The 71,859-nt window shown below is 44.4% G+C and overlaps 1 protein-coding gene across 1 annotated transcript; it reads right to left on the minus strand.

The window, feature by feature from the left end:
* Window positions 1–2,637: 2,637 nt before the first annotated feature.
* Window positions 2,638–40,007, minus strand: LOC132087211 (protein arginine N-methyltransferase 5-like). Its single transcript, XM_059493225.1, has 10 exons — window positions 39,935–40,007; window positions 32,923–32,981; window positions 24,361–24,495; window positions 22,305–22,408; window positions 21,193–21,242; window positions 20,562–20,725; window positions 18,935–19,096; window positions 17,799–17,876; window positions 5,912–5,970; window positions 2,638–2,764 (listed from the first exon to the last, which is right to left on the minus strand). Exons 1-10 carry the CDS (start codon window positions 40,005–40,007, stop codon window positions 2,638–2,640), a joined length of 1,011 nt encoding a protein of 336 aa, XP_059349208.1.
* Window positions 40,008–71,859: the final 31,852 nt, after the last annotated feature.

Genomic DNA, 71,859 nt, shown 5'->3' on the forward strand with positions numbered 1-71,859 from the left:
CCAAACATTTGGCAGACCTCCGTGCACCATCTAGAACATGATGGGAGATGTTTTCTGTGCTGGCACAGTTTTTCCTAGCCAGACATAGTGGAAAAGCTTTCTGCTAAGATGTATACCACAAAAGACGCTAAAGACGAAGGTACGATGCTCTCCACATTTAAGAGCCGCTCCTGGTCGTCTTTCGGCAGAAGCCGCGCTAAGGAGAGCACAGTGAGCGGCACAATCGTCTTTGCGCGAAGAAGCCGCATCTTCACCTCCGGGAGCCGGAGAGAGCGGCAGCTTCGGAAAGGTGAAGAAGGAAGCTGTACAACACTGGGATTGTGTGCGCAACTTGCCAACTGATAGAAAACAGTACCTTACCACTGTCCTGACTTTTCCAATCACATAAACATTGGATTGGAAGCTGTTTTGGACAACTTTTCTTTTCTTCTTGCCGAACACTTGGAAGACCTCTGTGCAATGTCTAGAACACGATGGGAGATGTTTTCTTTGCTGGCACAGATTCGCCTTGCCAGACATATTGGAAAAGCTTTCTGCTAAGTAGTAGACTACAATAGATGCTAAAGACGAAGGTACGATCCTCTCCGGAGCTAAGGGCCGCTCCCGGGGGCCTTCCGCAGAAACACCGTTAAGAAGAGCACTGTGACCGGTACAATCGTCTTTGCGCGAAGAAGCCGCTTCTTCGCCTCCAGGAGCAGGAGAGAGCGGCACCTTCGGAAAGGTGAAGAAGGAAGCTGTACTACTCTGGGATTGTTTGCGCAGCTTGCCAACTGATAGAAAACAGTACTTTAACACTTTCCTGACGTTTCCAGTCACATGAACATTCGATTGGAAGCTGTTTTGGACAACTTTTCTTTTTTTCTTGTCAAACACTTGGCAGACCTCCGTGCAATGTCTAGAACTTGATGGGAGATGTTTTCTGTGCTGGAACAGATTCTCCTTGCCAGAAATAGTAGAAAAGCTTTCTGCTAAGATGTAGACAAGAAGAGACGCTAAAGACGAATGTACGATGCTCTCCGGAGCTAAGCACCGCTCCCTGTCGTCTTTCTGCAGAAGCCTCACTAAGGTGAGCACTGTGAGCGGCACAATCGTCTTTGCGCGAAGAAGCCGCTTCTTCGCCTCCGGGAGCCGGAGAGAGCAGCAGCATCAGAAAGGTGAAGAAGGAAGCTGTACAACACTGGGATTGTGTGCACAGCTTGCTAACTAATAAAAAAGCCCCCCTCCTCCCACTGGCAGTTCAAGAGCCTAATTAGCGGCAATCAACAGCAATTAGCTTGTTAATAATCGTTAATGACCCGGCAATCAATGCCCATGGAATTCCTATAGGGGATCATTGGGATATCGGTGATCAATAACCCTCCCCAAACCCCCCCAACCAGGCCACTTTCCCGCTCTTAATTAGCATTAATAACTCATTAGTGGCACTCATTAGCCTCAATTAACATTAATTAGCTCGTTAATAATTGTTAATGACCCCGCAGTCAATCCCTATGGAATTCCCATAGGGGATCATTGGGATATCGGTGATCAATAACCCTCCCCAAACCCCCCAACCAGGCCACTTTCCCCACTCTTAATTAGCCTTAATTGGTTCATTAATAGCCTGAATTACAGTTATTAACATTAATTAGTTCATTATTAGCCTTTAATAAGTCTCTCATCAATCAATCGTTAATTCCAATAACGGATCAATAAAATATTGGTGATCAATAACCCTCCCCAAACCCCCCAGGGCACTTTTCCCCTCCCAATTAGCATTAATAATTCATTAATACCACTCCTTAGCCTCGATTAAAATTCATTAGCTCATTAATAATCGTTAATAACCCCCAATCAATCTGAACTAATTCTAATAAGGCATCAATAAAATATCGGTGATCAATAACCCCCATCCCACCCCCGTGACCCTTCTACACTCCTAATGAGCCTTACTTGCTTCATTAAAACCCCTCATTAGCCTTAATTAGTTAATTGATAGCCCTCACTGCCCTCAATTAGCATTAAATAATTAATCAATAACCCGCCAATCATTCAATTAATCAATCAATAATCAATTCTGACATTGGAGTGACCAAACGCCAGTGATCAATACCCCCCCCCCCACCTCTCCGGCCTCATTAGCGCTACATAGCACTCATTAGCTCCTTAATTGTCATTAACAACCGTTAATAATCACTGACAGCAAGGATCAGCGGTTATTGATCGATTATCAGTTACTGATTATCGATCGGTTATCGGTGATCAATACGTCACCCTGGGCATTGATCAGTACTGATCGGTTATTGATCAGTTATCGATTATCGATCAGTTATTGATTATTGATCGATTATCCGTTATTGATTATCGATCGGTTATCAGTGATCAATACGTCACCCGGGGTATTGATCAGTAGTGATCAGTTATTGATCAGTTATCGATTATCGATCAGTTATTGACTATTGATCAGTTATCAGTTATTGATTATCGATCAGTTATCGGTGATCAATACTCGCGTGATGACGGCATTGAGGTTCTTCTCCACAGCATAGAGCCGCACGCGGGGCATTGATCAGTACTGATCAGTTATTGATCCGTTATCAGTTATCGATCAGTTATTGATTATTGATCAATTATTGGTTATTGATCGGTGATCAATACTCACGTGACGACGGTGTTGGGGTTCTTCTCTACGGCGTAGAGCCGCACGCGGGTCCCTGCCTGCCGCGCCGCCCTCAGCACGGCCAACATCAGCGGGCCCCGCCCGGCGCCCAACACCGTCACCACCCTGCGGGAACGGGGCAAAACCACCCAAAATCGGGAAAATTCACCCCAAAAGCGGGGCGGGGATGCAAAAAACAACACCCCAAAAAAATCCCAGCAAAAAGAAACCCCAAAATTGGCAAAATTCCCCCCAAAAGCGGGGCGGGGATGCAAAAAAACACCCGAAAAAATCCCAGCAAAAAAAACCCCAAAATTCATCAAAATCCACACCCAAATCCACCCCAAAAATCTTCAAAATCCACCACAAAATCCACCCCAAAATCAACAAAATTCACCCCAAAATTCACCCGAAATACCCAAAACCATCAAAATTCACCCCAAAACCACCAATTTCACCCCAAAATTCACCCAAAAATCCCCCAAAAAATCCAAGCAGAAAAAAAACCAACCAAATCCCAAAAATTCACCCCAAGAAATCCCCCGAAATTCAACCCAAATTCATCCCAAAATTGTCAAAATTCACCCCAAAATCCGGTCAGGGACGCAAAAAACAAAAAAAAAAATCCCAGCAAAAAAAACCCCAAAATTCATCAAAATCCACCCCAAAATCCACCCCCAAAAATCGCCAAAATTCACCCCAAAATCCACCCCAAAAATACCCAAAACCATCAAAATTCATCCCAAAACCACCAAATTCACCCCAAAATTCACCCAAAAACCTCCAAAATCCACCCAAAAATCTTCAAAATTCACCCCAAAATCGGGTCAGGGACGCAGAAAAAAAGCCCCAAAATTCCCAGCAAAAAAACACCCAAATGCCAAAAATTCACCCCAAAAATCCCCCCAAAAATCCCTCGAAATTCAACCCAAATTCATCCTTCATCCCAAAATTGGCAAAATTCACCCCAAAACCGGGTCAGGGACACAAAAAACACAAAAAAAAAATCCCAGCAAAAAACCCCAAAATTCATCAAAATCCACCCCAAAATCCACCCCAAAAATCTTCAAAATTCACCCCAAAATCCACCCTAAAATCCACCCAAAAATTCCCAAAACCATCAAAATTCACCCAAAAGCCTCAAAAATCCACCCAAAATTCTTCAAAATTCACCCCTAAATCACATCAGGGACACAAAAAAACCCAGAAAAATCCCAGCGAAAAGAAACCCCAAATCCCAAAAAATCCACCCCAAAATCCCCCCCCAAAATACCCAAAAATCTTCAAAATCCACCAAAAATCCATCACAAAATCACCAAAATTCACCCCAAAATCCCCCTACAAATACCCAAAACCACCAAAATTCACCCCAAAATTCACCCAAAAACCCCCAAAAAATCCAAGCAAAAAAAAACAAACAACCAAATCCCAAAAATTCACCCCAAGAAATTCAACCCAAATTCAACCCAAATTGATCCCAAAATTGTTAAAATTCACCCCAAAATCGGGTCAGGAACGCAAAAAAAAACCCCAAAAAATCCCAGCAAAAAAAAACCCCCAAAATTCATCAAAATCCACCCCAAAATCCACCCCCAAAAATCTTCAAAATCCACCCCAAAACCACCCCAAAATCACCAAAATTCACCCCAAAATCCCCCCTCAAAAAATACCCAAAAATCTTCAAAATCCACCGAAAATCCACCCCAAAATCACCAAAATTCACCCCAAAATCCTCCCGAAATACCCAAAACTATCAAAATTCACCCCAAAACCACCAATTTCACCCCAAAATTCACCCAAAAACCCCCAAAAAATCCAAGCAAAAAAACCCCAACCAAATCCCAAAAATTCACCCCAAGAAATCCCCTGAAATTCAACCCAAATTCATCCCAAAATCCCAAAAATTCACCCCAAATCGGGTCAGGGACGCAAAAAACCCCCCCAAAAAATCCCAGCAAAAAAAAAAACCCCAAAATTCATCAAAATCCACCCCAAAATCCACCCCCAAAAATCGCCAAAATTCACCCCAAAATCCCCCCGCAAAATACTCAAAACCATCAAAATTCACCCCAAAACCACCAAATTCACCCCAAAATTCACCCAAAAACCTCCAAAATCCACCCAAAAATCTTCAAAATTCACCCCAAAATCGGGTCAGGGACGCAAAAAAAGCCCAAAAATTCCCAGCAAAAAAACACCCAAATGCCAAAAATTCACCCCCAAAATCCCCCCAAAAATCCGCCGAAATTCAACCCAAATTCATCCCAAAATTGGCAAAATTCTCCCCAAAATCGGGTCAGGGACACAAAAAACCCAAAAATAATCCCAGCAAAAAAAAAAAAAAATTCATCAAAATCCACCCCAAAATCCACCCCCAAAAATCTTCAAAATTCACCCCAAAATCCACCCCAAAAATCTTCAAAATTCACCTCAAAATCCCCCCCAAAATCCACACAAAATCCACACAAAAATTTCCAAAACCATCAAAATTCACCCCAAAACCACCAAATTCACCCCAAAATTCACCCAAAAGCCTCCAAAATCCCCCCAAAAATCTTCAAAATTCACCCCAAAATCGGGTCAGGGACGCAAAAAAAGCCCAAAAATTCCCAGCAAAAAAACCCCAAAATTCATCAAAATCCACCCCAAAATCCACCCCAAAAATTCCCACAAATCTTCATAATCCACCTCAAAATCCACCCCAAAATCAGCAAAATTCACCCCAAAATCCCCCCGAAAAATACCCAAACCCTTCAAAATTCACCCCAAAATCCAACGCAGGTATTGACCAAAATCCAACCCAAAAATACCCAAAAATGACCCAAAATTCGCCCAAAATTCACCCCAAAATCGGCTCCAGCACCCCTAAAACCCAAACCTCAAAAATGGGAAAATTCACCCCAAAAATGGAAAATTCACCCCAAAAATGGGAACCACTGGGGCAGATTTTGGGGTGAATTTGGGGGATTTTGGGGTGGATTTTTGGGGTGAATTTTGGGGTGAATTTTGGGGTGAATTTTGGGGTGCATTTTGGGGTGAATTTGAGGGATTTTGGGGTGAATTTTGGTGATTTCGGGGCGAATGTTGGGGTGATTTTTGGGGTGAATTTTGGGGTGAATTTGAGGGATTTTGGGGTGAATTTTGGGGCATTTTAGGGTGAATTCTGGAGCATTTTAGGGTGAATTTTGGGGTGAATTTGGGGGATTTTGGGGTGAATTTTGGGGGATTTTGGGGTGAATTTTGGGGTAAATTTGGGGCATTTTGGGCACTCACTGCACGTTGGTCTCGCCCTCCGCCTCAGGCACTCGGTCCTGCAGGCACTTGAAGATGGCCTGAAATCATGTAAATTTATGCAAAATTATGCTAAGACACACCAATTTATGCAAATCAGGGGCACGGCATCACCCAAACCACCCCCACCGGCCCTAACCCAGACAGTGGGCTTGGCCATGCAAATGAGAGCAGTGGCCACGCCCACCAAAGCCTCATTCAGCCAATTAAAAAACCGAATATATGCAAATGAGGAGCTCCGTTATGCAAATCGCAGCTGCATTATGCAAATTAGGGGTGCTTCTATGCAAATTACGCATATATATAGCTTAAATGGACTCTAAAAGAGGCATGGCTATGCAAATTAGGACCATTTTAGGCAAATCAGGGACTTTAATGTAAATTAAGATCATACCACAGCAAATAGCGTTGCGGTATGCAACTTGTAGAAGTCCATCCGAAAATCCTTCATTTTTTGCCTCACAATTGTCATGAGAAAAGACTACCGAAGGGTTAAAACTGCTGAGCCGGTTGGGAAAGAAAGTCTCCTGCTTATCTAGTGTGTTCACAAGTGATGTTTGCAGAACACGCCATGCTGTACTCGAAGGGGGCATGCTGCCCTTTTCTGGACAATTGAACTGGACTTTCTTCCAAACTCCTGAGCTGGCTGGACTGAGCTCTGGGGTGGCTCCCCCCCGCTCCATGAGAAGACCCCTCTTGCCTGTCTTCAACCATCGTGACAGACCAACTGAGATGAGAATCCCCTCATCAAGGAACCAAGAACCCCTCTGGCACCCTATTGTCACCCCCATGGCACCCCCATGGCACCCCCCTGGCAACCTCCGTCCAGAGACTGGGACTGCACTCCCTCCCCACTCAGGGAGGGGGAAAACTTAACGTACATGTGATCATTCGGCCATGTAAACAATGGACTTCTCCCCTCCATGGAAACCTAATTTCAGTTACCTTCCCCCAACCAAGAACAGTATATATATTGGGGTTCGGCCCGACTGTCCTTCGAGTACTCCCCAAGACGTGTACCAGCAAGTTTCGGCGGCGGGACCCCGAAGACATCACGTTTTGGTAGCTATACCCCATTCCCTGACCTCCTTTCCTCCCTTTATCCTTGTCTTACCCTTCTCTTCCCCGGATCCCTTAACCAAACGCATATTTAGCTGTGGTTATAATCAATAAATTGCACCTTGTTGATTTATTACTGCAAAACCCCTGTGCCTTGTGTTGGTTATTTTTGCACCCAAAAATCATTCGTCACCCGTTCATTTCGGGCGGACCTTCACATAATTGGCGTCACGGACAAGGATTCCAGCAGCCAGTGAGATTTTGCAGGTTTTGTGTAGTTTGTAACCTCTCGCAGACTACACACGCCAAAGCCAAATCTCACACTCGATTGAGCACACAGGCTCCGGAATTGACACAAAAGATTTTTCGGTGCAAAAGCAGGGAAAATTGTTACTGTCACTTCTGCTACTGACTTTACCGGCACGGACACTGACACTGATACTTCTCCTGATCCTGATATTGATGCTGTTACTGATATTGATACTGATATTGGTACTGTTGTTGTTGCTGTTGTATTTGAATTGAATCTGAACCTGTTACTGTTGTTTTTGAGCTGAATTTGAACCTGTTACTCTTTTTTACTGCTGTATTTTGTGTACCTGGACTGTCTAAAAGGGAAGGGACAGACTTGAAGTAATTAAGGAGTGCCTTTTAGACAGATATTGTCCCTTCACCTACACAGGGAGCGAGGGGCGGCGCAGCGAAGGCTGAGTGGCTTTTCCTGTTCTAGGTTTCTGGTCCCCTCACAGAGAGAACATTTGTGTGTGTGTGTAAGTGTGTGTGTCTAGACTGTCTGGAAAGGAAGGGACAATTTGAAGCAATTAAAACAGTGCCTTCCAGACAGATTTGGTTTCTTCAGCTATCTAGGGAGACAGAGTGGAATAAAAGTCTGTATGATTGTGTAACTTGAGTTCGCAAATCAGCTCCCTGGTATAGTCCTAGTCCCTTCACACAAAATGAGTGAAAATCTCAATCCTAAAGCAAAAGCTGACTTTTACACGTTGCTTGCTAAATACCATGCCAAACCGTCATCCGGCGGAGAAACTTGGGCAGAGAACAATTGGTTTAATTTGGAAAATGTCATTGATAGAATATGTTCTCTGCAACATGAATCAAAATTTAAAATGGGTAAAAATAAAAACATTCTTTGCTCAGTTCTTGGAGCATGTCTTACTGCAGCCATAGAAAACCGCTGTAAACGGAGAACTGAGGAAATGGTAATTATAGATTCCCTTCAAAATTTGGTTGAAATTTTGCAAAAACAGTTAAATGAGGACAGAAATGAAATTTACACGCTGCGAGCTGCTCTTAGGGAAGAACACACCAAAGCCATAGACAAAATCAACTCCTCTACAGAGGAGGAAGAAAAAGTAACACCTTGCATTACAAAGATTTATCCTTACAAAGAACTCGAGGCAGCAAAACAAAAAGAATCTGAAATAGCTAAAAATTGTGGGGAAAATTGTTGTCCTCATTTGAGACCTTTTATTAAAACTGAATATAATTACATTAATGATGAAGACATGGATCCCCACAAAACAACCAAACAAACACCATTCAGCGCTACCGAATTAGCTAAATTGAAAAAGGAATTTGGTCGCCTCCCCCACGAATCAGAAACAGAATATGTGTTCCGTGTGTCCCTCACTGGCGGAGACCAGATTAAGTTAACTGAACAAGAAGCCAGTGGTTACTGGGGACATGGTGTTTTCCTAACAACAGGAGATAAGCGTGATGCCTGGTCTCTAACACAACATGTAGCCTATTGGGCTGGGGGAATAAATCCCCTGGAAAGGGGTGATCCCTTAGCAATTGCCACTACCCCGACCAAATCCTAGAAAGTGTACAAAAAGCTGCATGTTTGCAAATGATTCATGAGAAAAAATTAATTCCTGGTTTTGAATCCCCAATGCAATTGCCTGTGAAGCCTGAAATTATGACCCCTTTAATTTGTGGGCTTCCAGAAACATTGAAATCAACTGCAATCACTATTCAGAAAACAGTTATGGCTCTAAGCCCAATAGATAGATTAGAAAGACTTCTTAACAACTCCTCTGATCAGTCTGAATCCACTGGCACTGCACCTTCACCCTACACACCAACACAGGCTCCCACAACACCATCTGACACATCTAATAGTAATCGCAAGACTTGGACATGGGGTGAGGTAGCAGTTGATTTAATAAACTATTGTAGACAGTATGGGCCTGTAAAAACCCTGGAAGAAAAATCCGAAAAAACAAAAGGTGTCCGGTTTATGGGAACCCCTGACGCTGAAAACATAGAACCAAGAAAACAGATTTCCAACAGACAACGCTGGTGGATGCTGGGAATAAAGAAAGGGGTTCCCCGGGACATCATGGATGGTTTACCACTTGAAAAATTGCAGAAAATCATAACTAACTGGAATTTTAAAAGAACAAATACCCAGCCTAGTGCCCCAATCCCCTCCCTCACCAGAAATTAACAAACACTCCTACCAATACACAGTTCAGTACACACAATGCATCACAGTCTTTCACACAGAACACAGGCAATGAGCCAAAGTTAACCCTTTCACAGTCTCTTCCTCGGAACCTGGGCAGTGAGGCTGCATCTCAGCCTCTCCCACAGAACACAGCCAGTGAGCCAAAATTAACTCTTTCTCAGCTTCTTTCACAGAACTTGGACAGTGAAACCCTGGCTGCGTGTCTCCTGAAAAGCGCCAGCAGTAAGCCGGAAGTAACTCTTTCGCAACTTCTTTCACAGAATCTAAGCAACATAACTGCCCTCCCGCCCGTGCCCCAAAACACAAACAGTGAATCTTCACCAACAGAGCTTTCGGGAAACTAATATCTCCACCGCTTACAGGTGAGCGAAGGGGTGGAGATTGGGTTTACTTACGAAGGCTCACAAAAAATAAATCAGGAGACATGTTAATTACAGCAATCACGGGTCCAAAAAAGGTTCTGGTAACCTACATTGTTGATACGGGAGCCCAGATCTCTGCACTAACACATAGAGATGCCCAGAAGTGTGGAGCTGTTCCAACAAAAAAGCAATGCTACGTTCTTAATGCTTTAGGAACCATAGAACCCATGAACGTTGCTTTAGTCAAAATAACACTCCCGGGAGAAGAAAATCAATTGATTGTCAAAATGGTAATTGGGGACATACCGAATAATCTGCTAGGGATGGATGTCCTCTCAGGAAAGCAGTGGGAAGACACTGAGGGTTTCCTGTGATCTTTTAGTACTCCACAACTTAACATTAGACTGCTTCAGACCACACCCGCACTGCCTTACAGTAAAACAATCAGTGTGAAACAGTATCCCTTGCCTTCTGGAGCTAGAGAAGGCATCAAACCTGTTATTCAGGAATTGCGTGATCAAGGAATAATTATTAACACACACTCCCCATACAATTCACCCGTGTGGCCAGTCCGAAAGCCTAACGGGAAGTGGAGGCTTACGGTTGATTACCGTAGGCTGAATGCCAACACTGACCCTCTGACTGCAGCAGTGCCAAATTTAGCTGAACTCATAACATCAATACAAGAAAAGGCTCACACAATCATGGCAACCATAGATGTTAAAGACATGTTCTTCATGATACCTATACAGCCAGAGGACATGGATCGCTTTGCATTCACATGGGAGGGACAACAGTACACATTCACCAGACTCCCTCAGGGATACAAACACTCTCCAACACTAGCACACCATGCTTTAGCAAAAGAATTAGAAAAAATACCTAAACCTGACACTGTAGCTGTGTACCAATACATTGATGATATTTTGGTAGGAGGAGAGGAAATTAAAGAGGTGGGGGATCTCCTGCAGAATATAATCTCTCATCTGGAGAGCCTTGATTTAAAGATCCCCTCAGAGAAAATCCAAAAGCCTTCTCAGGAAGTGAAATTCCTGGGAATTTGGTGGCGATCTGGCAGCACATGCATCCCACCTGACACTTTAACTTCTCTAGAGCAGATGAAAATGCCTGAAAACAAAAAAGACCTCCAGCAAGCCTTAGGACTGTTAGTATTCTGGAGAAAACACATCCCAGATTTCTCAATCATTGCTAGGCCCCTTTACAATTTACTGAGGAAAGGAATCAAATGGGATTGGACTCCCTCTCAGGAGGAAGCACTGCAGTTATTGATTTTTGAAGCCACTGCACATCAGGCATTGGGGCCCATCCATCCTAAAGACCCTTTCCAAGTGGAATGGGGATTTGCCTCCTCAGGGCTATCAATACACATCTGGCAGCGAGGTCCCGAAGGCCCAACAAGGCCTGTCAGCTTCTTTTCCCGTGGTTTTAAAGATGCTGAAAAAAGATACACTACCTGGGAAAAAGGATTGTTTGTTGTTAGCTTAGCTCTCATTGAAGTAGAAAAAATCACACGGCAGCAAGCTATCATCTTGAGAGGTCCCTTCAAGGTAATTAAAGCTGTCACAAATGGGACCCCTCCACCTGACGGCATAGCTCAAAAGTCGTCAGTCAGGAAATGGTATGCTCAAATAGAGTATTACTGCAATAGCTTTCCTGTCACAGAAGGTGCTGCAAAATTCTTAGCAATACAAGATACTGAGAGCCTAGATAGTAGCCAAGACAAACCTGCTTCTGTAATAAAAATAGCACCACCATTCTCACCTGAAATAGCAGCAAACTGTTGGTTTACAGATGCTTCCTCAAAGCGGGAAGGAAAAATTTGGAAATATAAGGCGGCTGCCTTACATATTTCATCTGGTGAAAAGATTATCACAGAAGGGGAGGGCAGCGCTCAGGTAGGAGAACTCATAGCCCTCTGGAGTGTTTTCCAGCGTGAGGCACAAAACACTTCTCCTGTTTACATCTATACTGATTCATATGCGGTATACAAAGGCTGCACTGAGTGGCTCCCTTTCCGGCAACAGAATGGCTGGGAAGTTAACAGAATCCCAGTGTGGCAGAAAGATAAGTGGAAAGAAATCCTAGAAATCACCAGTAAAGGAAACTTTCTGGTTGGTTGGGTAGCTTCTCATCAAACTGATGGGAATCAAGCAGGTGAATGGAACAACAAAGTTGATGAACTAGCAAGGCTTAGCCCCCTGAAAAAAGAAACTATCTCAGAGGATTGGAATCAACTGTTAGAATGGTTACATGTAAAAAGGCAGCACACAGGTGCCAAAGATCTGTACCAGGAAGCACACGCCCGCGGCTGGCCAGTCACCAGGGAAATGTGTAAAACATGCATATCGGCCTGCGAACAGTGCCGCAAGCGACTGGAAAGGCATCCTTTAGAGGATGACCCTCTGCATTTGAGGAAAGGTAAAGGCTTGTGGGATGCGTGGCAGATAGATTTTATTGGTCCTTTTAAGAAATCAGGAGGTAAACATTTTGTGTTAGTAGGAGTGGAAATTGTATCTGGGTTAGTACAAGCTGATGCTTTTAAAAGGGCCACAGGTGAAAATACAGTTAAAGCTTTGCAGGGGTGGTTTGGAACTTTTCCAAAGCCGCAAGAAATTCAGTCTGACAACGGGTCTCACTTTACTGCCAAGGTGGTTCAGGATTGGGCCAAAGCCGAAGGCATAAAGTGGACTTTTCACACTCCTTACTACCCTCAGGCTAACGGGATTGTAGAAAGGACAAATGGCCTTTTAAAGCGGTTCCTTAAGCCCCACAAAGCCAGCTGGGACTGTCGACTGTGGGAGGCTATTAAAGGGGTAAATAGCAGGTGGGGGGTGAACGGCTGCCCCAAAGTCACTGCCTTTTACCCCACACCTCCAAGCATCATCCCTTCGCTGGAAGGTCCCGACGATGCAAACAATCCATCACATTACCCTGGACAACCTGTCTTAGTGGACCTCCCCACGGTGGGTGAGGTACCACTTGTACTGAAAACCCCTCTGAATAAATATGCATGGGTAGCCTCTGACGCTCTTGGAAAAGAGCACCGCATACACACACGCTGGATAATCCCCTCATTTTAAACTCCTTTCTGCCTCTCAGTGGCAGGATTTTTTATTGTTCTTGCTTTTACAGGTGAACCCCGAGGGACATGAGAGTCGTCTGAAAACATGATAACCTTGCTAATACTTTTCTGCATTTTACCGCAATTTCATGGACAACCACCTGGTGAGCAGCTGTGGCTTGAAGCCATTGCTCAACACACCAGTGCCCTTGGAACCTATCCTAAAGGCCATTACCCGAGCCTGGCAACCCTAGTGCAGCATAACTCCAAGGTGTACCGCCCGAATGAGTGGAGGTGGGACCAGAATGAGTTGATGAGAACCCTTACGGGAACGGTTGGTGAGTCAATTGTGGTAACATGCAGAAAAGTGGAAGGAACCCTCCATGAAAAGGCCACCTCCATCATAATTGCTGGAAATTTTATGGAAGCAGGCGGAAGGAATTATCTGAACATCCCCTCAGCAAGATTGTGTCCCACAAAGAAATGGGGGTGTTCCAAAATAGAAAGTCCCCTTACTCTGTGTTGCCGCCAGGAACATGTTGGTAGTTATGTTTCTAGTGCCAAAACCACCAATGTTGCAATTACAAAAGATTGTAATGATGAATCACTTGATTGCTGGTACAGTTTTACTTTAGCCAAACCCACTTACGTGACATGTCGCTGGGAGAATGACACAGCTAGTCCACTAGGACTGAGAGGCTTGGTTTACACATTTAAGATAAACACTGTACCACAACCCACACCGAGTGCTGTAATTACACTCTCTCAGACCCTAAGTGAGAGCCTTTTTTCTAACTTCACATCCCGAATGGCAGGAGCAGCAGGGAACTCTTTTGAGTGGCCCTGGTCTCATGCCTTCCTGCAATCCACCGGATCTATGGGAGATGTCACGGGTCTGAACTTGCTAACAGTAGTTACACATGAGGATATGTTGTACACCAGACAAGAATGGGAAAGACGCAAAACCTGGCAGGTTCATGGAGTAGTGGGTGAAAAAATTAGTGTTGGGTGCCGAATGGTTAATGGGTCTAATTACAGCAAAGCGAGGTCAATCAGTGTTTCCACAGATCGGAAAAACGAACAGCAGCAAATCTGCACGCACCCAAGCGTACGGGATTGCTGGTACAGTTTCACATTAACCGGCACTACAGAGGTAATTTGTCTCTGGGCCAAGGATACTCAAGGCCTTTCTTTTAAATTTGTAATTAATGTTGAAACCACTGTTCCCACTGTCGCCACTGTTACCACTTCACCCACACCCCCGGTCACACTCATCCTGATAATTTTCGAGATTGGACCTTATGTGATCAGGAAAACTGGCCAACAACAAATATTGTTCAATCCGGCATGGTCTCTCAAACAGGTCAAATTGCTAATGCAGAACAATGTTTCAGATATTGAACCAGCCTGTTCTCCGTTCCTGCAAACCTCTTTTGAAGGCTGGACCACTTGGCTTCGAAAACGAAGCTCCTTTAAGAGGACACCAAGGGATGTGACCGGTGTTGTGGGTACAGGATTGGGAATTCTGAATAGCATTGACTCTGAAGTACTAATGAACAAATTGGCTGCTACAACTAAGGATCTGGCTGGATTGCAGCAACCACTGAGGTCATCTCTGTCAGCCTTAGGTACACACCAGTGGCTGCTGTCAAACATTTTGCCAAATTGGGAAAAAGTGAATGTGGATGATCACAAATTGGTAATTGATGCACTTAGTGCTACACAGAACAATGTTTCCTTAGCCCTCAGCTGTATCAAGGCACAATTGTGGATGCAATCTGTCTCTGCTGCAATCATAAGAGAGGGCGAGGAAGGCACCTTCCCCACAGAAATTCGGAAAATAATTTGGGACAGTACCACTGAATTTGAAAGAGAATTCCAATCCTGGTGGAACCTGGTGAACTTTACCTATGACCCCATTTCAAACACAGCCACTGCTTTTGTCCTAACCATACGCAATGCCTCTGTACATTTGGTCTTCCCTGTTATTGCATTAGGATTAAACCATGACGGAGCTGTTCTCTATCCTACTGAACATAGGGGATGGGCCCGTCAGGTTGATGACAAATGGCAAACTGTTAACCTGGAAACTTGTATTGTCCGAGAACAGCAAGGGTTTATCTGTGAAAGCAATGCAATTGTAGCTCAGGATATCTGTTTGGACACAGAGCAGAACATCTGTCATTTCGAGATGCGTCCACATGAGGATACCCAGACAGTTCTTATATACATAGGCAATGGCTGTGCATGCTTTAGAACGACATGTGATTCTGTCTTTGTAGAAGATGTTGTGGTAGATGCGAAAAATCATTCAAATTTTTGTGCTTGTAACTTTACTAAGATAGTAGGATGCGATTTCTCTTATGAAGCTCCAGTCACTTCTCACCACCTACTGCAATCCAACTACACGCTGATCCAGAAGCTGATGCCCACTCCTATCGGAATGAACCTCACCCTCGTGAGACAACTATTGCTCCATCAAGACCTGATTGACATCCTCAAGAAAATCAAGGAGAGCGGACAGAAGACTCTGGTGACTGTTCATCACAACGTGGAACAAATACACCGGGTTATGGAGAGGGTAAAGCAGGATGCTGAGCATAGGTGGTGGGATACTCTTTTTGGGTGGTCACCTACTGCCACAGGTGTTCTGAACAATGTGTGCCATCCAATTGTTGTTCTTTTGATCCTAGTTACGCTTGGCTTTATCTTGTCAGCAGCCCTATTCATTTTGAATTGGAGAATGATGAAAAAGCTTAAGAAACTGTCAACTGTAGTCAATGCACACCGCTTAGCTGATGTACTCAGTACAATAGATGTCCCCAAAACATTTGATACGAAACGGTTATGAATCAGGCATATGTGCTTTAGAACAACTTCTTGAATATCAAGTATGATTTACAGAAAGTTACTTTAATTCTTAGAAAATAATTTTAAAAGATGATGATTATATTATGATTTATTTGTTGTTTTGATTATTTGTGATTTGTTTTAATCATTTTGAAATTGTTAAACAAATGATGTTGCTTTAATTGATGAATATTTTTTGAAATTGTTAAAATTAATCATAATTTTTTGAAATCGTTATAACAAATAACCACGTGTGAAATTGTTATGATGGATCAATATTAATTATGTTTATGTTTGTTGATTCCCTTTTTCCCCTCTTTCTTTTCCTTCTCTTCCCCTTTTATCCCCTCTCCCATGTCATCCCTACTTTTCCGGGGTTATGCTACCGACGTGCAACGAGTATCAAAGACACTCTAGAGCTCTGCTGATGAAGATTCCTCAAGACAATCGTGAGTCACGGGGTCGTGTAGAAGTCCATCCGAAAATCCTTCATTTTTTGCCTCACAATTGTCATGAGAAAAGACTACCGAAGGGTTAAAACTGCTGAGCCGGTTGGGAAAGAAAGTCTCCTGCTTATCTAGTGTGTTCACAAGTGATGTTTGCAGAACACGCCATGCTGTACTCGAAGGGGGCATGCTGCCCTTTTCTGGACAATTGAACTGGACTTTCTTCCAAACTCCTGAGCTGGCTGGACTGAGCTCTGGGGTGGCTCCCCCCCCCGCTCCATGAGAAGACCCCTCTTGCCTGTCTTCAACCACCGTGACGGACCAACTGAGATGAGAATCCCCTCATCAAGGAACCAAGAACCCCTCTGGCACCCTATTGTCACCCCCATGGCACCCCCATGGCACCCCCCTGGCAACCTCCGTCCAGAGACTGGGACTGCACTCCCTCCCAACTCAGGGAGGGGGAAAACTTAACGTACATGTGATCATTCGGCCATGTAAACAATGGACTTCTCCCCTCCATGGAAACCTAATTTCAGTTACCTTCCCCCAACCAAGAACAGTATATATATTGGGGTTCGGCCCGACTGTCCTTCAAGTACTCCCCAAGACGTGTACCAGCGAGTTTCGGTGGCGGGACCCCGAAGACATCACGTTTTGGTAGCTATACTCCATTCCCTGACCTCCTTTTCTCCCTTTTTCCTTGTCTTACCCTTCTCTTCCCCGGATCCCTTAACCAAACGCATATTTAGCTGTGGTTATAATCAATAAAATTGCACCTTGTTGATTTATTACTGCAAAACCCCTGTGCCTTGTGTTGGTTATTTTTGCACCCAAAAATCATTCGTCACCCGTTCATTTCGGGCGGACCTTCACAAACTATAATAATTAATATGCAAATAAGGTCATGAATATGGAAATAAGGACTGTCACGTGCTTGCATTTAATGGTGTTAATGCAAATTAAAGCAGTAATTATGCAAGTCATCTGTTAAATTATGCAAACTAAAAGAAAACCACACAAAAAGCTGACTAAATTATGCAAGTCACCAATTAAATTATGCAAATCACTCACAAATACATGCAAAATAAACACAATATGCCAATCAGCAATTAAGGTATTCAAACCTATAACTAATCAATAATTAACACAAATCAACACCGATCAAATAATGCTAATTACCCCCTAATTTATACAAGTAATTATAATAATAAAAATTTTAAAAATTTTTAAAAAGCATTAAATATAAATATAAAATAATAATAACAAATTATTTTATTAATATTATAATCATAAATATTCTATTTCTTATTTTACCGCAATATCGATTATTGCGCTGCCGATTAATTCAGCATTGGTTAATTTGCATAAATCAGTGATTCATTTATGCAAAATTTTTTTCATAAATCAGTGATTCATTTATGCAAATTAAGGCAGAGTTGGATCCAAGGCGATGAATAAGAAGGGAGGCGCCCATGCAAATTAGCCGCATGAATATGCAAATAAGGGGAAAAGAGGGCGGAGCAAAGGGGGAAGGAAGGGTTTGGGGTATGCAGATGAGATGCAAATGAGGGGGTGGTACCTGCTGGTATTGGCAGTATTTGATTGGATCCTTCTCGACGCCCTCGTAGGTCTGAGACTCCAGGTTGTCCATCAGGGGCTGCTGAGACCCAAAATCCGCGGAATTCACCCCAAAATTCACCCCAGAAATGGGTAAAAAGTCACCCAGAATTCACAAAAAAATTCCCAAAAATTCACCCAAAAACTCCCCCAAAATTGGAGAAATTCGCCCAAAATTTCACCCAAAATTCCACCCAAAATTTCCCCAAAATTCCCCCAAAAATCGACACCAAAATTTCCCAAACTGTCCCCAAAATTCCTCCAAAAATTGACACAAAAATTTCTCAAATTTCCCCCAAAATTCCCCCCAAAATTCCCCCCAAAATTTCCCCAAAAATTGACACAAGAATTTCCCAAATTTCCCCCAAAATTCCCCCCAAAATTTCCTCAAAAATTGACACCAAAATTTCCCAAATTTTCCCCAAAATTCCCAAAAACTTTCCCCAAAAATTGCTCAAAAAAATCCCAAAATTCTTCCAAAGTTCTGGAGGGACTGGGAGGGACTGGTTTATACTTGTTTATACTGGTTTATACTGGTTTGTACTGGGAGGGGACTGGGATCAAACTGGGATGTACTGGGAGGGACTGGTTTATACTGGTTTGTACTGGGAGGGGACTGGTTTATACTGGTTTGTATTGGGAAGGACTGGTTTATACTGGTTTGTACTGGGAGGGGACTGGTTTATACTGGGATCAAACTGGGATATACTGGGAGGGAACTGGGATGGACTGGGAGTTACTGGTTTGAACTGGGACAGGTTTTGGGGTTACTGGGAGTTACTGGTTTGGGCTCAGGGGTTCCCAGTGGGTTACTGGTTTGAACTGGGAGGTTACTGGGATGGACTGGGATGAACTGGGATCAAACTGGGATGAACTGGGATGGACTGGGATGAACTGGGATGGACTGGGATCAAACTGGGATGGATTGGGATGAACTGGTTTGAACTGGGAGTTACTGGTTCGGGGTTTTCCCTTACTGGGAGTTACTGGTTTGGGGTTTTTGGTTACTGGGGGGTTACTGGGCTGCATTGGGGGTTACTGGGATGAACTGGGATGAACTGGGATGAACTGGTTTGAACTGGTCCATACTGGTCTCACCTGCAGCGGGCTCTGCAGGTAATCCTCGTAGCCCCTGGCGTAGAGCTCGTAGGCCGAGGACGGCGGCCGGTGCTGGCCCAGGTGCTCCAGGTACTGCAGGTACCCGGCCAGGGGGCGCCCGCCGTGCCGGGGGCTGCCCTGCACCACGATCTGCACGTCCAGCTGCGGGGGAAACCAGCACAAACCAGTACAGACCAGTACAGACCAGTACAGACCAGTACAAACCAGTATGGGCACAAACAACAGAAAAAACCCCGAAAAAATCCCCAAAAATCCCAGTTTTTCACCATTTTTTGCCCATTTTTTGCCATTTTAAAGCCCCAAATCCGCTCCCAGCTCATCCCAATCCCAGTATAAACCAATATAGACCAGTACAAACCAGTACAGACTATATGCTTACAAAAAACAGAAAAAACCCCAAAAAACCCAGAAAAAACTCCGAAAAAATCCCATTTCTTCACCATTTTTTGCCCATTTTTCGCCATTTTAGAGCCCCAAATCCGCTCCCAGCTCATCCCAATCCCAGTATAAACCAGTATAGACCAGTATAAACCAGTATGGTTACAAAAAAGAGAAAAAACCCCAAAAAGTCCCCCCAAAATCCCATTTTTGGCAATTTTTCGTCATTTTAAAGCCCAAAATCCGCTCCCAGTTCATCCCAATCGCAGTACAAACCAGTATAAAACCAGTATAAACCAGTACAAACCAGTATGGACCAGTATGGAGCAAAATATCCCAAAAAAACCCCCGAAAAAATCCCGAAAAAATCCCTTTTTTTTTTCACCATTTTCCCCCCATTTTCCAGTCATTTTTTCACCGTTTTCCCCCCCACTTTTGGTCATTTTTTCATCATTTTTTCACAGTTTTTTCTCCATTTTTCCCCATTTTTTGGTCACTTTTTCACCATTTTCCCCCCATTTTTTGGTCACTTTTTCACCATTTTCCCCCCCATTTTTTGGTCATTCTTTTCACCATTTTTTCCCCGGTTTTGGTCATTTTTTTCACCATTTTTTTCCCCGGTTTTGGTCATTTTTTTCACCATTTTCCCCCCATTTTTGGGCATTTTTTTCACCATTTCCCCCCCCCCATTTTTTGGTCATTTCTTTCACCTTTTTTCCCCCGTTTTTGGTCTTTTTTTTTTACCATTTTCCCCCCATTTTTGGTCATTTTTTCCCTATTTCCCCCCATTTTTTCCCATTTCCCCCCCCCCCATTTTTGGGTCATTTTTTCACCGTTTTTTCCCCATTTTTTTGGTCATTTTTCCCCCCCAATTTTGTGGTCATTTTTTCACCGTTTTTTCCCCTTTTTTTTGGTCATTTCCCCCCCCCCCCCCATTTTGTGGTCATTTTTTCACCGTTTTTTTCCCTTTTTTGGGGTCATTTTTCCCCCCTTTTTTTTGGTCATTTTTTCCCCCATTTTTTCACTCATTTCTTTGCCATTTTTCCCCCATTTTTTCCCCACATTTCCCCCATTTTTAACCCTTCGCGTCCCATTTTTCTGGGTCATTTCCTCACCGTTTCTTCCCGTTTTTTCACCGTTTTTCGCCGTTTCTTCGCCCTTTTCCCCCATTTCCCGCCCTCCCGGTCCCTCCCAGTACAAACCAGTACAAACCAGTACAAACCAGTACCTTGAGCAGCTGTCCCAGCAGTCGCTGGTGGCCCCGGCCCAGCACTGGGAACCCTTTCTTGTTGGTGAGGAAGAGGCAGGTGGGGAGGAAGGCCGCGCGCACGGGTTCGCCCAGCCAGCGTGCCAGGGCCTCGGGGGACGGCAGGTCCGGCCCGATCTCCAGCGCTGGAAACCAGTACAGACCAGGACAGACCAGTATGGACCAGTACAGACCAGTATGGACCAATAATGATAAAAAAAACCCCGAAAAAAATCTCATTTCCCCACCAATTTTTCGCCCATTTTTCACCATTTTAAAGCCCCAAATCTGCTCCCAGTTCATCCCAATCCCAGTATGGACCAGTACAAACCAGTATGGGCCAGTACAAACCAAAAAAGGAGAAAAAAAACCCCAAAAAATCCCATTTTACACCCATTTTTCGCCATTTTAGAGCCCCAAATCCACTCCCAGTTCATCCCAATCCCAGTATAAACCAGTAAAAACCAGTACAAACCAGTACAAATTGGTACAAACCAGTACAAACCAGTATGGACCAGTACAACCCCCCTAGGTGAAGCCACACCCATTCTGGCTTAAGCCCCACCCCACTCCTGTAGGCCCCGCCCATTTTCCTGTTAGCCCCGCCCCTTACCCAGTGCCACCCATTTGTTGTAGTCGAGGAGGGTGCGGAAGTTGTGCCACCTCTGGGGAACGGCCCAAAACAGCCCCAATTCACCCCAAATTCACCCCAAAATTCACCCCAAAATGCCCCAAATTCACCCCAAAATTAACCCCAAAACAGCCAAAGTTCACCCCAAAATCCATCCAAAAATATCCAGAATTCGCCCCAAAATTCACCCCAAAACAGCCAAAATACACCCCAAAATTCACCCCAAAATAGCCAAAATTCACCCCAAAATCCACCCCAAATTCACCACAATTCACTCCAAAATCCACCTGAAATTCACCCCAAAATTCACCCCAAAACAGCCCAAATTCACCCCAAAATTCACCCCAAAATCCATCCAAAAATATCCAGAATTCACCCCAAAAATCCACCTGAAATTCACCCCAAAATTCACCCCAAAATTCACCCCAAAACAGCCCCAATTCACCCAAAACTCACCCCAAAATTCACCCCAAAACAGCCAAAACTCACCCCAAAATTCACCCCAAAATCCACCCAAAAATATCCGGAATTCGCCCCAAAATTCACCCCAACTTCACCCCAAAATAGCCAAACTTCACCCCAAAAATCCACCCCAAATTCATCAAAATTCACCCCAAAATCCACCTCAAATTCACCCCAAAATTCACCCCAAAATACCCACAATTCACCCCAAAATACCCAAAATTCACACCAAAATTCACCTCAAAACAGCCCAAATTCACCCCAAAATTCACCCCAAATTCACCCCAAAATCCCCTGATTTCCCCCCCAAATTCCCTTTTTTCCCCCCAAATCCCTATTTTTATTCAAAATCCCCATTTTTATCCCCAAAATCCCAAGTTTTTTTCCAAAACGCCCTTTTGGTTTTTTCCCTCTACATTCCCAAATTTTCTCCAAATTTTCCTTTTCCTCTCCCCAAAAACTCCCAACTTTTCCCCAAAATTTCCATTTCCCCCCCAAATTTCCCCTTTTTTTCCCCCCAAACCCCCGAATCCCGGCCCCAAATTCCCGTTTTGCCCAAAATTTCTCATTTTTCCCCAAAATTTCCCCGTTTTTTGCCCCAATTTGCCGGTTTTTGCCCCGTTCCCCCTCACCACTCCCACGTGTTCTCCTCGTCGCCGCCGGTGGGCGGGGCCTCGTTGGCGATGACGTCATCGCGGCCGTCCTCGGGCGGGACCAGCGGGACCTGGACCCAGAACTGCCCAGACAGACCAGTTTAAACCAGTTTAAACCAGTACAAACCAGTACAAACCAGTACAAACCAGTATAAACCAGTACAAACCCGTAAGGACCAGTAAAAGCAGAAAAAGCCCACCAAAAATCCCATTTTTTTCACCATTTTGTGCCCATTTTTCGCCATTTTAGAGCCCCAAATCCACTCCCAGTTCATCCCAATCCCAGTACAAACCAGTACGGACCAGTACAAACCAGTACAAACCAGTATAAACCAGCACGGACCAGTACAAACCAGTACAAACCAGTATAAACCAGCACGGACCAGTAAGGACCAGTAAAAGCAGAAAAAGAAACCCCAAAAAATCCCATTTTTTCACCATTTTTTGCCTATTTTTTGCCATTTTAGAGACCCAAATCCACTCCCAGTTCATCTCAATCCCAGTATGGACCAGTACAAACCAGTACAAACCAGTACGGACCAGAAAAAGCAGAAAAAAAAAAAAAAAAAAAAAAAAAAACCAAAAAAAATCCCATTTTTTCACCATTTTTTGCCCATTTTTTCCCATTTTAGAGCCCCAAATGCACTCCCAGTTCATCCCAATCCCAGTACAAACCAGTACAAACCAGTACAAACCAGTACGGACCAGTACAAACCAGTAAGGACCAGTAAAAGCAGGAAAAAAACCCCAAAAAATCCCATTTTTGCCCATTTTTTGCCCATTTATCGCCATTTTAGAGTCCCAAATCCACTCCCAGTTCATCCCAATCCCAGTATAAACCAGTACAGACCAGTACAAACCAGTACAAACCAGTAAGGACCAGTAAAAGCAGAAAAAAACCCACCAAAAATCCCATTTTTTCACCCTTTATTGCCCATTTTTTGCCCATTTTTCACCACTTTAAAGCCCCCAAATCCACTCCCAGTTCATCCCAGTTCATCCCAGTATAAACCAGTCCAACCCAGTAACCCCAAACCCCATTTTAACCCTTTCCCCCCCATTTTCCACCCTATTTTCCCCATTTTTCACCAATTTTCACCCAATTTTCACCATTTTTTTCCCATTTTTCCCCATTTTCCCTCTCCCAGTCCCTCCCAGTACAAACCAGTATGGCCATTTCCCATTTCCCCAATTTTCCCCATTTTTAACCCTGTTTTCCCCGTTTCCCGCCACACTTTCCCCATTTTTGCCATATTTTCCCATTTTTTTCACAAATTTTCACCCAATTTTCACCATTTTTTCCCATTTTTTCCCCATTTTCCCTCTCCCAGTCCCTCCCAGTCCAACCCAGTAACCCCATTTCCCATTTCCCCCATTTTTAACCCTTTCCCCCCCATTTTCCACCATATTTTCCCCATTTTTTCACTGATTTTTGCCGTTTTTTCACCGTTTTTCCCCGTTTTTCCCCATTTTCTTACCCTCCCAGTACAAACCAGTACAAACCAGTAACCCCATTTCCCATTTCTCCCATTTTTAACACTGTTTTCCCCATTTCCCACCACACTTTCCCCATTTTTTGCCATATTTTCCCATTTTTTTCACCGATTTTCACCCAATTTTCACCGTTTTTTCCCATTTTTCCCCCACTTTCCCCCTCCCAGTCCCTCCCAGTACAAACCAGTTATTTCATTTCCCATTTCCCCCATTTTTAACCCTATTTTCCCCGTTTCCCACCACACTTTCCCCATTTTTTGCCATATTTCCCCATTTTTTCACCCAATTTTCACCATTTTCCCCCCATTTTCCCCCTCCCAGTCCCTCCCAGTATAAACCAGTATAAACCAGTACAAACCAGTGACCCCATTTCCCATTTCCCCCATTTTTAACCCTTTCCCCCCCATTTTCCACCATATTTCCCCCATATTTTCACCGATTTTCCCCATTTTTTCACCGATTTTCGCCGTTTTTTCACCGGTTTTCCCCGTTTTTTCCCCGTTTCCTCACCCTCCCAGTCCAAACCAGTATGGCCAGTTACCTGTGTGGCGTGGTGGCCGCTGTGCAGGTGGGCGCTGAGCCCCTCGGCCAGGTTGGGGTTGTGGCTGCCCCTGAGCGGCACCAGGTGAGCGGCCAGGCCCAGGTAAGCGCCGAAATCCAACTCCTGCCACAGGGCCTGGCCCCCAAAAATGCCAAAATTACACCCAAAAAACAGAATTTATCAAATTCACAACGTTCATTAAACACCCCGCAAAATTTCCTCAAAATTTCCCCCAAAAATCCGGGAAAAACTCCAAAAATTCCCCAAAATATTCCCCAAAATTCTCCCAAAATATCACCCAAAAATCAAAAAAAAAAAAAAAACTAAAAAATTCCTAAAAAAATCCCCCCAAAAAATCCCCAAAAGTTCCCAAAAAATTCCACAAAATTCTCCCAAAATATCACCCAAAAATCCAAAAAAAAAAAACCCTAAAAAATTCCTAAAAAAATTCCCCAAAAAAATCCCCAAAAATTCCCAAAAAATTCCAATAAATTCAACCCAAAACCCAGAATTTATAAAATTCACAACGTTCATAAAAAAATCCCGCAAAATTTCCTCATAATTCCCCCCCCAAAAATCCGGTAATTCCTCAAAAATTCCCCACTCTCCTCCCCTTTCCAATCCCATGAACATTTGTTTGGAAGCTATTTTGGACAACTTTTTTTCTCTTCTTGCAAAACACTCGGCAGACCTCCCTGCAACTTCTAGAGCACAATGGGAAATATTTTATGTGCCGGCACAGTTTCTCCTTGCCAGACATAGTGGAAAAGCTTTTGCTAAGTTGTAGACGAGAAGAGACGCTAAAGACGAAGGTACGATGCTCTCCGGAGGTAAGCGCCGTTCCTGGGCGCCTTTCATGGAAGCCACGCTGCGGAGAGCACTGTGAGCGGCACAATCGTCTTGGCACAAAGAAGGCGCTTCTTCGCCTCCGGGAGCCGGAGAGAGCGGCAGCTTTGGAAAGGTGAAGAAGGAAGCTGTACAACACTGGGATTGTGTGCGCATCTTGCCATCTGATAGAGAACAGTACTTTACCTTTCTCCTGCCTTTTCCAATCTGCTTTAGAAGGAAATAAATTTAAACCTGATCTCCGCACAGAGTGTCACTAATTTCTGTTAATTTATAATACAAAATACATTTAGGAAATGTTGGAAGTTAGTATTTTGGGAAAGAAATTGCAGTTCCACAGAACATTCCATTTAACAGAGGTTCTTGGAACGATTTATTTTGTACCTGCTGTCACTGCAATCAGTTGGTGTTTCGGCCTTGAAATGTGCACTTGCCCTTCTATAAAGCACTGTTTCATTTGCCTTTCAGTGGTATGAGTCTTGATAAATTGGAGAAGAGCCCAAGAGAAATTTATCATCCTGAGCTACAAAAGGTCAGAAGTTACTTTTTTTGGTTTGGTTCTTTTTCTTTATAATTTTCTGGAAATAAAAGTAATTAAGTATAGATACTACTGTTTTTTTTTCTTCCAGTAGCAAATGATAATAACAGCAGTAGTAGTAGCAGCAGTAATAATAATAATAGAAATGTAATACTACTTAAACTGTCTTTACCCATTGAATTGGCCATTTCAAATCAAAACTTCTAAACACAAATCAAACCATCATCCTTATAGAATCTCTAGTAGGACTGGACTACAGATCCTGGTTTTGTTGACAGGATTTATTGGTTCTGGAAGAACAAGAGGGAAGTACAAGCCTAACTACTCCTTGCTCACAGACCCATCCAGTGAATACTGCTTTGTATTTTGATGGGCTTATGATGACTTTGAAATCAATTGCTCATTACAGAAAAAAATTAATGTTTTTTTTTATGTGACAGCAGAAATAACTTTAAGCACCAACTTAATAATAACAGATTACCAATTTAAGTTCATAATTTTATGCTATACTATCAAAGTTTAAAGGTAAATTTTTACATATTTGGAGATGGTATAAAGCATATGTTCCAATGTGTAGGATGTATGCAAAGATACGTACATACCTGAAAGTCCTTAGAGGAAACAAAATTTTACATCTGTTGTTTGACTGTTTATCATATAATATTTGGTTTTATTTCCCAGGGATCGATGAATTTTAACTTTGGAGTCCTCTATGCTAAGGATGGTCAACTTACAGATGTTCAGTAATGGTGAGTTTTTCACATTCTCCTTAATTGCTTTGTTCATCTGCATTAAAAAAAAAAGAAGAGTAAAAAAAAAAAAAAGAATGTTTATTATTTTTTACCCTGTTATATCTGTTTCGTCAGTATTTGCTGGAGCTCTGCTTACCGAAGCTCTGGGTTCCTTCTGTCCCACTGGGAGTTGCCCAGTTTGGTTGCATCTGGTGAAATTCACCCTGAGACCTTACAGAACTAGCTCAAACTACGTGAGAGCCATTTGCAGTTCTCTCCACACACCTGGAGAATGGGTGATGTTTCTGAGGATCCGGCGAGTGTGCTTCTATCAAAACTCAGTGTGTGAAATTTCTGGGGAAAACCTTTTCTGTGTCCTGAAGGGTTCAAACTCTGGTGAGGATTCACTTATCAGTTGCTCACCTGGATGGTTCCAGCTCTTAAAGTTAACACTTGTACTCTTGCCCTGTAGTTTATATCTATTGTATTTTTGTTATTTTGCAAGATTTTACAGCTTTGCAAAATATTGTGCATTTCACTCTGGAACCTCTCAGATGGTTCTTTGGTGCAGCACCACCCCATGGGACACTTGGCTGCTGTTCTGAAGGGGTTGGTCTCCAGAATTGTAAATCCTGGAGAGTTCGTAAGTCTTCTGTCCCCAGGCAGGTATCATGCTTTGTTTACTTTTGTTCTGTTGGTTAGGTGCTGCTTCTCATTGGAAGTATGAATTTCAAACTACCCTGTTCTTTTTTTAACTGTTTCCCAGTTCTCTCCGTACGGCAGGGAAAGACTCTCGTATCCTTGTCGTCGGGCTCGGTGCTGTCCAAGAAGATGCAGAGACTAAAAGAATCATAAGAAGCAAAATATGACTGCAGGGAAAACAAGCTGGAGAGAACAAAAGGTGATATTGTTATCCTTACCCTGTATTAGAAACATCCGCTGTGCTTTGATGCTGGCAGCTGCCAGGGGCTTGTTAGCTCTTTGTAGGCAGGTGTAGGTGTTCACTTGTAGGTTTTTTTCTCTGGACAAGTCAATTCAAACTTTGCTAAGCTTATATTTGCAGATTACTCTCTAGCACAGTCCAGCATGACATTTTGTAAAATTAATGTTGTAAAAATACCATGTTACTTGGAAATTGCTAATGATGAGAAGCCTTAGGGAAAAATAAGATGTCAGGGTTGGGAGATATGAGAAGAATGTTGTGGGGATGTTAGACTGAAATAAAGCACGCTTTAAGCTGGACTGGCATGCTGGCAGGTCCCCTATTAAACAGTAGTGCTGAGATTAGCCTGGGGGTTGCCCATTGTTTCTGTAGAAATCAATGTTTCCGGGTCTTCAGAGGTAAGCTGCTTTGAAAAGCTGGAAAGTGCAGTATACTGACAATCCCCGTGCTTTAGATTAAAAGTAGATTTCAGAAGGGTGATAGGCTTTTGTTTTTTCCTAGAAGTCGATGTAATCCTATCGAGGAGGTTTTAATTCTGTGTTGCCATGTCATCCATCAGGGCCCTGTCGTACTAATCGTCATACAAGTACAAAACAAAAAATCAGACCCTGTCCCAACCACTTAGAGCCCAGAACACGATTTCCTCGGGCTGCCATTTGTGTGCCCTCGGTACTCACCACGGAAGCGAGCTGGGGATTGTTGCAGCTGTTGGGAACAAACTGCTTCTCGTCACACAGAAATGGAATTGGGACGACGCCTCGGCCAGCCCCTCTCTGCCATCGTCTCCTGAATCTGCAGCAGAGCAGTTCCAGTCCATCTGGGTACGTGTAATCCAGCTCCTGATGATCTGAGCACATGGAGCAGTGCTCAGCTGCTGTGGGGGGCTCAGGGAAGGCAGAGTGTGCATTGTCATCTTCCTGAACCTACAGATGAATCCAAGTGAGAAACCACAGGGTGGAAATCAGTCGCATATATGCTAAACAAAACTTGCAGATTTTTTAAAGAGTTGTTTCTGCTTGTTATTTGTTGTGTTTCTGTGCTTAGAAAACATCCCTTTAAAATCAGCTCCGTTCATCAGTTGAACCTTTGTTTGCAGACACTCCCTGAGCAGAATTTGTTGCAGACTCAGTGCACGCTGTGCTGGCCTCCCGGGAGTGTGAGGAGCTCATGTGTGCTACTTTTTGCTTTAGGACGCTCTGCGGTATTTATTCCTTTTGGGATACATGATGAGAATTCCCAAGAGAGGTAGTTATAAGATATGACATTGGGAAAAAGCCTGTGTGGTTGGAATGTTGTTGCTGTCAAAAGTTAATTTTTTCTTAGCCAGTAGTTAGCTTTTTGCTTTATTTTTGTGGTATCAGTATTGTATTGTTTAAAAAATTGCTTCAAAAATCACTTCAGTGGTTGCCCACCAGTACCTTGTTCAGATTTGCCTATTTGCTTGTAGCTAAAATGTTCACATCTTGTTTATCCTTCTATTTAAGAAACTGCTGCCCAGCCAACTAATAACTGAATATCCATCTGTCTAGGACACGGGGAGAGGATTTAGGTAATGTCTTTGTTTCCAGAAAAAAGTTCCAGTGTAGTTTCTAAATAGAGGAGAAGGGGGTGGAGACTCGGGGCTCTGATGCCATTGGGGCACCCCAAGGTCCCCAGGAGAGGGAGCGCTACTGGGGCGCCGGAGCAGGTGTGTTCTCATGTAATTTAGAACAAATTATAAATATGAATATAAAAATTATAAATAAAGAAATATTTTTTAAATAGTTAAATAAAGCGGGTTTTTTTAATGTGTCAAAAGGCAGGGTTTTGATTGTAAAAATTATAAATACAAATAATATAAAAGTAGAAATCTAAGTTCAGAAATATATAATAAATACATACAGAGAAATATAAAATTTAAAAATTAAGAAAAAATTAGTTGCAGCAATAAATATTATACATAATTTAAATAATAATTTAAATATATTAAAATTTTATATATATTATATATCATTATTAATGTAATACATCCAAAGAAACAATAAATTAAACTATGAATGTATAATTATACAAAGTATAAATAAAAAAAATTTCAATATCCTTTAAAAGAAGGGGTTTTTTTATTTATTTGGTTAGAGATGGGGTTTTTATTTGGAATAAAAGAAGTATTATAGAAGTATAAAAATAAATATAAAAATATACAATCAATATGGAAAGATATTTATAAAAACTCAACCGAATGATGCCGCCTTCGGCCGAATCGAACGAGCTCAGCCAAACCAAGGCGAGACCAATCGAACCTGACGGCCTCGAGCGAACCTAGGCCAGGCTTCCGAGGCTGCCTGAACCGAGCCGAGCTCAGCCGCACTGTGCCGCCTGCTCTCGTGCGCATTAATTAGCGCGAGTGCGGACACAACCTAGTGAGCTCCTGTCCCACCCGCGCTCCCGGTCGGGTCTGTGCCATGGGCGGGCCCCCCCCCGGGACGCGGCAGCAGGAGAGCTCTGAGCCGGGTGAGTTTAACGGGAGGTGGCGCCACTTGCCCGCCCTCAGGGAGCTGAGCTGAGCCGCGCCAAATGCACAGAGAGCGGCTCCGAGTTTGGCTGAAGGGAGCCGAGGTGCGCCGAAGAGCCAACTATAGCCAAGTGTCTCTGGAGCGAGCCAAGCTCCACCGAGCGCAGCATCCCAGGCAGGGCGAGGCACTGGGCTGGACTCAGGGTGCAGGCCGGGCTCAGTGAGGCTTCCCCGCCTGTCCCTCTCCCTAGCCCTCCTTCCATCTCTCCGTATTCGCCTTCTGTTGCTCCCTTTCCCCCATTCTGCATTGTGCAGGATGCCTCCCGGACCCAAGCTGCCACCACCACAAAGTCAGCCTGGTTTGAGGGTCCCAAGTGGCTCTGGCAATCTGCCATCAGGAAACTGGACTGTTGAATTTTGTTTACCTGGGAAAAGGGTCAGCACTAGTGTTCAGGAGCCTGTGGCCCCGAGTGGCTGGCTGTCTTCGCAAATTCTGCCTTGCGCAGGATGCCTCCCAGACCCAAGGTGCCACCACCACAAAGTCAGGCTGGTTTGAGGGTCCCAAATGGCTCCAGCAATCTTCCATCAGGAACCTGGACTGCTGAGTTTTGTTCTTCTAGGAAAGGGCTGGCATTGGTGTTCAGGAGGCCTCGCCTGGAGTAGCTGGCTGCCTGCTGAAATTCTGCATTTCCAAATGTGCCTCCAGGACCCAAGCCTGCACCAGTGGCAACTCCAGCTGCTTTGAACACGGCACGTGTCTCCTGCCATCTGCCATCAGGAACCTGGGAGGCTGAGTTACACTTCCCTGTGTAAAGGGCGGCATTGGTGTCCAAGGCCCAGGGGCACTTAGTGTCCCGCTGTCTGCTGAAATTCTGCATTGCGCAGGATGCCTCCCGGACCCAAGCTGCCATGACCTCGAAGTCAGGCTGGTTTGAGGGTCCCAAATGGCTCCAGCAATCTGCAGCAAAGAACCTGGGCTGCTGAGTTTTGCTTACCTGGGAAAAGGGTCAGCACTAGTGTTCATGGGCCTGTGGCCTGTAGTGGCCAGGCGCCTACTGAAATTCTGCATTGCGCAGGATGCCTCCCGGATGCAAGCTGCCACCACCGCAAAGTCAGGCTGGTTTGAGCGTCACAAATTGTGGAGAGTATTATTAATAATTGGTTAGCTGAGAAAGGCCATACTGAAATAATGCCGCTGGTTAAGCTGAAGGAGAAAAGCCAGCAGTCAGCAAGCTAAAAGGAAAGGTCAGCAGTGACCTTGCTGCAACATGAGGAAAGGCAGTAGAGATTAGTCCTGAATATATCCTGAGAATATGTGAAAAGTATCAAAAGTAGAACCATAGGAATGCAGAAGTAGGCGTAGGTGCTGATATGCAACTGACCAATCCTGAGCTCAACTTTTGCAATATGTATGAAGTTCATTATTAACTGTATTTAACCTGCCGTACTGATCAAAAAAATTGAGCCTGTGATGATCAAATTGATGTCCTGGTTCCCTTCCGTCGACAAATGGTGGAGAATGCGGGCATAACCGAATCTCTGCCCTTTTTCTCGGATTAAAAGAAAAAGGGATTACGCCACGATCGAGGAAGTTGGGTTTGGGTCCTTGCAGCCGGGACGGTGCCGGAATTTGAAGCACCCTTAAGGTTCACAACAGTGACTTAAGCCAATACGTGTCGCAGGAGCCTGGAGAGCTGCAACAGCGCGCGCTGATTAAGAGGTATGGATAGGCAAGCGACATATGATTTATTCACCCCATATTTAGAGTGGCGAGGGATAAAAGGGATAGATTTAAAAAAGGAGTTACCAGGGTTATTAGCTTATGGCCATGCTAAGGGTATCTTTTCTAATCCTCATACAGTTCATGAGCTAGCAGAGTGGAAGAAGTTTGGGGAAATACTGTGGGATACAGTGTTAGACGATGATAAGTCAGCAAAGAAATTAGGAAAGCTATGGCGGGTGGTGTATAACACGTTACTTCAGCAGGTATCTGAGAGAAAGGCAGCAGAAAGGGCAACAGAAGCTCATAAGAGGAATATAGGGTATGGTCGTGAGAATGATCCCCTGGCACCTTCTGTAACTAAGATACTTATGCCTAAGGGTCCCCAGCAAAGTGGTGTGGAGGATTTTCCTATAGGCGCAGTGGAACCGTCTGCACCTTTCCTGTCAGAGGGGGAGGGCGAGTTGGATGGTGGGGGTAAGAGCAAACCAGCTTTGCCTCCGCCACCAGCTTCAGGCAGGTCGGATGGTGGGGGTGGGAGCAAGCCCGCTTCGCCTCCGCCGCCAGCCTTGCCTCCGCCGCTTCCCCTCAGCGAGCCGGCTCCAGTTACAGATTCGGCGGGGGGGGGGGCCCATTCCCCCGCCCGAGCCGGCTCCAGCGGGGGGGGCTGATTGCCCCCCGCAGGCCGGCTCCGCTCGAGCCGGCTCCGGTTTCACTGTCAGCTCCAGCGGGGGGGCCGCTTCCCCTTCTTCCCCTGCACGAGCCAGCCTCTGCTTCACTGCCTTCCCCGTGCGAAACCTCGGTGTCTGCACCGAAGCGCCAGCAGCACAGCACCCTTAAAGAGTCAGATCCCATCCCAGGGGCACACCGTGATCCATGGGGGGAGATGGCTAAACAGAGGAGGGAAGCTTGGGCTGCTTTGGCGAAGGAAGTAATGCAAATGGGGGATGGTGAGGCGGTGGAAATAGCTTCTAGTCTTGCAGGTCCGGTAACATACACACCACAGTATGATGCACAGGGGAACCTTACGCATAATATAGCAGAATATACTCCCTTAGATTGGAAGCTGTTAACTCAGCTACGTTCTACGGTTAGTCAGTTTGGAGTAAAAAGTGAACCTGTTAGGCAAATGTTGGATTATCTTTTTAATACTCAGGTTTTATGTCCTAATGATTTAAGAGGAATAGTTCGGTTGATATTTAGTCAGCATCAGCAGTTATTGTTTAATGCACATGACCCATTACATGGAGTAACAGTAAAGGAGCTGATGGGCTTAGAGGCATTTTTACGTACAGAGGCACAGATGATATCGGGAGCAGATAAACTTAGAGAGTCTATGTGGTTAGTGCGTGCTGCAATAGACATGGTTAAAGAGCCAGGAGGGTTACCAGCTTATATGGGCATTAAACAAGGAAGGGAAGAATCATTTGGAAATTTTATCGATAGAACAGCTACTGCTATAGATCGGGCTGGTGTTGCAGGGCACTATTGAAGTAGTGTGCCTTGCAAAATAGCAATCCAGCAACACAAAGAGTGTTAGCTACTTTAGGGGCAAATTGGACTATTGAAGAAGCATTAGAGCGAATGGCATTAATGCCAACAGCTTCACAGGCATTTATAGCAGAAGCCTTAAAGGAGTTAGGATTAGGGTTACAAAAGCAAGCATAGTCTACTCAGAGTCAGGTGTTAGCTGCTCTTGCTCCTCTCCGAAGAGGCTCACTGGCGGTCACGCAAGGAGGCTCGAGACCATTCATCAAGTATTGCCGATAAGGCAATGAGGGACAGACACAAGTTGCCGCAGTGACATCGGAGACACCAGCAGCTGCCGTAACATCGCTGCTACCTCCTGTCTGCAACCCGCAACAACAGGGAGCCTCGACTTGGACTTATCAGCAGCAGTAGACATCACACTAATGACGAACCGGCCTGAGAGGATACCCACTGGAGTAAAGGGCCCTCTTATATTAAATGGACAAACATGTGGAGCATTATTGCTGGGACGTTCCTCTACAACTATGTTGGGATTATTTGTTTTGCCTGGTGTTATCGATGCAGACTTTACAGGGGAAATACAAATCATGGCTTACACCCTTTATCCTCCGATTAAAATTACAAAAGGACAACGCATTGCACAATTGGTACCACTGTCACAAATGACATCAGGAATACAATCATTTACTGGACAAACTCGGAATGAAAAAGGTTTTGGTTCTACTGGTGTTACACTTTTAACTGTGGATTTACAAAATAGGCCAAAGCAAAAAGTTGAAATTACTTATGGGCATCAAAGCATAACCCTTTATGGATTATTGGATACAGGAGCAGATACCAGCATCATTTCTCCAGATGCGTGGCCACAACATTGGCCTCTATTTCCTTCATCAAACATGCTCACAGGAGTGGGAGGATTTACATTGGCAAGCAGATCGCCGTCTTTGTCTGTGTGCATTGAGAATCAACAAATATCGGCTGTGTTTTCAATTGTTCAACTGCCTCCTACAGTTTCCTGCTTAATTGGAAGGGACATTTTAACACAATTGGGAGTGGTGTTAACTAATCAGCATCCTTTGGGGTAATTGCCATTGCTTGGACTTTCCCCATTCCACTCACCTGGAAAACGGATACACCGGTGATGGTTAAGCAATGGCCATTAAAAGGGGAGAGTCTTATGCATGCCCATGAATTGGTACAGGAACAATATACAAAAGGGACACCTACGTTTATCCACAAGCCCTTGCATATTCGCTTGTTATTGCTGCAGAGAAAATTCAGACTACAAAGCCCTGGAAATATTTGGGATGGACTCTGATGGATCAAATAGTAATACCACAAAAGTTGGAATTACAATTGGACATTAAAACTCTACATGATGCACAGAAGTTGCTGGGAGACTTACAGTGGCTGAAGCCTATTGTGGGAATACCAAATCATTTATTAGAAACCCTACGGCCTTTGTTAAAAGGCGTGGACCCTACTACTCCTGTACACCTGACAAAGGAGCATCATCTTGCCTTGCAGCAAATTATTAACTGTGTACAGCAAGGGTATGTGTCTCGTCGACAACTCGACCACCCCATTGACCTTATTATCTGGAATAGCCCTTGCCACTTGCTTGGTGCTCTCTCTCAGTTGCAAAAGAAAACGGGGGAGATACGGGTGTTGGAATGGTTATCACCACCACTACAGCATAAGAAAACAATATCTTCAAAAATTGAACAATTGGCTGCATTAATCAAAAAGGGGCGTCTCAGAATTCTTGAAGTGGATGGTAGAGAACCTGCTACTATTAGATTGCCTATGGAAAAAGAAACCTTGGACTGGTACTTGATTAATTCAAAGAATTTACAAGAAGCATTATTGGTGTCACCTGCTAAAGTAGAGACTAGTAAATTAGTGCCTAGAGTTTTGCAATGGATGACAGAATGGAACTGGATCACTCGACCTTTGAGAGAAGAAAACCCCATAGAAGGAGCTATTACAGCTTTTACAGATGCAGGAAAGAAATCAAGGCGTGCTGCTGTTACCTGGCAAGAAAAGGGACAATGGAAGCATCAACTCCTCACAGCAGACCCTGCAGATAGCTTACAAACTTTGGAATTGTTAGCAGTAGTATGGGCGGTGTCCAACTTACAGGAGCCTTTAAATGTGGTCACAGACTCTATGTATGTTGCAGGAGTAGCCAAACGAATAGAGGAAGCAGCAATTAAGGAAGTGAATAATAAACGATTGTATGAGTTACTGATACAGTTAAGGAAGGCTTTACGAGAAAGAAATGCAGCATATTCTGTGATTCATATTAGGAGTCATAAGTGGTCTGAAGGTTTAGGAGAAGGGAATGAACGTGCAGATAAATTGGTTACTCTACCCATTGATAATTCTTGTCCTATTGACAAGCACACATTGGCCAGAGAAGCACATAGTAGATATCATCAAAATGCAAGAGGTTTAGCAAAACACTTTGAGCTGAGTTTATCAGAAGCCAAGGCAATTGTCAGAGCATGTCCAACATGTAGTTATCATAATGGTGGAATAGGTCTACGCATCGGGGTTAATCCTCAAGGTTTAGAAATAAATGAGAAATGGCAAATGGATGTTACACACATAGCCAGATTTGGTAAAGTCAAGCATGTGCACGTCACCATAGATACATACAGTCATTACATATGGGCTACGGCTCAAGCAGGAGAAAAGGCTATACATGTTATCAGACACCTGTTAAGTTGTTTCGCTGTTATGGGAGTTCCAAAGAGTATTAAAACCGATAATGGTCCAACTTATGTAAGTGCTAGGGTTCGGAAATTTTTGAATCAGTGGTCTGTTAAGCACGTGACAGGTATTCTACACTCTCCTACTGGACAGGCAATAGTGGAAAGAGCAAACGGTACCCTTAAGCAGTATATTGAAAAACATCAAGATTTGGCAGATCCACAAGCATATTTGGCTAAGGTTTTGTATGTGATTAACCATTTATGCATTTTTGGGGAAGATGATACCCCTCCTGCAATGAAACATCATCCAAGGTCAGGTCAGGAAAATACTAAGGAAACAGAGGTCTGGGTTAAGTATAAGAACCCGAGTACAGGATTATGGGAAAAAACCTGCAAAAGTATTATATTGGGGTCGGGGGTATCTTTGTGTTTCCTCACCTACAGGGCCTTTGTGGGTGCCTGCTAAGTGGACTAAACCTGTTTTTGATGCAGCCTCTGGTGGATCACCTCACAGAGGAGGACAAGAAGCGACAGGGGAAGAAACTGCTTCTAGTCCTACAACCACTGCTGTTACAATTGAAGGGGTACTCGGAAGCGGTGGACAGAGCACTGACACGTCACTATCGGACGGCCCAGGAGCTGATTGGTTTTATTGACTCATTATCAACTTTTCACTTAACGAATCCAGCGAAACTACATTGCCTTGACTGTCACAATCCACATTGTGCTGCCTGGATAGCTCTACGTTGTGGGGGTTGTGAAAGAACTTTTTGGATAGAACAATCACTATTGTGGGATTTGTGGTGTCATACTTGTGAACACGAGCACACGTGGGGTAAAAGCTGGCAAGATGAATTAAGGAGACAAACAGGGCAAAACGCATATATAGCTTTAAATCTTTATGAGTCTCCTGAACAGAAAATTCTTGCTTATTATCGATGGGAGGTACAATGTATTGTGAATAGAATTAAGGTTCAAAGTAAATCACGTATAGTTTCTATAAGGTGTAGGAAATTAGTGCCTTTAACACAGCATTCAATTGTAGGACCCTTCAAAGGGGATCCTGATAGAGCATTAGATTGCTGCATTGACAAGCTGCAAAAATTGAGTTTGCAAGTGGCAGGACCAGTGAAATCAGGAGCAGCAAGATTAAAGACAGATAAGAAAAAGAAGGCAAAAGGGGAAGGGTCTCATTTGAATAAGGGTATCAGTGATTGCTAATTAATTTTCTATGATTAGAACACTTTTACAGTTGTGGGACCCTCAGGAAGATATAGTTGTTGAGGAGGATAACGAACAAGAACTACGATTACGAAATAAGATACGTCTTGTGTTAAAGAGAGACCTTGAGCTGTTAGCCTCATATAGTAAAAAAGCTGAAGAGGCTTTGCGATCACCACCATTGAATTGGTTGCTTTGGGTTGAAGAACCAGACTTTTATACTGGTCCTTACTTATATTCACTTCCTTGTTATGTTTGCAAAAGGGATAATGATAAATGCTATGCATGGGTAGCTTTGCATTGTGCAGATTGTAATCAGGTTTATTGGTATTCACAGAGGTCAGTAGATTATTTATGGTGTAACCCTTGTTCTGGAAGGTGGATTTGAAATTATTTCTGGGTTAGAGCTCTTGAACAAAGTACTGGCCTGCCAGGACGGACAGGATTACAGCTCTTTGAGAGTGCAGAACAAGTGATTATAGCATATCTTAGGTGGAAGTTGCAGGAAAACCTTAGAATATTTGAAATTAATAAAGCCTCACGCATCATAGCAGCTCGCTGTAAAGCTGATTTGCCTTCAAACTTATCTCATGCTATACTTGTGAGCAAGGATGCTGATTTAGAATTAGATCAGTATATTCAAAAATTGACTCAGCCTTACAATAGACAATCTAACAAACCAGGGAAAAGACAGCGAAGAAAGGAAAAACAAAACAAGCAGAAGGAAGAAAGGGAGAAGCAAAGCAAGCAAAAAGAAAAATGAGGTTTGTTCTTGTTATACTGCTCAATGCTGTAGCAAGTGAAGCAGTAGGAATAACACACTTTAGTCAAACAAGGGAAAATTTATGGGTGACACTTGCTAATCAAACTAACCAATCATCACTTTGTCTTAGTCTTGGAGGAGTCACTAACCCATTTCGAACATGCCTGGTAGGACTTCCTGTGTGGTCTCCTGGAGAATTTTGCAGTTTGATAAACAATCAAACCTTATGTATGTCTAACATGTCAAACATCACATTGCCGGTGCAACAAGGGTATACTGCAAGTCAGAGTGATGGTTATCGTCAATGCTTACTAATCCAATCACTTAACACCTCTTTGCATTCTCCTCCTGAGGAATTGGATCTTTTTGGAAGTACGAATGCCAGCATATCTAACACTACAGCTGGTGGATGGTTTAGCTTCAGACTTTTGGGTGCTCAGAATTTAAACCAACCTAAAGAAACATGGGCCACCCTAGATTCATCCCTGAATGTGAGTGAATTCTCTCCACAGCATTACAGTCAATGTAACAGCACAAATATTACAGCACCAATGAAATTACCCACAGGAATATTTTTGATTTGTGGAGACAGGGCGTGGAATGGTATACCAGCTAAACCACAGGGTGGACCCTGTTTTTTGGGAAAATTGTCACTGTTTCACCCTAATGTGTCCTTGCTAATGCAGTTGAGTCAAAATTCAAACAGGAAAAAACGTAGCATACATGACTTAGACTGCAGCAAGATAGGAGATCCACGGTTTTGGGGCACATTCAAACAGGTGGTGGTTTCAACTATCATGCCAGGAGGATCTGCCAATAAAGCTATGAATTTAGCAAAACAATTAGGATGCTGGGCAAGGGATGAGCTGAACAAGACATCACAAATTCTAGACATGTTAACTGCAGATGTGCAAAGTGTTAACCATGCTGTTTTGCAGAATAGAGCTGCTGTAGATTTTTTGCTCTTAGCACAAGGGCATGGATGTGAAGAATTTGAGGGAATGTGTTGCATGAATCTGTCTGATCATTCGGTGTCCATTCACACTAAGATAAAAGAATTGCAACAGGGACTTCACAAACTTAAGGAAGAAGACGGTTTAGGAATTGACGAATGGCTTAAAGGCTTAGGACTTGGACCGTGGCTGAGGAACCTTGTGATCTATGCTATAGGCCTGCTGGGTGTAATCTTACTGTTTTTGCTTATTTTGCCTTGTATCTTTAACTGTATTCAAAACATGGTCAGCCGTACAATAGCAAAAATATGGCAAACTAATCTCCTTGCGCAAGAAGAAAACGGGGGAAATGTGGAGAGTATTATTAATAATTGGTTAGCTGAGAAAGGCCATACTGAAATAATGCCGCTGGTTAAGCTGAAGGAGAAAAGCCAGCAGTCAGCAAGCTAAAAGGAAAGGTCAGCAGTGACCTTGCTGCAACATGAGGAAAGGCAGTAGAGATTAGTCCTGAATATATCCTGAGAATATGTGAAAAGTATCAAAAGTAGAACCATAGGAATGCAGAAGTAGGCGTAGGTGCTGATATGCAACTGACCAATCCTGAGCTCAACTTTTGCAATATGTATGAAGTTCATTATTAACTGTATTTAACCTGCCGTACTGATCAAAAAAATTGAGACTGTGATGATCAAATTGATGTCCTGGTTCCCTTCCGTCGACAACAAATGGCTACAGCAACCCGCCATCAGAAATCTGAGCTGGTGAGTTACACTTCCTGGTGTAAAGGGTGGCATTGGTATCCTGTGCCCCGGGGCCCTTAGTGGCTGGTGGCCTGTTGAAATTCTGCCTTGCGCAGGATGCCTCCCGGACCCAAGCTGCCACCACCTTTAAGTCAGGCAGGTTTGAGGGTCCCAAGCGCCTCCAGCAATCTGCCACACGAACCTGGGGTGCAGAGTTTTGCTTACCTGGGAAAAGGGTCAGCACTAGTGTTCAGGAGCCTGTTGCCAGGCATGGCCGGCTGTCTGCCTGCTGAAGTTCTGCATTGTACAGGATGCCTCCCGCGCCTACACTGCCACCACCTTTAAGTGAGGCAGGTTTGAGGGTCCCAAGTGGTCCCAGCAGTCTGCCATCAGGAACCTGAGCTGGTGAGTTGCACTTACCTGTGTAAAGGGTGGCATTTTTATCCTGTGCCCAGGGGCCCTTAGTGGCCAGCTGCCTGTTGAAATTCTGCATTGCGCAGGATGCCTCCTGGACCCAAGCTGCCACCTGTGCTGTGTCGAGCTCGTTTGAGTGTCCCAAGCGCCTCCAGCAATATTCCACACGAACCTGGGCTGCAGAGTTTTGCTTACCTGGGAAAAGGGTCAGCACCTGTGTTCAGGAGCCTGTTGCCTGGCATGGCCGGGTGTCTGCTGAAATTCCACATTGCGCAGGATGCCTCCCGGATCCAAGCTGCCACCACCGCAAAGTCAGGCTGGTTTGAGAGTCACAAATGGCTGCAGCAACCTGCCATCAGAAACCTGAGCTGGTGAGTTACACTTCCTTGTGTAAAGGGCGGCATTGGTATCCTGTGCCCAGGGGCCCTTAGTGGCCGGCTGCCTGCTGAAATTCTGCATTGCGCAGGATGCCTCCTGGATCCAATCTGCTGCCTGTGCTGTGTCGAGCTCGTTTGAGAATCCCAAGCGCCTCCAGCAATCTGAAAGCAGGAACCTGGGATGCTGAGTTTTGCTCCCCTGAGAAAAGGGTCAGCCCTCATGTTCAGGGGCCTGTGGCCCAGAGTGGCCGGCTGTCTGCCAGCTGAAGTTCTGCGTTGTGCAGGATGCCTTCTGGACCAAAGCTGCCACCACCACAAAGTCAGGCTGGTTTGAGAGTCCCAAGTGCCTCCAGCAATCTGCCACACGAACCTGGGGTGCAGAGTTTTGCTTACCTGGGAAAAGGGTCAGCACTAGTGTTCAGGAGCCTGTTGCCCGGCGTGGCCAGCTGTGTGATGAAATTCCGCATTGCGCAGGATGCCTCCCGGACCCAAGCTGCCATCACCTCAAAGTCAGGCAGGTTTGAGGGTCCCAAGTGGTTCCAGCAGTCTGCCATCAGGAACCTGAGCTGGTGAGTTACACTTACCTGTGTAAAGGGCGGCATTGGTGTTCAGGAGGCCTAGGGGCTCTTAGCGGCTGGCTGTCTGCTGAAATGCTGCATTTCCAAATATGCCTACCAGACCCAAGCCTGCACCAGTTCCAACTCCTGCTGCTTTGGCCTCGGCACGTGTCTCCTGCCATCTGCCATCAGGAACCTGGGCGGCTGAGTTACACTTCCCTGTGTAAAGGGCGGCATTGGTGTCCAAGGCCCAGGGGCACTTAGTGTCCCGCTGTCTGCTGAAATTCCGCACTGCACAGGATGCCTCCCAGACCCAAGCTGCCACCACCGCAACGTCAGGCTGATTTGACAGTGCCCAGTGTCTTCTGGAATCTGCCATCAGGACCCTGGACTGTTCAGTGTTTTTTCCCAGGGCAACGGGTCAGCATTTTTTTTCAGGTGCCTCAGGCCCGGAGTGTCCCGCTGCCTTTTGAATTTCCCTATTGCACAGGATGCCTCCAAGTCCTAAGCTGGCACAACTCGCAGGTCAGGCTGGTTTGAGCGTCTTAAGGCACTCCCGCAATCTTCCATCAGGAACCTGGTCTGTTGCGTTTTCTTTCCAGGGAAAAGAGCTGGCTTTGGTGTTTGGGGGCCTGTGGCCTGTAGTGGCTGTCTGGCTCCTTAAATTCTGCATTGCACCAGATGCCTTGCAGACCCAAGCTGGCACCAGTGAACACTCAGGCCGCATTAACAGTACCAAGTGCCTCCTGCAAAGGGACGCCAGGAACCTGGAATGGTTAGTTTTGTTTACTTAGGAAAAGGGCTGGCATTTTTGTCAAGGGCTCAGGTGCTATGAGTGCCTGTCTGGCTCCTGATATTTTGCATTGCACAGGATGCCTCTCCAGCCCACACCGCCACCACTGCAAAATCAGGCTGCATAGTCAGTGCCAACTGCTTCCTGCGAACCTGGCCTGGTGAGTTTTGTTCGGCAGGGAAAAGGGACAGTGTTTGTGTTCACGGGCCTGTAGCCCGGAGTGGTGTGCTGCCCGCTGAAATTCTATTTTGTGAAATATGCCTCCCAGATCCAAGCTGGCACCAGTGACAACTCAAGGTACTTTGGTAGTGCTAAGTGCCTCTTGCAAACTGCCATCTTGAACCTGGAATAGTTAGTTTTCTTTGATAGGGAAAAGGGCCTATAGGCCCTTCTGAACACACTGGTGTTCAGAGGTCTATGGCCCAGAGTGGCCGGCTTGCTGAAAATTGTGCATCGAGCCAGATGTCTCCCAGACACAAGCTGCCACCACCGCAAAGTCAGGTTGCTTTGTGAGTCTTAAGTGCCTCCTGAAAACCTTCCCCAGCTGTCCCTCATCGTTAAGGGTTTTGATTGACAAAAAAAAATTCTGTTTTTTTATTGCTGGAGGGATTTAAATTGAGGAGAACCCTTCTTTTCACAATATTTTTGGAAAATAAATTATAGGGTAGAATCGGTTTATTTGCCATTTTATCAGTTTCAGCAGAGCTAACTGCCCCGCTTTCTAATTTTTACAGGTTCACTGGAAGGAAGCTCTGTCTTTTTCAGCATTTTTAGGATTTAAATATTAATTTCTGGCCACTTTTTTCTGTGCCTTTGGACCAGCTATCTTAGACAAGAGCGAGCCTGGAGTGTACTTAACACATAAGCCGCCCAGGAGGTTTTTCTTCTCATTTTTCTTTCTAATGTAGATAGGCCTAATTAGGACTCCCAATGAGACTTAGGCTATTTATGTCATTACCATTCTTCTCCACTCTACTTAGTCATACTTGATGTTCTACTTAGCAATCACCAAAGAATAATTATGTAAGGTAGCAGCAAATGACCCAATCTATCCAGCTATGTAACCTTAATACAAAGTTTTATGTCTTACCAGTTTTTTGTTCTTCTGCTGCAAGTAGTCATTGTGAAAAAAGAAAGCGCTGTTGTTTTTCTGAAGAGTTTTCTTCTAAAACAAGCCCTTTACTCCCCTTGAATCTGAGTCAGAGGAGCAAAACTGCTGCAGCTCTTCTAAGGGCTTTTATACCCAGTGGGATTAGCCCCCTCCCTTTTCCTGGGCATCATGGGAATGAGAGGCGGGCACAATCAGGGATATATTAACCCCAGCCTTGGCTAAGGGGCTTCATTCCCTCTGTGGGATGTGCTGGGGTAAGAGCTCTCCTCTCATTTCAGTGAAGAAGCTCTTTCAGCTCATCTCAGCTTGTTTTCAGCAGGTGTTTCTGGGCATCTAAAGCAACTGAGGCTTGGAAAATACTGTGAAGAAAACACCATGGAATACAGGGAGTATTTAAGTTTGTGATTTTGGGTTTTGTGTGTAGGGGTGATAAAGCATATTTGTAATTTCTGGTTTTGTTATGTTTTTTTATTGTTTTTAGGAGGAGTGCAGCTTCCAGAGATTCCAGGTGGTGTCAATTACATTACTTCTTTCAGCCGATTGCTTCTGTCACAAGAGCGATCTTCCCAGTGTCCAAGAAGATGTTTGAGATTGAGGCTTCGGGTGACTTGAGGATTGTGAGTAGGAGAAGGGAGGGTGAGCAGGAATCCAGTTGAGAGTTCTTGGGGGGGGGCTTGAACGCCGCAGGGTGAGAAAGGGTGTTTATTTGAGGGCTCCCTCACACCAGGTTTTTCAGAAGCATAGCAGAGGCATTCTCATGTCTTCCTCACACAAGGTCATCCACTGCACTCACGGGAATGCCATTTAACTTTGGTTTTTTCAAATCCAGGTGCCACTCCTAATAAAGGCCACAGCCTTGGAATCAGGATGAAGCTGGAGCCTGAAAGAGCCAGGCATAATCAGGAGAGGGCAAGTAGTTCCCTTGCTGGGATTTGGCCCACATAACTCTGAACTCATGCTTTGGTTTTGGTTTTCTTTATTGTAGCTGACTGAGAGGCTATCCGGCCATCACAGGGCCCTTCGAGGCAGACTCATATCAGGTGCAAAGTGGATTCCCATCACCGATAATTCAAAAGATAAATTGGGGGCCACAGCCTGGAGATGGGAGGGTAGTGGGTTGGAAGTTATTGGGACAGATTTAAAAGTTAGCAGAGGGAAAAGCAATTTTCTCCACAAGGGGGTCTTAGGACAGCTAAAGGGAGAGGCTCTACTTTTGATGGCAGCTTTCAGGCGGGCAGTGCAGAACAGCTCTGGCCTGTGTCGTGTTGTCTGGTGTGCTGTGTTACCTGGTGTGTCTTTGGGGTCCCTTTTGCCTTCTCCCCTCGAGGCCCTCACCACAAGCATAATGTGTCGTGTTTAATGTCCCCCTGTTTGTCACGTTCTGTGTCATGGGTGTCTGCACACATTGGTGCCAGAGCTGTTCTGCCCTGCCACATGGCCTGCTGCAATAGGACAAGCCCTGGGGAGTTGGAATTTGTAATGTGGGGTTTACTTTGCCTCTAGATGCTGTTCCTAGATTGACATAAGGTGTTTGCAGCTTGTGAGTTATCCTGGTGGTGTTTGACATACGTTCTAGCTTTCTTTCAGGTGCAGATCCATGGCAGAGGGTTAGGGTTAGGAGGTGCCAGGTCTGCTTACTAGCACGGTGAGTAGCAGACTGGTGGGGTTTTGGCTGATGTGGTGCCAGGATCAGGCACTGATGTTTGGTTTTCTTTACTCTAGCTGTTTGAGAGACACCAGCCCGGTGCCAGCAGGACCTTCCCAGCTGATGAGTTGGCCTTTCTTTGCACCTGACATGGACCAGCATCCCCAGATGTTTGAGAGATAAGTAGAGGGTTACAACCCACAGAGGGGATGAAAGCAGGGTGCTGGTTTGGGAATTACTGGGAGGGGTTTTTGAGTCCGCTTTGGAGGTGGGGGGTGCTCATGAAGTGGCCCCTTAGGCCCCATAAAAGCAAAGTCTCACTTTTGATCCCAGTGCTGAGGTGTGCAGGGCAGAGCAGTCCTGGTGTGTCTCGTGTCACTTGTCTATTTTGCATTATGTGTTGCTTGTGTGTCTCATGTCTTTTACCTTAGCCCCTTGAGGGGCCTGTCAGAAACCCTGGCATCATTCTTAGCATCTTTGATCTCTGCCTTCCCTGGCCTGACACCCAGGCCATAGTTATCATTCTGATACCTGTCTGAGCTCCCCAGTCAAAAGCTCTCTCTTTGGAAGCATCCAGTCAGGTGTCTTGTCAGGTCTTGTTCTGAGCTGTATGGGCAGCTATGCCCCACCTGATCCACTATGGCAGATTAGGACTTGAAAGAATGTGAGGGCAGGTAGACGATTCTGACCGTAGGATTCCTGGGCATCCATCTTTGCAGTCCTTGGACAAAATCATTCAGTTAGCATCTTCTTTCTCCAGGGTTCTCTGAGCCTCATTGGCTCACCATCGGTCTCAGCTCGGTCACCTTCTTTTGCATTCTCTCAGTCCTTGCAGCCATTTTCCTTGCCTAGAGGTTTCTGTTCCTGTTGTGTCCCCGTTGTCTGTCCTTTCTGTCCTGTGTCACGGGTGTCAGCACACATTTGTGCCGGAGCTGCTCTGCCCTGCCGCACAACCTGGTGCAATAGGAGCAGTCCTGGGGACTTGGAATTTGTAATGTGGGCTGTATTTAGACTCTCGATGGGATTTGTTGATGGACACAAGATTTGTGGAGCTGTCAAGCTATTCTGCAGCCCTTTGACTTCTGTCCTAACTTTCTTTCAGATGCAGAAGGATAAAAACTGGGCAGAGCCCTCATCCCGGGTGACGGGATTGCCCCAAGCAGGTCAGTCACCGTTTTCCTTGGTAGAGGAAGCAGAAATGATGGCTGTTACAGCAGTGTTCTTTGGCACTCTTTTTAGGAAGTCCAGGCAGAGAGCAGCAGCCAAGGCCAGCGGGCAAGGTGAGCATTGAGTAGTGCACAGGAGCAGTTTTATTGTTGAGGTCTCAGTTTCTGGTTCAGCTCTAAGCATCTCCTCTTGTTTTTTTTTTTAATTTTAGGTGCTCCACTTGCGATCTATCCTGGCCGAGCATGCCCATGCCAGGTGGGTGCAAGCTCAAGGTATCGGTGTGGCACACTTGTCACAGTAGGGAGGCTGTGTTTTCACAGTATCTCAGCACGCTTTTCTGCTTTGTGTCCTTGCAGGTGTGTTTGTAAAATTTTGGGGAAAATTTGGGAATTTGGGTAAATTTGGGATTTTAGGGAAGTTTTGGGGAATCTTTAGTGAATTTTTAGAATTTTTCTGGGATTTTTTTGAGTTTTTTTTAAGATTTTTGGGGTTTTTTTTCTGATTTTTCAGGACCATTTTAGGAAGAATTTTGAGAAATCCTGAGGGAAATTTTGTGATAAATTTGGGATATTTTGGTAAAATTTGGGAATTTTCAGCAAAATGTTAGAAATGTTAAAGAAATTTTAAATTTTGGGGATTTTTTATTAAATTTTTGGAATTTTTTTGAGGAATTTTGGGGTTTTTTTCTGACCTTTCAGGACCATTTTTTGGATTATTTTCAAAGATCCTGAGGGGAAATTTTGAGAATTTTGGTTAAAATTTGGGAATTTTGGTAAATTTATGATTTTATGGAAGTTTTGGGGAATTTTTAGTGAATTTTTAGAATTTTTCTGGGAATTTTTTGAGGTTTTTTTAAAGATTTTTGGGATTTTTTTTCTGATCCTTCAAGACCTTTCTAAGCTGAAATTTGGGAGATCCTGAGGGAAAATTGAAAGTAAATTTGAACAATTTTGGTAAAATTTGGGAATTTTCAATTAAATGTCAAATATATTAAAGAAGTTTTAAACTTTGAGGATTTTTTATTAAATTTTTAAAGATTTTTTTTTGAGGAATTTTGGGGTTTTTTCCCGGCCCTTTCAGGACCTTTGAAGCATTTTATGGCTGCTGGATCAAATTTTGGGGTAAAATGTCAGAATTTTGCCTTCCTGGTGAATAAAAATCAGAAATTTTGGCTGAAATCCTGGAGGATTTCCTAACTGAACGAAATTATAGATTTTAATTCCATTTTCTTTAAATTTTATTTCATTTTCTCGCGCTTTTTTAGCGCCCTTCCAGGACCTTCCCCTCAGGAAACCCGGGAACATTCTGAGGGGAAAAAATCGGAATTTTGGCCTTTTCTGAGGGAAAATCTTCAAATTTTGGGCTTTTCTTTGGTTAAACCCAAACATTTACCAGTTTCTGCCTCTCCCAGTGCTGATTTTGGGTCATTTTTTGCCAATTTTGGGTCATTTTTGGCCCTTTTTTTTGTACGTTTGTGTCGTTTTCGTGCCGATTTTCTGCTGATTTTCGCCATCTTTCCCCAATTTTTCCCCGTTTTTCTCCTTCCCGCCCTCTCCCCCACCCTTTTCCCCCTCACCCCTCTCGTTTTTTGGGTGAAATTTCGCCGTTTTTGGGGTCGGGCCGAACCCGGAATTTGCCGCTGCTGGAGGGGCCGGGCCGAGGCGGCTGCGCCGGCAGCCGCAAGGGGGTGCTGCTGGCTCTGGCTGCTCTTGCGCGGGGCTGTGGCTCCGCCCTGCGCCAGCGGTGAGCGCCTTATATGGGCAAAAAGGGGCGTGGCTTCGCGGGAAGGGGCGGGGCTTACGCCTTATATGGGCAAAAATAGGCGTGGCTTCACAGGAAAGAGGCGGGGGTTAGACCATATAAGGTTAAATGGGCGGGGTTTAAAGCCTATTTATGGTAAAGGGGGCGGGGTTTAAAGCTGTTTGTGGGAATGTGGGCGGGGTTCAAAGCCTATTATGGGGGTGTGGGTGGAGTTAAAATCCTTTTGTGGGAAAATGGGCGGGGTTTGAAGGTTGTGGGTGGGGTTTGAAGCCTTTTATGGGCTTGTGGGTGGGGTTTGAAGGTTGTGGGTGGGGTTTAAAGGCATTTATGAAAATGTGGGTGGGGTTTAAAGGCTGGGGGTGGGGTTAAAAGCCTTTTATGCAGTTGTGGGCGGGGTTTAAAGCCTTTTATGGGAATGTGGGTGGAGTTTAAAGGCTGTGGGTGGAGTTTAAAGGTTGTGAGTGGGGTTTAAAGGAAATGGGCGGGGTTTGAAGCCTTATATGGGAATGTGGGTGGGCTTTAAAGGTTGTGGGCAGGGTTTAAAGGAAATGGGAGGGGTTTGAAGCCTTTTATGGGTATGTGGGCCGGGCTTAAGAGCTTGAGGCCGGGGCTTAAAGACATTTATAGAATTGTGGGTGGGAATTGTGACTTTAAAAGGAGCTGTGGGTGTGGTTTAGGCTGGTGGGTGGAGCGTCAGGCCTTTTATGGGCTTGTGGGTGTGAATTAATGATGTGGGCAGGGCTTAGACCCTTTAATTGGCTTGTGGGCGGGGCTTAAACCTTTTAATGAGGCTTAAAGGGTGAAGTGAGGTGGGCGTGGTCTAAAGAAAAAGCGGGTGTGGCCTAAACTACTTCGGGTGCCATTTTAGGTGGGGTGGGCGTGGCTTAATTTGGTGGGCGTGGTCTGAGCGTCTGTGGGCGTGGCCCGCAGGTACCTGGGTGTGGTCCTGGGGGCCCTGCAGGCCGGGCTGGGAGACCCCGAGGGCGCCGTGAGGGGAGCGGCAGCCGCGGCCGTTTGGGAGCTCCGGGAGGAGCTGCAGGTACTGGGATGGACTGGTTTGGACTGGTTTGGGGTCACTGGTTTGTACTGGGAGGGAACTGGGATGAACTGGGATCAAACTGGTTTGTACTGGTCTGGGGTTACTGGTTTGTACTGGTTTGGGGTTTGGGGTTACTAGTTTGTACTGGGAGGGACTGGGATCAAACTGGGAGGGGATTGGGAGAGGTTTGGTGGTTACTGGTTTATACTGGTTTGTACTGGGATCAAACTGGGAGGCGATCCGGGATTACTGGGATGGACTGGTTTGTACTGGGAGGGAGTTCAGGGGTTACTGGTTTGGACTGGGAGGGACTGGGGTCGAACGGGAATGGGTTAATCTGTTACTGGTTTATACTGGTTTGTACTGGGAGGGGATTGGGCCATACTGGGAGGGACTGGGGGGTCACTGGAGGGGGATTGGGGGTCGCTGGTTTGTACTGGTTTGTACTGGTTCGTACTGGGAGGGGCTGGGAGGGGCTGGGAGTGGCTTTGGGGTCACTGCTTTGTACTGGTTTGTACTGGGGCGAACTGGAATCAAACTGGGACGGACTGGGAGGGGGTTTGGGGTTACTGGGAGGAGACTGGGCCATACTGGTTTATACTGGGATGGACTGGGAGAGACTGGGATCAAACTGGGAGGGACTGGGAGGGGATTCGGGGACACTGGTTTGGACTGGGAGGGAACTGGGATGAACTGGGATCAAACTGGTTTGTACTGGTTTGGGGTTTGGGGTTACTGGTTTGTACTGGTTTGTACTGGTTTGGGGTTTGAGGATTTTGGGATTTTTGGGGGAATTTTGGGCATTTTGGGGTGAATTTTTGGGTGTTTTTTGGTGAATTTTTGGTGCTTTTTTGGGGAAATTTTGGCTGAATTTGGGGCCGTTTTTGGGATGAATTTTGGGGCTTTTTGGGCTGAATTTTCAGCTGAATTTCCAGCAAATGTTGGGGATTTTTGGAGTGAGTTTTTGGGCAATTTTGGGGAGATTTTGGGGGCGATTTTGGGCTCAGATTTCTGGGGTATTTTGGGGAATTTTTGGGGTGAATTTTGGGGTGATTTTTTAGGGTGAATTTTGTGGAATTTTTCAAAATGTTTTTGGGCGAATTTTGGGGCAAATTTTTGGGCAAATTTTGGGAGTAATTTTTGGGGTGAATTTTGGGGATTTTTTTTTTTTTATGAATTTTGGTCAAATTTTAGGGTGAATTTTGTGGAATTTTTCTTTAATTTTGGGGTGAATTTCAGGGATACTTTGGGGTAAATTTTGGGGCAAATTTGGGGATTTTGGGGATGAAGTTTGGGTGAATTTTGGGGGATTTTAGGATGAATTCTGTGGAATTTTTGTTGAATTTTTGGGTGAATTTTTGGGCTGAATTTTGGGCAAATTTTGGGGATTTTGGGGATTTCTGGGATGAATTTTGGGCTCAGATTTCTGGGATATTTTGGAGATTTTTTGAGGGAATTTTTGGGGTGAATTTGGGAGATTTTGGGGTGAATTTTGGGGATTTTTGGGCTGAATTTTGTGGAATTTTTTTTTTTTTTTTTTTTTTAATTTGGGGCAAGTTTGGGGATTTTTAGGGTGAATTTTGTGGAAATGTTTTTTTAATATCGGGTGAATTTGGGGGATTTTGGGAGTGAATTTGGGGGATTTTTGGGTGAATTTTTGGGGCGTTTCTGGGATATTTTGGGGCGAATTTTGGGCAAAATTTGGGAATTTTTTGGCAATTTTTGGGGGAATTTGGGCTCAGGTTTCTGGGATATGTTGCAGAATTTTGGGCAATTTTTGGGATGTTTTGGGGAATTTTTGGGGTAAATTTTGGAGGATTTCTGGGAGGTTTTGGGCTGTAACGTTTGGAATTTCTTGGGCTGAAATTTGGGTTATTTTGGGGTGAATTTGGGGGATTTTCAGGGGGAATTTTGGGCGAAATTTGGGGATTTTTGGGTGAATTTGGGGGGATTTGGGGAGTGAATTTGGGGTGAATTTTGGGGGATTTTGGGTGAATTTTTGGGGCATTTCTGGGATATTTTGGGGCGAATTTTTGGGCATTTCTTGGTGAATTTTTGGGCAATTTTTGGGGATTTTTTCGGCTGAATTTACTGGGATTTTTGGGGGGAATTTTTGGGCTGAATTTGGGGGATTTTGGGGTGAATTTTGGAATTTTTGGGCGCAACTATTGGGAAGTTTGGGATGAAATTTTAGGGTGAATTTTGGGGATTTTTGGGGTCAATTTTTCTGGGATTTTTAGCTGAGTTTTTGGGGGATTTTTCGGTGTTTCTTGAGAGATTTTTTATTCCAATTCTGGAGATTTTTTGGTGAATTTTGGCGCTTTTGGGGTGAATTTTCTGGGATTTCTCGGGGGATTTTTTGGGCGAATTTGGAGTGAATTTGGGGAGGTTTGGGGGGGACATTTTAGAGATTTTTCTTGGTTGAATTTTGGGGGTTTTGGGTGAATTTTGAGGGATTTTTGACTCCAGTTTTTGAGGGGTTTTTGGGTGAATTTTCAGGATTTTGGGGGGAATTTTGGGCCAATTTTTGGGGAATTTTAGGGGGAATTTGGGCTCAGGTTTCTGGGATATATTGGGGAATTTTGGGGGGAATTTTGGGCAATTTTTTGGATATTTTGGGGAATTTTTGGGGTGAATTTTGGGGGATTTTTGGGAGGAATTTGGGGCATTTTGGAGTTTTGGGGGTGACATTTTGGGGTTTTTGAGGTGATTTTTGGGTGCATTTTTGGGTAAATTTTGGAGGATTTTTGGGAGGTTTTGGGCTCTAACGTTTGGAATTTCTTGGGCTGAAATTTGGGTTATTTTGGGGTGAATTTGGGGGATTTTTGGGGTGAACCTGGGGGGGATTTCCAGGGGGAATTTTGGGCGAAATTGGGGGATTTTTGGGAGATTTTCAGTGCAAATTTTGGGGGTTTTTTGGATGAATTTTTGGGATTTTTGGGGTGAATTTGGGGGGATTTTTGGGGTGAATTTTGTGGTGAATTTCCAGCTAACTGTTTTGTACTGGTCCGTGCTGGTCCGTACTGGTCCGTACTGGTCTGTACTGGTCCGTGCTGGTCCGTACTGGTCTGTACTGGTCCGTGCTGGTCTGTACTGGTCTGTACTGGTCCGTGCTGGTCCGTACTGGTCCGTGCTGGTCCGTGCTGTTTCTGCTCGGGTTCCCAGCCCGAGCTGTCCCAGGTGGCCGCCCGGGCCCTGCCCGCGGTTCTGGGGCCATTTTGGGGCTCCCCCGATTCCCCAAACTCCGACCCCAATCCTGGTTCGTGCTGGAGGCGCTGCTGGAGGCGCTCGGTGAGGAAAGCGCGGGGAAAACGCGGAAATTCCGGGGGAGATCGGGGAAATCCGTGGGAAAATGGGAAAAATTGGGTGAAAATCAGGAAAAATTGGGATAAAAATGGGATAAAAATGGGGAAATTTAGGCGAAAATTGGAAAAAATTGGGATAAAAATCGGGAAAATTCGGGATAAAAATGGGGAAATTTGGATGAAAGTCAGGAAAAGTTGGGATACAGATCGGGAAAGTTGAGTGAAAATTGGCAAAATTCAAGATAAAAAATGGGAAAATTTGGGTGAAAATCAGGAAAAGTTGGGATAAAAATGGGGAAATTGGGGAAAATTTGGGGAAAATTCAAGATAAAAATTGGAAAAATTGGGTGAAAATTGGGGAAATTTGGGTGAAAATTGGGAAAATTCGGGATAAAAATGGGAAAATTGGATGAAAATCAGGAAAAGTTGGGATACAGATCGGGAAAGTTGAGTGAAAATTGGGAAAATTGGGATAAAAATGGGGAAATTTGGGTGAGAATTGGGAAAAATTGGGATAAAAAATGGGGAAATTTGGGTGAGAATTGGGAAAAATTGGGATAAAAATGGGGAAATTGGGGAAAATCGGGAAAATTGGGATAAAAATGGGGAAATTTGGGCAAAAGTTGGGAAAATTGGGGTGAACTTGGGCAAAATAGGGAAAATTAGGGAGAAAAACTTGAAATGTTTGGGGAAAATTTGGAGAAAGTTGGGATAAAAAGGGGGAAATTTGGGCGAAATTTGGGAAAAATTGGTATAAAAAGGGGGAAATTTGGGTGAAAATCAGGAAAAGTCGGGTGAAAATGGGGAAATTTGGGTGGAAATTGGAAAAAATTTGGGGGAAATTTGGGGAAAATTGGGATAAAAATGGGAAAATTTTGAGGGAAAAATGGGGGAAAATGGGAAAAATTCGGGAATTTGGGAAATATTTGAAGAAAATTGGGGCCCAATGTGGAAAATTGGGAAAATTTGGGTGAAAATTGGGATAAAAATCGGGAAATTGAAGCAAATTTGGAGAAAAATTGAGAAAATTGGGGAAAATTTTCCTAATTTGAATAACTTCATATGGATCGTTATTAATTAGTGTTAATTTGTGTTAATTACCCCTCAGGTGCTGCCAGGGGCTTCATTTTGGGTTAATTTCTGTTAATTTCTGCTCATTTTTGTCCTTTTTTTTGCCAATTTTTTGCTGTTTCCTTGCTAATTTTAATGAATTTAGTCTTCATTAATATTAATTAGTGTTAATTGGTACTAATTACCCACCAAGGGTTCCATTTTGGGTTCATTTCTGTGAATTTTGAGTTGATTTCTGTGAATTTGTTTCCAATTTTTGCCCAATTTCCTCCCAATTTTTCCCCGACTTTTCCGAATTTTTGTGAATTATTATTAATTAGCGCTAATTACTTTAATTAATCAGGGGAGGAGGTGCAGCCCTGGCTGCCCCAGGGTTTCGTTTTGGGTTAATTTATGCTAATTTTATGCTGATTTCCCCCAATTTTTTGCCATTTTTTCCCCAATTTGTTGGTAATTTTCATGACTAATTATTAATTAATGGTAATTAATGGTAATTAACCTGGTGAGGGGGTGCAGCCTTGGCTATCCAGATTTCCCTTTGGGTTAATTTCTGTTCATTTTTGCCAATTTTTTTCCAATTTTTTTGCCAATTTTTGCCCAATTTTCGTGGGTTATTATTAATTAACGCTAATTATTTTAATTAAGCGGGTGAGGGGGTGCAGCCCTGGCTGCAGGGTTTCATTTTGGTGAATTTCTGTTCATTTTTGTCAATTTTTTCCCAATTTTTTGCCCAATTTTTGCCCAATTTTTGCCAAATTTTCATGATTTACGATTAATTAATGCTAATGAATGTTAATTGCCAGGTGAGGGGGTGCAGCCGTGGCTGCCCCAGGTGCTCCCCAGGATTTTGGCGGCTCTGGAGGCCCCGGAGGAGCCGCGGGGTCGGGAGCTGGCGCTGAGCGCCCTGCACGTCCTGGGTGAGCAAAGTGACCCCGAAGTGCCCCAAAAATCCCTGAAATTGTCCCAAAAATTGCCCCAAAAATGGCCCAAAAATGGCCCCAAAAATGCCCCAAAAATGTCCTGAAAATGTCCTGAAAATGCCCCCAAGAATGCCCCAAAAATACCCAAAAAATGCCCCAAAAATGCCCCAAAAATATCCCCAAAAGTTGCCCCAAAAATTTCCTAAAAAAAATCCCAGAAATGCTCTGAAAATGCCCTAAAAATTGTCCCAAAAATGCCCCAAAAATGTTCCAAAAATACCCCAAAAATATCCTGAAAACCTCATAAAATTATCCCAGAAATAGCCCAAAAATTGTCCTAAAAATGTCCCCAAAATATCCTGAAAATTTCACCAAAAATATCCCAAAAAATCCCCAAAAATACCCCCAAAACTGCCCCAAAAATACCCCAAAATGTCCCCAAAGGGCCCCAAAAATATCCTAAAACTGCTTTGAAAATGTCCCCAAAAATATCCTAAAAATACCCCAAAAATTGCCCCAAGAATGCTCTGAAAATGTCCTAAAAATGCCCTGAAAATTGTCATAAAAATATCCCAAAAATTGGCCCAAAAATCCACGAAAATTGTCATAAAAATGCTCTGAAAATGTCCTAAAAATATCCTGAAGATTTTCCCAGAAATTGCCCCAAATGTGTCTCGAAAATATCCTGAAAATATTAAAAAAAATACTCCAAAAACGCCCTGGAAATGTCCTAAAAATATCCCAAAAATTTCCCCAAAAATGTCCCAAAAATATCCTGAAAATGTCCCAAAAATGTCTCAAAAATGTCCCAGAAATGTCCCAAATATATCCCCAAAATGTCTGCAAAAAGGCTCTGAAAATGTCCTAAAAATAACCCAAAAATGAGCCCCAAAATACCCCAAAGGTTTCCTAAAAACATCCCAAAAATGCCCTGAAAATTGTCCCAAAAAGAGCCCAAAGATTGGCCCAAAAATCAGCAAAAAATGTCCCAAAAATGACCTGAAAACATCTCAAAAAATACCCCAAAAATGCCCTAAAAAATCACAGAAACACCCCTGAAATGGCCCCAAAAATATCCCCAAAAATATCCTGAGAATTGTCCCAAAATATTCCAAAAAACGCCCCAAAAATTTCCTGAAAATTGTCCCAAAAATGTCCTGAAAATGTCCTTAAAACGTCCTGAAAATTGTCCCAAAAATGTCCCAAAAAGAGCCCAAAAATTTCCCCAAAAATGTCCAAAAATCAGCACAAAGCGTCCCAAAAATACCCTGAAAGTGTCCTAAAAATATCCTGAAAATTCTCCTAAAAATATCCTAAAAATTCTCCTGCAAGCATCCCCAAAATATCCCAAAAATGCCCTGATATTTGTCCCAAAAATGTCCAAAAATCGGCGAAAAACGTCCCGGAAAATACCCCAAAAAACCCCAAAAATCAGCCTGAAAATGCCCCAAGAATATCCCAAAAATTGCCTCAAAAATGAGCCCCAAAATACCCCAAAAATTCCCCAAAAAAATCCCAAAAATGCCCTGAAAATTTCCTGAAAATATCCCCAAAATGCTCTGAAAATTGTCCCAAAAACGTCCCGAAAATTACCTGAAACAACCTCCAAAATAACCCAAAAATGCCCCAAAAAAGTCTCCAAAATGTGCCAATAATACCCCAAAAATATCCCCAAAATGTTCTGAAAAAATCCCAAAAATACCCGAAAAATGCCCCAAAAATATCCCAAAACTGCTCTGAAAATGTCCTGAAAATTGTCCCAAAAATGCCCGAAAAATATCCCGAAAATGCTCTAAAAATATCCCAAAAATGCCCCAAAAATATCCCAAAAATGCTCTGAAAATTGTCCCAAAAATGTCCAAAAATCAGCAAAAAATGTCCTGAAAAATACCCCAAAAAACCCCAAAATCAGCTGCAAGATGCCTCAAAAATGAGCCCCAAAATACCCCAAAAATTCCCAAAAGGATCCCAAAAATGCCCTGAAAATTTCCTAAATATATCCCCAAAATGCTCTGAAAATTGTCCCAAAAACGTCCCGAAAATTACCTGAAACAACCTCCAAAATAACCCAAAAATGCCAAAAAAAAGTCTCCAAAATGTGTCAAAAATACCCAAAAAATATCCCCAAAGCATTCTGAAAAAATCCCAAAAATACCCGAAAAATGCCCCAAAAATATCCCAAAACTGCTCTGAAAATGCCCAAAAATTATCCTGAAAATGTCCCCAAAATTCAGCCAAAAAATGCCCCAAAAAATCCCAAAAATCACTAAAAAAATCCCCAAAATCCACAAAAAATTCCCCCAAAAATTCCCCAAAAATTCCCAAAAATTTCCCCAAAAATCCTAAAACATTCCTTAAAAATTCACCAAAAAATCCCTGAAAATTTACAAAAAAATCCCAAAAATTTCCCCAAAAAATCCACAAAAAAATCCCCTAAAATAAAAAAAATCCCAAAAAATTCACAAAAAGTTCACCAAAAAATCCACAAAAAATCCCCCAAATAATCCCAACCCCCCCCCCCCCAAAAAAATCCTAAAAAATTCACAAAAAATCCTCAAAAATTTGCTGGAAAATTCCCTATTTTTCCTCAAAAATTTCCAATATTTCCCCCCCCCCCAAAAATCCAAAAAATTCAAAAAAATTCCCCCAAAAATTCCCAAAAAATCCCCCCAAATTCCCCAAAAAATCACTCAAAAATTCTGAAAAAAAAAAAAACAAAACAAAAAATGCCCCAAAATCCCAAAAAATTGCCAAAAACTTCACAAAAAAATCCTAAAAACCCCCTAAAAATTTCACCAAAAAAATCCCAAAAAATCCCCCCAAAAAAATCCCCCAAAATTCCCCATTTTTCCCACCAAAATCCCCACATTTCTCCCCTCCTAAAATGCCCCAAAATCCCCAATTTTTAACCCAAAAATCCCCAAATTTCCCCCAAAATCCCCAATTTTTCCCCAAATTTCTGAATTTTCCCTCCAAAAATCCCTAAATTTTTAGCCCCAAAATCCCAATTTTTAACCCCAAAATCCCCAATTTCCCCCCCAAATTCCCAATTTTCTCCAAAAATCTCCAATTTTTCACCCCAAAATCCCCAAATTTTCCCCCAAATCTGCAATTTTCCCCCATAATCCCCAATTTTCCCCCCAAATCCCCATTTTTTCCCCAAACTCCCAATTTACCTAAAAATCCCCAAATTTCCCCCCAAAATCCCCAACTTTTAACCCTCAAAATTCTGAATTTTCCCCAAAAAATCCCAATTTTCCACCAAAATTCCCATTTTTCCCCAAAATCCCCAATTTCCCCCCAAACTTCCCAATTTTTAACCCCAAAATTCCCAATTTTCCCCAAAAATCCCCAATTTTTAACCCCCCAAATCTGCAATTTTCCTCCAAAATTCTGAATTTTACCCCCAAAAATCCCCAATTTTCCCAAAATTCCCAATTTCCCCCCAAAAAATCCCAATTTTCACCAAAAATCTCAAATTTTTAACCCCAAAAGCCCCAAATTTTCCCCCAAAATCTGCAATTTCCCCCAAAATTCTGAATTTTCCTCAAAATTCCTGATTTTTACCCCCAAAATTCCCAATTTCCCCCCAAAACCCCCAATTTTCCCTCCTAATCTCCAATTTTTAACCCCCAAAATTCCAATTTTTCCCCAAGTCCCCAATTTTCCCCCAAAATCCCCAATTTTCGCCCCCAAATCTCCAAATTTAACCCCAAAATCCTCAAATTTTCCCTTCAGATCCCCGATTTTTCCCCAAATCCCCAATTTTTAACCCCCCAAAATCCCCAAATTTTCCCCCAAAATCTCCAATTTTCTCCCCAAATTCTGAATTTATCTCCCAAAATCCCCAATTTTTAACCCCCAAATCCCCAATTTTCCCCCAAAATTCCCAATTTCCTCCCAAAATCCCCAATTTTTAACCCCCAAAATCCTGAATTTCCCCACAAAATCCCCAATTTTTAACCCCAAAATTCCCCATTTTCCCCCAAAATCCCCAATTTTCCCCCCAAAATCCCCAATTTTCTCCCCCAAATCCCCAAGTTTTCCCTTCAGACCCCCGATTTTCCCAAAATCCCCAACTTTTAACCCAAAATTTGGATTTTTCCCCTCCCCCTCCCCTCCCCCCCCATCGCTGCCCCGGCCCGGGGGAGCAGCGGCTGCGGGCGCCGGGTGCGCGCCGGGAGGGCAAAAAACGGGCGAAAAACGGGAAAAATGGTGAAAAATGGCAAAAAAAGGGTTAAAAATGGGGAAGAAAGGGTTAAAATGGGAGGAATGGGGGAAATAGGGATTGGGGGTGACTGGTTTGTACTGGTTTGAACTGGTTTGGACTGGGAGGGCAAAAAATGGGCGAAAAACGGCGAAAAATGGTGAAAAAATGGTGAAAATTGGTGAAAAAAACGGCAAAAAAAGGGTTAAAAATGGGGGAAATGCGGTTGGAAACGGGGAGGAAAGGGTTAAAAATGGGGGGAATGGGGGAAATGGGGATTTGGGGTGACTGGTTTGGACTGGGTTATACTGGGAGGGAACTGGGGGTTACTGGTTTGTACTGGGAGGGGGAAAATGGGGAAAAAATGGGGACGTATTGGTCCGTACTGGTTTGTACTGGTCTGTACTGGTCTGTACTGGTCTGTACTGGTCTGTACTGGTCTGTACTGGTTTGTACAGGTCTGTACTGGTCTGTACTGGTCTGTACTGGTCTGTACTGGTCTGTACTGGTCTGTACTGGTCTGTACTGGTTTGTACTGGTCTGTACTGATCTGTACTGGTTTGTACTGGTTTGTACTGGTCTGTACTGGTCTGTACTGGTCTGTACTGGTTTGTACTGGTCTGTACTGGTTTCCAGAGGTTCTGGCTGCCCTTGGCCCCGCCCATGTGGGGGAGGGGCTGCTGGAGGCGCTGGAGCTCGCGCTGCCATTGGCCGACGGCGGCGACCCCGAGGCCACCAGGGTCATGTGAGTCAAAATTCCCAAAAATTCCCCAAAATTCCCAAAAAATTCCCCAAAATTCCCCAAAATTCCGGAAATTTCCACCAAAAAATCGCCCCAAAAACGGCCAAAAAAAAAAGGGAAAAAATGGGGGGAAAATAGGAGAAAAAAATGGTTAAAAGCGGCAGGAAATAAAATACTAAAATTCCCTGAAAAATTTTTTTTGTAAAAATTCCCAAGTTTCCTGAAATTCCCCCCCCTCAAAAAAAAAAAAAAAAATTCGTCGAATCTTTTTTTCTGGGAAAAAGGGGTTAAAAAGTTATGAAAAATAGGGGGGGGAAAGGGGGAAATGAGCAAAAAATGGGGGGAAAAACCCCCAAAATTCCATGGAAAATTAAAGGGGAATTGGTGGAATTCACAAAATTTTTAAAATGTTGGAAAATTCCCAAAATTTTACCAAAAAATTGGGAGAAAAAAATCCCCAAAAATTGGGCAAAATAGAGGGAAAAGTGAAATTCTCCCGATTGGCCCCGCCCACTCCGCACAAGCCACGCCCACACCACCCAAGCCACGCCCACACACACTTTGCCCCACCCATCTCATTAAAGCCCTTTTAACCAAAGCCACCCGGACCTTATGCAAGCCCCGCCCACTCCTCTTACAACATGCCCAGCTCATCCAAGCCCCACCCACTCCATGCAAGCCACGCCCACTCCATGCAAGCCACGCCCCCACACATTTGGCCACGCCCTTTTTTGTGCCTTTTGGTCACTCCCAGTCCATCCCAGTCCATCCCAGTCCATCCCAGTTCATCCCAGTAACCCCAGATCCTCCTCCCAGTACAACCCAGTCCCTCCCAGTATAAACCAGTAACCCAAAACCCCCTCCCAGTTCATCCCAGTATAACCCAGTCCCTCCCAGTATAACCCAGTCCCTCCCAGTTTCATCCCAGTATAACCCAGTTCGTTCCCAGTTCCTCCCAGCCCATCCCAGTCCCACCCAGTTTGCTCCCAGTCCCTCCCAGTATAACCCAGTCCCTCCCAGTTTGATCCCAGTTTGCTCCCAGTCCATTGCAGTCCATCCCAGTACATCCCAGTACAACCCAGTTTGTCCCAGTCCATCCCAGCCCCATTCACAGTTTGCTCCCTGTCCGTCCCAGTATAACCCAGTCCCATTCCCAGTTCATCCCAGTTTGATCCCAGTCCCTCCCAGTATAACCCAGTCCCTCCCAGTCCCTCCCAGCCCCATTCCCAGTTTGCTCCCAGTCCATCCCAGTATAACCCAGTTTGTCCCAGTCCCATTCCCAGTTTGCTCCCAGTCCCTCCCAGTTTGTTCCCAGTCCCTCCCAGTCCCTCCCAGTCCATTCCCAGTACAAACCAGCAACCCAAAACCCCCTCCCAGTCCATTCCCAGTATAAACCAGTAACCCAAAACCCCCTCCTAGTTCATCCCAGTTTGCTCCCAGTCCCTCCCAGTATAACCCAGCCCCATTCCCAGTCCCTCCCAGTGCCCCCCAGCCCCACTCCCAGTATATCCCAGTATATCCCAGTATAACCCAGTCCCTGCCAGCCCCATTCCCAGTCCATCCCAGTTTATCCCAGTTTGCTCCCAGTCCCTCCCAGTATAACCCAGTCCCTCCCAGTGCCCCCCAGCCCCATTCCCAGTCCCTCCCAGTATAACCCAGTCCGTCCCAGTCTGGCGCTGCTCGCGGCCGTCTCGGAGCTGTTGGGGGCGGGGACGGCGCCGCTGCTGCCGCGGCTGCTCCCGGTGCTGCAGGGGGCGCTGCGCCCGCCCACGGTGAGTGCGCACTGCCTGGACTGGTTTGGACTGGTTTATACTGGTTTATACTGGTTTGGGGTCGGGGGTTACTGGTTTGGACTGGGAATGGACTGGGAGGGGCTTAAAGGGTTAAAATGGGGGAAAAAGGGGGAGAAAATGGGGGAGAAAATGGGGATTTTTCTATACTGGTTTGTACTGGTTTATACTGGTTTATACTGGTTTGTACTGGGATGGGGTTTGGGGTTGCTGGTTTGTACTGGGAATGGACTGGTTTGGGGTTTGGGGGTACTGGGAAGGAGTTAAAGGGTTAAAAATGGGGAAAAATGGGGGAAAATGGGGGAAAATGGGGATTTTTTATACTGGTTTGTACTGGTTTATACTGGTTTTGGGTTTGGGGTTACTGGTTTGGACTGGGAATGAACTGGGAGGGGGTTTGGGGGTGCTGGGAGGGGAGTAAAGGGTTAAAAATGGGAAAAAACAGGAAAAATGGGGATTTTTCTATACTGGTTTGTACTGGTTTGTACTGGTTTGGACTGGGATGGGGTTTGGGGTTGCTGGTTTGTACTGGGAATACAGTGGGATGGACTGGGAATGAACTGGGAGGGGATTAAAGGGTTAAGAACGGGGAAAAAAGGGGAAAAAATGGGGGAAAAACAGGGGAAATTGGGGATTTTTCTATACTGGTTTGTACTGGTTTGTACTGGTTTGTCCTGGGATGGGGTTTGGGGTTACTGGTTTGGACTGGGAATGAACTGGGAGGGGGTTTGGGGGTACTGGGAAGGAGTTAAAGGGTTAAAAATGGGGAAAAAGGGGGGGAAATGGGGATTTTTTATACTGGCTTGTACTGGTTTGTACTGGTTTTTACTGGTTTGTACTGGGACAGGGTCTGGGGTTACTGGTTTGTACTGGGAATGAACTGGGATGAACTGGGAGGGGATTAAAGGGTTAAAAATGGGGGAAAATGGGGGGAAAATGGGGATTTTTCTATACTGGTTTTTACTGGTTTGTACTGGTTTTGGGTCTGGGGTTACTGGTTTGTACTGGGAGGGGGCTGGGGGTGCTCCAGACTGTTTTATACTGGTTCATACTGGTTTATACTGGTCCATACTGGTTTATATTGGTTTACTCTGGTCTCTGTTTCCCCCCAGCCGCCCTCGGACGCTCCTGATTGGCTGCTCGGTCTCCATGACGACCTGGAGGGGGCGGAGCCTATGGAGGATGACGCAACCACAGAGTGGGCGGAGCCTGAGGAGTGAGCGGGCGTGGCCCGGGCGGGGTGGGCATGGCTTGGGGGGGAATCAGACTATGCCCATTTATGGTCATGCCACGCCCCCTTTCCCCTCACAGGGCGGAAGTGGGTGGAGCTTTCGCTGGATTGGCCGAGGCGGTGCTGGGGGCGCTGGGGGATCTGGGGGAGAACTGCGGGTAACTGGGATGTACTGGTTTATACTGGGATGGACTGGTTTATACTGGGATATACTGGTTTATACTGGGATGGACTGGGATGTACTGGTTTATACTGGGATATACTGGGATGGACTGGGATGGACTGGGATGTACTGGTTTATACTGGGATATACTGGTTTATACGGGGATATACTGGGATGTACTGGTTTATACTGGGATATTCTGGGATGTACTGGGTTATACTGGGATATACTGGGTTATACTGGGTTATACTGGTCCATACTGGTTTATACTGGTTTATACTGGGATATACTGGTTTATACTGGGATATACTGGGTTATACTCGTTTATACTGGTCCATACTGGTCCATACTGGTCCGTACTGGTCCATACTGGTCCGTACTGGTCCGTACTGGTTTCCAGCTCCGCTTTCCTGCCCTACCTGGAGCCCTCGCTGAACGCCATCTTGGACCTGACCCAGGTGAGCCCGAACCAGTACAAACCAGTACAAACCAGTAACCCCCAAAAACCCCTCCCAGTACAAACCAGTAACCCCCCTAAAACCCCTCCCAGTAGAAACCAGTAACCCCCCAAAAACCCCTCCGAGTAGAAACCAGTAACCCCAGACCCCAAACCAGTACAAACCAGTAACTCCCAGTTTCCTCCCAGTTTCCCCAGTCCCAGGTCCGAGGCGCCGCCTACGAGGCCCTGGGGAGCCTCTGCTGCTGCGGGAGGGACGCCCAAACTGGTTTGTACTGGTTTGGACTGGTTTGGACTGGGAGGGGCTCTGGGGTTACTGGTTTGTACTGGGAGGGGTTTCGGGTTACTGGTTTCTACTGGGAGGGTATTAAATGGGTCCGTACTGGTCCATACTGGTCCATACTGGTCCATACTGGTCCATACTGGTTTCAGGCCCCTCCCCCTCCCAGCACGAGGCCTTCTGGGCCCTCCTGGGTGGGGTCAGGAAGGACCCGGAAGTGGGCGGGGCCCTGGCGGCCGTGGGCGGGGTCGGCCAGATCCTGCAGCCGCCAGACCACGCCCACAAGGAGTGGCTGGAGCCCATTGGACGAGCGCTGTGTGACGTCATCACCGGGGAGGTAAGGAGGGGGGGTGGGGCTTGAATATTCATGGGTAAAATCAGATGGGCTTAAATGAGATGGGCGGGGCTTTAGGGGGGTTTAATTAAAGTGCTGTGGGCGTGGCGTCGCTAAAGTGGGCGGGGCTTGATTGAACAGTGGGGTGGATTGAGAAGGGGGCATGGCTTAAATTATGTGGGCGTGGTCTAAAAGGGCCAGTACAGGGAATGTGGGCATGGCTTTGTCATGTAGGCGTGGTCTAAATTTTGGTAACATTGAAATGTGGGCATGGCCTAAATGGGTTAATGCGGAAGTGTGGGCGTGGTTTAAATGGTATGGGTGTGGCCTAAGTGGTCTTAAATGGAAATGTGGGCGTGACTTAAGCGATGTGGGCATGGCCTAAAAGGGTAATATGGAGATGTGGGTGGGGGTTTATTATGTGGGCGTGGCCTAAATTGGGTTGATCTGGAAATGTGGGCATGGCATGAATAAAGTGGGCGTGGCCTAACACTGTTAAAATGGAAATGTGGGCGTGGCCTAAGTGGGTTAATATGGAGATCTGGGCGTGGTCTAATAATGTGGGCGTGGTCTAAATGGTTTTGAAATTGGAATGTAGGTGTGGCTTAGATATTGTGGGCATGACCTAAAGAGTTAAACAGTGGAGATGTGGGTGTGGCTTTTTATATGGGCGTGGCCTAAATGAGTTAATAAAGGGAAGGTGGGTGGGGCTTTAATAAATGGGGGTGGCCTAATATGGGTTGATATGGAAACGTGGGCGTGGCCTAAATTGGGTTGGGATGCGTATGTGGGCGTGGCTTAAATGATATGGGTGTGGCCTAAAAGGGTTTGTACTAGAAATGTGGGCGTGGCTTAAATGATATGGGTGTGGCCTAAATGGGTTTATAGTAGAAATGTGGGTGTGGCTTTAACGATGTGGGCGTGGTTTTAAAGGGTTGGTGCTGAAATGTGGGCGTGGCCTAAATGGGTTGCTATGGAAATGTGGGCATGGTTCAGATAATGGGGGCATGGCCTAAATGGGTTAATACAGAAATTTGGGTGTGGTTTAATAATGGAGACGTGGCATAAATTGGGTCGATATCAAACTGTGGGTGTGGTCTAAGTGGGTTATTATGGAAAAGGGGGCGTGACTTAATCATGTGGTTGTGGCCTGAACTGATTGATTGGTTGATATGGAGGTGTGGGCGTGGCTTAAGTAATGTGGGCGTGGTTAAAGTGGGTAATATTGAATTGTGGGTGTGGCTTAGTAATGTGGGTGTGGCCTTAACTGGCACATGAATATCGGCGTGACCAAAATGGGCTAATATGGAAATGTGGGCGTGGCCCAAACGGGTTGATACAAAAATGTGGGCGTGGCTTAAATAATGTGGGTGTGGTATATTTGAGTTATAGTGAAATGTGGGTGTGGCTTAAGAAATGGGAGGGGCTTAACTGGTTGTGGGCGTGGCTGAAGGATTGCTTAATGTCATGGGCGTGGTGTTAAGGATTGTGGGTGTGGCTTAAACGGTGGGAGGGGATTAAAATGTATTGGGGTGTGGCCTAAAGGGTTTTAACCAATGGGGCGGGGACTAGAGGAGTTGTGGGCGGGGGTTTAATGGGGCAGGCGTGGCCTAATGAAGCCCCTCCCCCTTTTCAGATCGCCTGCCTGAGATCCCGGGAGGACGACGACGAGGAGGAGGTGGGGGAGGGGCTCCCAGTCCATTCCCAGTACAAACCAGTGACCCCAGAGCCCAAACCAGTACAAACCAGTATCAAAAAAAATCCCATTTTGTCCCCATTGCCTCCATTTTTAACCCTTTAATCCCCTCCCAGTTCCCTCCCCGTTCATTCCCAGTACAAACTGGTGACCCCTGACCCCAAACCAGTACAAACCAGTGTAGAAAAATCCCAACCTTTCCCCATTTTTGCCCATTTTTTCCCATTTCCTCCAACTTTTAACCCTTTACCTCCCTCCCAGTACCCACAAACTCCCTCCCAGTTCATTCCCAGTGCACACCAGTAACCCCAAACCCCAAACCAGTACAAACCAGTACAAACCAGCAACCACAAACCCCTCCCAGTACAAACCAGTAACCCCAAATCCCCTCCCAGAACAAACCAGTACAAACCAGTACAAACCAGTTTCCTCCCCCCTCTCTGACCTCCCAGCGCTCCGAGCTCCGCGAGACGGCCTCCGATTGGCTGCTGGAAGTGGGAGAGGCCATGGCCCGCGAGGGCGTGGCCCGCACCACAGGGGGCGTGGCCTTCCCGCCCCACCTCTTCCGCCGCATCCTCCCCCCCGTATTGGCCGCCCTGGCTGACCCCGCCCAACCAAGTGCGCGGTCCTGGGCGGCCGCCGTGATTGGCCAGCTGGGCCACGCGCTGGGCCCTGAGGCCACGCCCTTTTTGCCGGATTTGGGTCCCGCTTTCCGATTGGCTGTCGGGGATCAGGACGATGAAGTCAGAGCCAACACCTTCTACGCCATTGGTCGGATCGGGGAGGCCATGGGACACGCCCACCATGAGTATCCACCAATCAGAGTGAAGCAGGAGAGATTTGAGGATAAGCCACGCCCGCCAGCCCTAAACTCCACCCACCAGCCTTAAACCCTCCCATATTTCCATGAAATTACCTAAGCCCCTCCCACCCCTATTAAACCCCACCCACCACCCTTTAACTCCTCCCACATTTCCATAAAAGGAGTTAAGCCTTTCCCATCATCCTTAGTTTCCTCCCACTGCCCTTAAACCCCGCCCATTTCACTCAGACCACGCCCTCAACACCATAAAAAGCTTTAAACCCCGCCCACATTTCCTTAAAATGCTTTAAGCTCTTCCTAGCAACCATAAGCCCCGCCCACATTGCTTTTATAGGTGTTAAACCCCTCCCACATTTTCTTTAAAGGCTTTAAGCTCCTCCCACCACTTTTAAACCCCGCCCACAATCCCTTATAATGCTTTAAACCCCTCGCACCACTTTTAAGCCCCGCCCACATTTCTTTAAACCCCTCGCACCACTTTTAAGCCCCGCCCACATTTCTTTAAATGGCTTTAAAGCCCGCCCACATTTCCTTCAAACACTTTAAGCTCCTCCCAGCACCTTTAAACTCTGTCCACATTCCCTTAAAAGGCCTCAGGCTCCTCCCACCACCTCAAGACCCCGTCCACATTCCTTTAAATGGCTTGAAACCCTGCCCACGTTACCTTTAAAGCCCTTAAACCCCTCCCACCGCAATTAAGCCCCGCCCACATACCCATAAAAGGCTTCAAGCCCCTCCCACCACACAAAACCCCACCCACAGATTACTAAATCTCTCTAAACTCCGCCCACAGTCCCATTAAATGCTTTAAACCCTGCCCACATTCCCTTAAATGGCTTCAAACCCCTCCCACTCTCCTTAAACCCCGCCCATCTTTTCAAGCCATGCCCCCATCCCCATACAAAGCCCTGTAACCCCGCCCCCATTCCCATATAAGGCCATGCCACGCCCCCATTCCCATATAAATCCATCTCCCACTCTAATTTCCATACAAGCTCCTCCGCCTTTTTTTCCAAACCCCACCCCCTTTTTTTTCCCCCCCTTTTCCTTAATTGGGCGCTCAGGGGGCGTGGCCGGGGAGGAGCTCTGTAGCCACGCCCTCCGCCCCCTGGGGGGGGAGGGGCCGGGGCGGGTCCGGGACAACGCGGTGGCGGCGCTGGTGAGGCAGTCGGGGTTGCCATGGCAACGGGTAAGCGTTACTGGTTTGGACTGGGACGGAACTGGGAACAAACTGGGAGGGGCTCTGGGGTTACTGGTTTGTACTGGTTTGTACTGGTTTGTACTGGTTTGGGGTTTGGGGTTACTGGTTTGTACTGGGACGGACTGGGAGGGGGTTTGGGGTTACTGGGAGGAGACTGGTCCATACTGGTTTATACTGGTCCATACTGGTTTATACTGGGATTGGGATGAACTGGGAGCGGATTTGGGACTCTAAAATGGTAAAAAATGGGCCAAAAATTGGATTTTTTTGGGGTTTTTTCTGCTTTTACTTGTCCATACTGGTTTGTACTGGTTTGTACTGGTCTGTACTGGTTTGTACTGGTTTATACTGGGTTATACTGGTCCATACTGGTTTGTACTGGTCTGTACTGGTCCATACTGGGATTGGGATGAACTGGGAGTGGATTTGGGGCTTTAAAATGGGGGAAAATGGGCAAAAAATGGGGAAAAAAATGGGATTTTTTTGGGTTTTTTTCTGCTTTTACTGGTCCATACTGGTCCGTACTGGTCCATACTGGTCCGTACTGGTTTATACTGGTCCATACTGGTCCATACTGGTTTCAGGCCCTGCCCCTGGTTCTGGGGTCCCTCCCGGTCACGGCGGATCTGGAGGAGGAGGCGCCGGTGCTGAGGTTCCTGCTGGGATTGGGGGCCGAGACGATGAGACCCAAAAGCACCAAAATTCACCCCAAAAATCAGCTCCGAAATCAGCAAAAATTCATCCAAAATTGGGGGAAAATGGGAGGAAAAAAGGGGAAAAACTGCAGAAAAATTGGAGAGAAGTTGTGGGAAAAAATCGGAAAAAAACTCAGGAAAAAATCAGGAAAAATTCAATTTAACTCTGGGGAAAATTGAGAGATATTTGGGGAAAAATAGGAGAAAAATTGGAGAAAATTTGTGGAAAAAATTCAGGAAAAACTCAAGTAAAATTTAATAAAATTCTGGGGAAAATATAGAGTTATTTGGGGAAAAAATAGGAGAAAAATTGGAGAAAATTTGTGGAAAAAAATCGGAAAAAATTTGGAAAAAATCAGGAAAAATTCAATAAAAATCCGGGGAAAAATTGAGCTATATTTGGGAAAAACATAGGAGAAAAATTGGAGAAAATTTGTGAAAAAAACTCGAAAAAATTCAGGAAAAAAATCAGAAAAAATTCAATAAAAATCCAGGGAAAATTGAGAGATATTTGGGGTAAAAATAGGAGAAAAATTGGAGAAAATTTGTGGGAAAAAATTAAGAAAAAACTCAATAAAAATCTGGGGAATATTGAGATATATGTGGGGAAAAATAGGAGAAAAATTGGAGAAAATGTGTGAAAAAATCAGAAAAAATTTAGGAAAAAATCAGGTAAAATTTAATAAAAATCTGGTGAAAATTGAGAGATATTTGGGGACAAATTGGAGAAAAAATAGAGAGCAGTTGTGAAAAAATTTGGAAAAATTTCAGGAAAAACTCAAGTGTAATTTAATAAAAATAGGGAGAAATTGAGAGATATTTGGGGTAAAAATTGGAGAAAAATTGGAGAAAATTTGTGGAAAAAATGGGGGAAAATTTAGGAAAAAATCAGGTAAAATTTAATAAAAATAGGGGAAAATTGAGAGATATTTGGGGGAAAAAATAGGAGAAAAATTGGAAAAATTAGGGGAAAATTAATTAAAATTTGAGGGAAAAAATTCCGAGAAATTCGAGGGAAAATTGAAGAAATAATTGGGAAAAAATGGGTGAAAATTTGGGGAAAAATTGGAGAAAATTCAAGGGAAAAATTGAAAAATGAAAATAGAAAAAAATTTTGGAGGGCAGAAATTGGGCGGGCAAAATGAGAAATTTTGGATAAAAAATTGGGAAAATTTTGGGGTAAATTGGGGTGAATGTGAGAGCAAAAGAGGCAAAGTTGGACAAAAATTGTGAAAAAAATTGGAAAAGTATTTGGAAATTTAAAGGAAAAATTGCAAAAATTGAAAATAAAAAATTTGGGAAAATTTGGGGCAAAACAGGAGAAAATGGGAAGAAAAATGGGGGAAAATTCAGGAAGAAATTGAAAAAATTTGAGTAAAAGTGGAGGAAAAAAGAGAAAATTATTGGGAAAATTTGGGGTAAAAAATTGTGGGAAAAATGCAGGAAAAATGCAGGAATAAATTGGGAAAATGTGGGAAAACTGGAGAAAATTCTGGGAAAAAAATTTGGGGGGAAAATGCAAAATTTGGGGAAAAATTGGAGGGAAAATTTGGAAAAAAATTTTTAAAAATTTAGGAAAAATCTGGGAAAAATTTGGGGAAAAAAGAGGGCAAAATTCAAGAGAAAATCAGGAAAAAATTAATAAAAATTCAGAATAAACCAGAAAAATTTTGGGGGAAAATTGAGGGAAAGTTAAGGAAAGTTTGGGGGAAAATCTGGGAAAAAAGGGATGAAATTGTGGAAGAAATTGGGAAAAAGTCAAGAAAACATTTGGAAAAATTGGAAAAAAATGGAGGAAAAAAGAGAAAATTCTTGGGAAAATTTGGGGTAAAAAATAGAGAAAAAAGGGAAAATTTGTGGGAAAACTTGGAAAAATGCAGGAATAAATTGGGAAAATGTGGGAAAACCGGAGAAAATTTGGGGGAAAAAATTTGGGGGAAAAATGGAAAATTTGGGGAAAAATTGGAGGGAAAATTTGGAAAAAAATTTTTAAAATTTAGGAAAAATCTGGGTAAAATTTGGGGAAAAAAAAAGAGGAAAAAAAAAGAAAAAAATTCAAGAAAAATCAGGACAAAATCATTAAAAATTCAGAATAAAACAGAAAAATATGGAGGGAAAATTTTTCAGAAATTTTCCCAAATTTTGTGATTTTTAACCCAAATTTCGCCCCCAGCTCCTCCCCCACCTTCCCGAGCTCGTCAGCGCCGTCGGCCCCGCCCTGGCCCTGGGACGGCTCAAGAAAGGTCGGAAAATTCCGGAATTTTGGGGAAATTTGGGAATTTGGGGGAATTTTGGAAGAAATTTGGGAAATTCTGGGAGAAAATCTGATGATTTTAAGGGAAATTTTTGCAATTGAAAGGGGAATTTTGGGGAAAAAATCCAAAGTTTTGGGAAATTTTTGGGGATTTTTGGCAGATTTTGGGCGGATATTGAGGGAAAATTGGGAGTGTTGGGGGAATTTGAAATGGGTTTGGGAGAATTTCAGGTTTTGGGGGGATTTTGAGAGAAATTGGGGAAGGTTTGGGGGAATTTTAGGGATTTTTTGGCGAATTTTTGGGTGGAAATTTCAGGCATAAAATGAGAATTCTACGGAAATTCAAGGAGGATTTGGCGGGAAAAAATGGGAATTTGGAAAAAATTCTGGGAAATTTGGGGGAATTGCAGAGAGAATTTTGCAGGAATTTCGGACTTCAGGCAATTCTTGGGAATTTAAAGAGGAATTTGGGTTTTTTGATGGAAAAGTTGGGGAATTTTTGGGAAAAATTTGGGGGTTTTTTGGTCTTTTTTCCTCATTTTTGTCGCTTCCGGTTCCCCTCACGCCCTTTGGCTCCGCCCCCTCAGATCTCAGCCAATCGCTGCTCGTGCTGCTCCGCCAGGTGGGCGGGGCCGACCTTGAGCGCTTCCGGGTGGGCGTGGCCTCGCTGGACCCCGCCCAGGCTGCCATCTTGTGCCGGATGTTGGATGACGTCATCGGCGGCCAATAAAAACTGAGGATGACAAAAAATGGGCGTGGTTTCTTCTTGGGATGTGGGGCTTAAAAATTTTAAAACTTCCACAAAATTTTTAAAAATTTCTTCAAATTTTAATGAATTTCTCAAGATTTTCTTAAATTTAACAGAATTTCTGTTAAAAATTCCATAAATTCACCCGAAAATGCAAAAAAAATATGTGTGAAATTAAATTAAAATTACCCGAAACTTGCGTAAAATTTGCATAAAATTATAATATATTTAATGTAAAAACTGAAAGAATTTTACTTCAAATTCCACCCAAAGTTGGTGAAAATGTTTCCCCAAGTTCCCCCCAAAAATTGAAAATTTTTGCCAAAAATTTAATAAAATATCTCAATAAATTTTAAAATTTCACTCAAAATTTGAAAAGTTTCCCCCAAAAATGTCCCAAAACTTGCTGAAAACCACAGTTTTCACCCCAAATTCTCCAAATCCCAAAAAATTCTCAAAAAATGCCTCAAAATTTCACCCAAATAATCTCAAAAACTGCAATTTTACCTAAAATTCTCCAAAATTACTGAAAATTTAAGATTTTGCGTCAAAATTTCTTTAAATTTCCTCAGAACTCCCCAAAATGACCCAAAAATTCAAAAAATCCCCAAGTTCTACTACAAATTTGCCCAGAAATCTCGAAAGAATTCCACATTTTGCAAAAATCATGAAAAATTTCTTAAAACCACCCTAAATTTCCTTTAAAATTCCCCAGAATCCCCAATTTTCAACCCAAAATATCCCTAAATTCTAAAAGAGGAAGATTCCGGAAAAAATGCAAATTTTTTTTTTAAATAATGTCTTAAAAATCCCAAATTTCATGAAAATTCCCAAGTTTTTCTCCAAAATTTGAAGTCTTTTTCAAAAATTTCCCAAAAAATCCCGAGAATTTTTTGGATTTCACCCAGAAGTTTTTTTAAATTTCCAAAAATTTCCTCAAAACTCCCAGAAATGGCAAGAAAAACCCAAACTTCTTCAAAATTCAGAGATTTGTAGCAAAACTTCCCAGAAAAACCAGCAAATTTTGCAAACAATTCTGTAAAGTCCCCTAAAATTCTCAAAAATTTCCACAAAATTCTCAAATTTCCGCACAAAATTTCCCAAATTGCCCCAAATTCAAAAAAATTCCTTTAAAAAATCCCAAAAATTCCCAAGAAAACGAGACAAGTCCATATATGGTAAAGTGGGCGTGGCTTTTTGGCACCGTGGGCGGAGCCTGATCCGGATGCGGCTGTACGGGCGGGGCTGCTTCAGCTTCAGCCAATGGGAGGCGCAGAGCTCTGAGGGGGCGGGGCTTGAGCCAAATACGGGCAAAGGGGGCGGGGCTTGGGGGGTGCGGATCAAGAGGGCGGGGCTTAAGTGAGAAAGGAGTAAGTGGGTGGGGATAAAGTGGGCGGGGCTTAATGAGATTGGTTTGAAAGCGGGTGGGGCTTAAATTAGAAGCAATTTGGGGCGGGGCTTAAAGTGGGAGGGGCTTAAAGGGGAAGGTTGAAAGTCGGCGGGGCTAAAGTAAGAATGGGGCAATGGGCGGGGCTTGGGTGGGTGGGGCTTATTTAGATGGAAT

The sequence above is a fragment of the Ammospiza nelsoni genome, unplaced genomic scaffold, assembly GCF_027579445.1.
Source record: "Ammospiza nelsoni isolate bAmmNel1 unplaced genomic scaffold, bAmmNel1.pri scaffold_55, whole genome shotgun sequence".
In the NCBI taxonomy this organism is placed as follows: Eukaryota; Metazoa; Chordata; class Aves; order Passeriformes; family Passerellidae; genus Ammospiza; species Ammospiza nelsoni.

Excerpts from the sequence above, each read along its gene's own strand:
- LOC132087211 (XM_059493225.1), bottom strand. The coding sequence starts at position 40,007 with ATGCAGAATTTCAACAGGCAGCTGGCCACTAAGGGCCCCTGGGCACAG. Across the intron at positions 24,496-32,922 it reads CCGATATCATCTGTGCCTCT|GCCCTGTGGCAGGAGTTGGA; the intron begins GTACGTAAAAAT and ends TTTGGGGGCCAG. Across the intron at positions 19,097-20,561 it reads TGCTGGGACAGCTGCTCAAG|CTGGACGTGCAGATCGTGGT; the intron begins GTACTGGTTTGT and ends TTTCCCCCGCAG.